General features: G+C 33.8%; 2 protein-coding genes across 4 annotated transcripts; one reads left to right on the top strand and one right to left on the bottom strand.

Moving 5' to 3' along the window:
* Window positions 1–14,523: 14,523 nt before the first annotated feature.
* Window positions 14,524–20,119, bottom strand: LOC145638808 (uncharacterized). The gene is made up of 2 exons (XM_081689848.1): window positions 19,250–20,119; window positions 14,524–15,519 (listed from the first exon to the last, which is right to left on the bottom strand). The coding sequence occupies exons 1-2, from the start codon at window positions 19,829–19,831 to the stop codon at window positions 14,743–14,745; spliced, it is 1,359 nt and encodes a 452-aa protein (XP_081545974.1). The 5' UTR covers window positions 19,832–20,119; the 3' UTR covers window positions 14,524–14,742.
* Window positions 20,120–32,654: 12,535 nt separating this feature from the next.
* On the top strand, window positions 32,655–45,676 carry LOC145638807 (WD repeat-containing protein DWA2-like). 3 transcript variants are annotated; one of them, XM_081689847.1, is made up of 14 exons: window positions 32,655–32,807; window positions 32,921–33,004; window positions 33,120–33,252; window positions 34,210–34,321; window positions 35,163–35,262; window positions 37,075–37,196; window positions 37,776–37,845; window positions 42,832–42,920; window positions 43,897–43,942; window positions 44,250–44,323; window positions 44,415–44,488; window positions 44,575–44,633; window positions 44,779–44,843; window positions 45,076–45,676. In XM_081689847.1, the coding sequence occupies exons 1-13, from the start codon at window positions 32,763–32,765 to the stop codon at window positions 44,818–44,820; spliced, it is 1,050 nt and encodes a 349-aa protein (XP_081545973.1). In that variant the 5' UTR covers window positions 32,655–32,762; the 3' UTR covers window positions 44,821–44,843; window positions 45,076–45,676. The 3 variants fall into 3 exon arrangements, with proteins under 3 accessions (XP_081545973.1, XP_081545971.1, XP_081545972.1); XM_081689845.1 differs by having other exon boundaries at window positions 37,069–37,196; XM_081689846.1 differs by having other exon boundaries at window positions 37,069–37,196; window positions 45,051–45,676.
* The last annotated feature ends 26,413 nt before the right edge of the window (window positions 45,677–72,089 follow it).

The following is a 72,089-nucleotide window of genomic DNA, read 5'->3' as shown; positions in this document are numbered from 1 at the left end:
ATGACAGATTATAACAAAAAAGCTTTCAGAATTTAGTGCATAATAACAGATAATATATAATGAACTCTTGAATTAAAAGCTTTAATAAATTAATAATAATAATAAAAAAAAAAGACATTTTAAACTTACATCAATATCCATTTTATCAATCTCATCATCAGTTGGGTATTCTTTAGGAATTTTGTACATGACATATCTAGCTTTGTCATCATCAGCTTTGAACTCAATTGGGGCAGATAGTAAACCCTGACCATCCTTATTTTTACCAGAATCAATTAGGGCAGATTGTACACCCTGACCTTCCATATTTCCAACAGAATCTTCATCATCATCAGTATCTTCAAGTTTAAACTCAATGTTATCCAGCTGAAAAGATTTAAGAATCTCCTGTTCACTTTTGCCAGCATACTGTAATGGTAATGTCCGAGGATACAATTTCACAGAACCATAATCAATATTTTCAGCAACCACTTTAATCCGCTCATTCAGAGATTCACATGACCAATTCATTACAAATAGCTTCCTATCTAAAGTGATACCAAACTCAAACTTTTGCAAAAAAGCAATTATAAAGGCAACCAAACAGCCATTTACTTGTTTTGATTTACTTTTCAATTCTTGTCCTTCCTTCTTCTTCAAAACAAAGGACTGAAACTCTGCTATAGATGTACATAACCAATCCATCACATAACCAGCCCAGTTGAAAGTCTTTATGAAACGTACATCTTCCAAAGACTTTATGATGTTAAAATTAGGGGACTTATCACCAATTGGAGCCAAAAAATTAGAAACAACAAACATAACAAAGAGTCTCTTAAATTCATAACCTCCACCCCTATATTTCTCAAACAATGATTGATAAGTAAGAAAATTAACATATGTCTTCTTCTTCTTACTTTGAGCTGGTCTTTCAGATTCCTTCTTCTTGCTTTCAATACCTTTTTCAGATTCATCACCAGTTTTCCTCTTCTTTTTTTTTTGTTACTTTTAGATTCATTTTCTTTTTCCAAATCTTCTTCTCCATCCAAACCTAAAAATTTCCTCCACTCTGACTTCAAATAATCATCAGGATTAAAACCTTTTTTGTTTTTGGAAATCTCTTTTACAGGTATATCAGTAAAAGGAATGCCCAATACATCAGCAATATCAGAACTGTCAATATGAATGGCATGTTCTTTTTTACCAACAATCAGATTTCTTGCCTTAGGATTATAATGAGTTACCATATAACCATACAACTGGTGACTGATATTATCCTTCAAGTTCATATTAAGCAACCCACCAAACCCAATATCTTTCACATCCTTTTTTTGCTGATCACTTAAATCTTCCATGATTTGACAAAGATGACTAGGACCAGATTTATTACCAAGCTCTAAGTCTTCAATATCATCTTCACTTAGAATTCTTTGAAAAGTAAAAAATCACATTAAAATTGAGAGATTTTTAAAACATATATTTAAGATAAAAATCTTTAACCAAATCACACAGTAATGAGAACCACTCTGAGTAAAATAAAAGACTAATAACTGACAAAATTTATGTAATATCTGACTAAAACGTGCTAAACGCTGACGTTTAAATTGTTATTCCTGAATAAAATTCACCAAAGCATGAGATTTATTTTCTTACCATTCTAATTCCTGACTAATAATATTTAATTCCTGATTATATTAATCTTATTTCTGTCTTGAACTTGCTAATTCCTGAAATTAAGAATGTTATGCTAGATCAGAATAGACAAAGAACTTAATTAAATTATCTAATATATGAAGAAAGCAAACTAATTCCTGATTATAATAATCTTATTTCTGGCTTTAAATTTTTAAATACAAAACTGTAACTATTGACATCATCAATTGATTAATTTATTTTTTTATTACTGATAAATCTAGATCAATTCCTGATATAAATTTGCTAATATATGTCTGACTTGAATACACCAATTCCTTAAGCACACTATCTAATATCTGACTAAACAATCCTAATTCCTGGCTAATAAAATATAATTCTTGAAAATAATAATCTTATTCCTGACTTACCAAAATACAATATTATAACCACATATGTGTGTTTATTTCCCAAGAAAATATACAAGTATTCAGCATGAAACAACAAATACAAAATGCTATGTCTTTTTGCGAAATAAATAGAATACAATTTCACACCTAACAGGTCGACTTCGTTTAGACCCAGGTTTAGGACCACGCTTCTTCAATGGTGGTTCTGAATCGACCCTACAAAACGGAATAATAAATTATAAAAATGATTGTTTAAAAAAAATAACTGAAAATAACCTAGAAAATAACTGAAGTATAAAAACCTTTCAGCCATTGCAACTGTATTCTCTTTTTTTCGAGCTTGTTTCCTTCGTTTCTGATAAACTTTTAAGGGAGAAGAATCTTTAATCGACGACATTAATTGAGTCGAAAATGAAGAATGTTAGGGTTTGTAAAGAAGTAAAACTTAAGTAATGGAGTGAAATTAAAGCTAGAAAATGAAGTAGTTATGCGAATTAGTCGGAAACGTGAAATTAAGTCGATAGTAATGGAGTGTAATTGTTAGAAATGGAGTGGAAGAAGAAATCGTGGGTGAGAAGAAGAAGGAGGAAGGCGGAACGACGAAAAAAAAAAGATCTATTTAAGTATCGGGCCACGCGCGGGCTAATATTTAATAAACGGGCCGAACGCGGGCCAGTAAATAGAACAGACTCACATGAGTCTGTTCTACACAATATTTTTTCAATGTTTTAACTCTCTATTCTTTTCTCAATGTGTAATACTTACATCTTTTATTTGATAGGATATACTTCAATATCATCACTATAGTAAGAATAATAAAAGGTCTACTATAAACTTTAATCTAGGAATTTTCGTTATTAGTGGTTAGCTGTTACGTTGATTAATTCTAGTTGTCAAACTAATTTAAGTTGCACGTTTTGATGTTAATGAGGGTTTAGTACAACCCAAATTCCATAAGCCTTCAATTTTAATGATGGTGACTAATTACGAGCATATGACATTCCCTTGAAAAATTTAATTTAATCATCATGTACTGTACTAATTACAAGTATTATATTCACGGTACTTCCAAAAATGATGTCGGTAATCATTTAAATAATAATGGGTTTTTTCTACACAATTTTATCAGTTTCATTTTCATGAATCCACATTTTTCTAATTAAATTACTACATTATCCATAAATTATCTTAATGTTAAATGACCATCATTTTGGGGAGTGATCAACCCTCCAACACACACTATTTCTTCTTTGCACTACTCCTTTGCAAGTTTAATTCATTTCTATTAATGGAATAAACTCAGAAGAGCTCTTGTAAACTCACAAGTGAGAGTTCATACAATTGATACTTCTCTAATTTTTTTTTTTAATATACTTGTAACAGTTTGACTTTCATCCACAAGCTTATTTTTAAATGCTGCTAGTAAAGTTGATAAATTTTGAGCAGTGAAATCCATAATTAATTTGAAACCACATATAGTATACCTCTGTATATGTCATTATCATTTGTAAGTATTATAGCTCTCAATAATTTTATTTTAAAAAATAAAAGCGAAAAATGCTACAAGTATAATTCAAAAGTGCATGGATGGAGCTTAACTGTACTGTAAGAACGAGCTTATGACTGACAATTTGTACTTCCAATGTATAATAATACTGTATATTATTGTTGGAAGTATATTCTATCCGTATACGGTATGCTCGAAACTAGCTGTATTATCTCTAAAATGTTTGTAGGAGTACCAAGTGATGTGTACCTCTAGAACCCAATTAAGCATGACAGAATGGTCATGGAAGAAATTGTCTCAAATTAATAACAAGTATAATTAAGTTGTACTTTGTATAATAAATGTATGTATAATATATGATTTAATATATACTGATTAATCGTGACATCCTCATAGTATAAGTGTACGAGTGTATCAGAAATATTATGTTTGGAGATTCCATAAATCATGGCAGATATAGCGCTGAGGCAGGCATTATATTGCATGTCCAAATACTAGTAGTCTTATAAGACAGGCCTCTTATGATTATTGCCAAACGAGGGCTTTTTCTTTCCAGGTTGTATTTTTTTTTTTTAATGAAAAATATTTAGTGAAAAATAATTTTAACATTGATCAATAACTTGTTGTATGTACAATTATCAAGTGGCTGTTGGCGGCTTGGTGCATTGGTGATTTAGGTTGCACCTGGTAGGACGAAAGACCTCATGTTCGATTTCTCGCAACAATTGGGAGGGGATTGAAACCTAACCACCTAAAATTGAACTCGAATTTGGATTAGCCTAAAGGATGAACCGGGTTGATGCGGTTCCAAGGCATCAATATTGTTATTATAATTATTTTTATTGTTATTTTTAGTTTATTATTAGATGACCGAATTTATTAGGATATTTTTGTTAGTTTAATTCAGTTAGTATAAGATAAGCTTAACTTTAAAGATCATATTTGCAAAATATTATCTTTACAAGTTAGAGTTAGTTTCCTAGTTAGATTAGAATTTGTTTTACCGATTTTTAGGCTAATTATTTAGCTTATAAACACGTGATGGTGTTTAACGAAAAGTATGATTGATTGATTTTGAAATTTATAAAGTTTTACGTAAGCTTGTGCTTGTGTATTCTTGGCCTAGTTTAGGTTTTAAGCTCGTGTTGCTTAGCGTTTCTTGAAAGGTTATAACCTTCAATCGCAGTTGAAAGGTTTGGAATCTTGAGTCTCGGTCAAGTATATATATTATATACTTGGCACTATTGACTAATAAACCTCTCAAGTGTCACCACATGTAAGTGTCCCACCTTGATTGAAGAAGAAAGACTTAAACACTTTATAAGGCTAAGGGGCTACTACTCCTATTGCCATATGGTTTTGGGATGGAACCTTCTTTGATCTTATGAAGTGAACTCTCTCTCTTGGTTTGCGGGTGCAGCCCAAATCCACGTTTAACATGGTATATGAGCCAGACCTACGATATGGGACCTTAAATGGCTAAAGTTCACTGAGCCAAGAGTAGATCTATGTGAAGGGGGGGGGGGGGGAGGTAAAGAAGCACTCTAGCCTGAAAAATCACATGAGACAAAGTTAAAAGGGACCTTACATGTGAGGGGAAGTGTTGAAGAATAAACCTCTCAAGTGTCACCACATGTAAGTGTCCCACATTGAATGAAGAAGAGAGAGTTAAACACTTTAAAAGGCTAAGGGGCTACTCTTCCTATTGTCATATAGTTTTAAGATGGAACCTCCTTTGATCTTGTGATATGAACTCTCTCTCTTGGTTTGCGGGTGTAGCCCAGACCCGTGTTTAACAATAAATATATTTTTCCTAAACACAATTGTTGATTTTGGCGATAACCAAATGATATGTTAAGATGTTTCAAACAAATTTTTTTTTTTTTTTTTTTATATGTTATGAATTATTTTCTCTCTCCTCTCCTCTCCTCTACTCTTCTCTTCTCTTCTAGGGTTTCTCCAAAAATATTGGTCGTTTAGGCCAAAAATAGTCTAATTACTCCATTATCGACCCTTTTTCCTTAATTTTCTTTAGTTTTGTACTTTAGACTTCAATAAATCTACATTAGTAATGTAGATATTTATCCGTCTCCCTATGATGTAGTCGTTAGTTTTTTGTTGTTTAGTTGTTTGTTTATGTTTAGAGTTTGTTTGTGTGTTAGGATTTATCAAAAAGGTAATCATCTTTTGCCCTATTGCCAGTTCGTTGGTAAAGATTTGTTCGAAATTGCAACGGTTGTCAAGTTTTCAAATGTGTTCAAGCGAAGCATATGGAAATCCTTAGGCTACAACAAATCGTTAGACCATCTCTCCAAAAAGGTTGTATATTCCAGCGATGATGAGAAAAATGTACCACAGTGCAAGATCTTTTCAACGATCGTAGCTTTGATGAAGGAAACCTAATTTGATTCAATTTTATGTATTTGTCAATTATTTTTTAAAGATCCCAAATGACTTTTTATTAATGAATTAATTTGTTTCAAAAAAAATAAAAATAATATGTTCAGATATAGAAGTATAATTGATGATGCATGGGTTGTGTGAATAATGTAATGGATAATAATGGTTTGTGTGTTTACATTACTCATTGAGTCATGTTGTTCAACTTGGTTCAAATCACTTAATTTTCTTGTGAATATGATATTATAGGTTAGTGTGATACAGTCAAACAACTAAATTATATAACTCGATTGCAAAAGATATTATTATTATTCCTATAGCAAGAGGTATCATTTTGCAATTTGCATGTAGTTTTGGCATCTTGATAAACACATACAATTTTCGTACGACTGAGATGATCGTGATGGAATGGGAGTCTTTAAAGAGGGAAGATGACATGTGTTGTGATCGATAGTAGTTTAATTTTCTTGCCTTGAGTTGTAGGAATAGTAATTAATTTAATTACGACTCGTGCAACAGGCAGTTAATCAGTCATAATAACAAATATAGTTCAATATTGATTTCGCGAAAAGAATAATCATAAAATGAAATATAAACTTGAATTTGCCACATTCTGACATTCCTCGTGATGACTTGAGTCACGTTCACATACTCGGCCAATCCTTGTAACAAAGTATTAAGGTAATTGATATGCATTAGAAATTGGCTAATAAAATAAGAAAAAGTGTTAAATATGGGTTTGAGTCGCACCAGTTATCAAGAGAGAGTGTCTACTTTATAAGAGCAAAGGATGTTCATCTCAAAATCGATTACATACTCGTATATGATATGGCAATAGGAGGAGTAGCTCATTAGCCTTATAAAATGTTTAACTCTTTCTTCTTTTTCTCATTGTACAACTAACCCTTACATGTGTTGTTTGAGAAGTTAACATTTCAACAAAAAGAATTTTAATTAGAAAGGATTGACAACTATAATCTAATAATTAATGAAGCAACTTTCTAATTTAAATAGGCAACGAACGTAAATCAGTATATGATCTCTTAAAACTGTGATCATATGATCTCTTAAAACTATATCAATTCTTTACTATTTAATTAATTAATATGAAGGTTAACTTTTTAGTTTTTTATATTAGTACTCATGTCATGGACAAATGTAACAAATTTTTAATTATGAAGGTGAAATTTATAGTTTTTATAACTGCATTACTTGTGTAGTTGCAAAATTTTTATTGTAACATTAAAAAATAAAATTGTTTCTGACCTAGTTGTAAAAAATTGAAATGATCGATCACATTACAACGAACCTAGCTACCTCAAATTAGGTATTTAGGTTATTCTTGGAAAAATCGATGCTTAAGTCCTAATTATGGACATTCTTGTTCAAAGGTTGTGACTATCGATTAACTAATGGCGATCCCAATCAGCTTTGAAGGGCTCCCTCTCTTTAAATTGTCTCTAGCTAGCGTAAGTAAATCGGTAATATTTTCACGTGCTCAATTGTGTGGTCCCTCAAAAAAAATATAGTCTTCCTCTCCCACAACCACCACATATATATATAAACCCTAGCCACTGATGACCCATGTTTCCATAACACCTCATGAAAACAAGACGTGTGGCACTATTCACCGGTCAAAAACACATTCGTTTTGGGAAGAACACCCTAAATTTAGGACCGCTTTAATTTAATGATAGTTGAGACATTTTAAAGAAGATTAACCATAGTTGAGAGCAATGATGTTAGACTTTCTTTTTCTCATGAATTTGAAGTTTTATTTTTTCTCTTAAGAATCAATTAAAATTAGGCAATATATAACTCTTATTAAGTTTCACTTACAAAAGCAATTAATAATATAATAGTGTTTACATGTATTTTAATTTTGAATTGCATGGCAAATATATGTAATAAAATACTAGAGGCCTCTGTCATATACACGTAAAGCAATTCTTGACTCCGGATGAAATAGTTGGTTGACCGTATTAAAAAGACTTTGTAAACGAGGTCTACCCATGTTCTAGTTTTAAGGCATATGCAAAATTATTGCACTACTTGCACCGTTTGTCCTCAAACCCTAAAACATGCCAGTTAATCTATTTCAGAAACTGTTTTTAAGTCTACCTAATATTTTAACCCCTTTTTAACTTATATAATAGTTAGTTGGATCATCATATATTTATAAAATATATAAATGATTAATTTTGGATTACATGAAGCTCTTCATTATACTTTACACCTCTCTTAGCTTACCTCTCCAATCCGTAGGCGGTGGTTCGATTCTCATTACCCTCAACTATAATACTTCTTCTTATGTTGTGTTTTAACTTTTAAACTCAAAGACAGGGCAGTATGAATTTTATTTTATTTTATTTTATTTTTTGAAGAAGGGCAATATGAATTTGATTGCGTGTGTTGCGCCTTAAACTATAAAAAAATAATATTATTGGATAAATATTACTCTTTTCATTCTACTCCTTTCATTATTTATTTATTTTTTTTAATTATTTTTTCATATCATATTATTGTTCATATTTTTGTCAGTGTATGTGAAAGTTACATGCATTTTTTATTTTTTGTTTTAATAATCCTTCATAATTGTTGTAATCAATTTACCATTCCTCTCTTATAAAATAAGCTAAATCACCCATCACATTCCCATACTCTCTCCACAAAGGCATTATTTTATACAAGTTGGGAGTTATATTTAAAATAATAATAAAAAAAAATTAGCATGGTCATCGTTTTTACACGGAGAATGTTTTTAAATAGGAAAAATTGCCCAAAATAATCCCATCTTTGGCCCGTCCGCCAAAAATAATCCCACCTTTGGATTATTTTTAAATAATCACACCTTTATATCCACTTCGCTCATAATGGTCCCAACCGGTCAACTAACCTGTAATCATAAGTCGCCATGACACGTGTTGGCCTACGATTGGTCAAACAAATTAAAATAAAAAATTAAAAAAGTTTTTTTTTTAAAATAAAAAACAAGAAAAAATTAATTAATATTTTCAAGAACCCCGACCAGCCAAAACCCCCACCATCCACAACCAACCTCACCGCCGCCGTTCCCGCCGGCCTAGCTGCCGGATTCCGTTGTCCCACAGCACCGACGACCGCCCAAGAAGCTCTCTCGTAGCCCCGACCACCTAGATGCTATCTCGCAGCGCGACGCCCTCCCTCCCCCAAACCTCCCTCCCCACCGCCACGAAACCCAGTCCCCAACCCTCGAAATCCTTTCTCTGTCCCGATCCCAGCCCCCTTCCCTTCCCCAATCCCTTTTCCGGCTACTTCCCCTTCCCCATGCTCCGATTTCGACCCTTATCCCCTTCCAACTTGGCGATTTTGACCCTCCTCCTCTTCACACACCTTGATTTCGTTAATGGTTGTGGTGGGTAAAAGGGTAGGGGAGGGTTGGAGAGCAGCTCCGAGTAGGAGAACGGCGCGGCGAAGCTTGCTGCTCTGGTGGTAGGGGCGGCGAGGTGGCTGAGGTTGCGATGGGGCTAGGGTCTGGGGGATTTTAGTTTTTTTTTTTTTTAAGTAAAAAATTAAAAATAATTAATTAATGTTAATTATTATTAATCATTTCTTAAAACAAAATTAAAATTAAAAATTATTTTTTGACCAATCACGTCATGACACGTGTGTAATTAAACTTAATTAAAAAAAAATTACCTACTCAATCGGTTACAGGTCACTAGGGACCAGTAGGAGCGAAGTGGATATAAAGGTCGGATTATTTAAAAATAATCCAAAGGTGGGATTATTTTTGGCGGACGGGCCAAAGGTGAGATTATTGCGGGCAATTTTTCCTTTTAAATATACTAGGGTTTATGTACATACATCAATTATAAAAAAAATTATGTGAGAGATATAATGAAAACTAACTCTAATGTAATCATGGATATATATGAAGTATTAACATAGAGTCATAGAGGTTACTAAAACTATACAACTAACCCTGGCCTAAAGCAGTTGGTTATGATAGAGTATAAAACATATTCTTGGGCCTCAACCATAAGTTTAAGCTTTTGGTTGAGTTGGTCCTTTAACATGGTATCGGAGTCAGCGTGACACAAAGGTCACGGGTTCAAATCTCATCCGCGCCTCCTTCAAAGTGGAATTAATTCGCACCAGGTATGGGTGGGCCTGCCTGCACGGCTTTTGTTTGGTTGTATTATAGCATTGCAGGTTTAATTTGGCTACTTTAATTAATTTGTAGGATGCTTAATTAACATGCTAATTTAAGTATTACGAAAACCTTAAAACAAGGCATAGAATACTTCAAGACTAAATCTAATCTGAAATTGACACAATTCTTATTTAATTCAAGTAGAAAAATCAGCAATAGCAATGCCTCTAGACAAATGCACCGATTTTATTAGAAAACAATTAGCAATAGATAGAAGTTAAGGTAGCCTATTAGACTTATACAAGTATGTAAGTGTTTAGGGATTCTTTCTTCCTCTTCCATATGAAACAATTCGCATGCATGTTACCGACCTCTACATTTTTTAGTCTTTGGTGAATATGCATGTGATAACTTTATTTTAAATACGGAGTATTTATATAAAGCAACAATTGATAATTGAATTTAGGATTATTTACCTTATTGTTATACCCGGTAATTAATAATTTTACACCATCTTATATTTTTCGTGTATATTCACATGCTTGTGGAGAATACATGAACCATGGAAAGGCAAAGCGTTATCACGATTAGTGATCGACCGGTGGATACAAAAAATTTACATAGGGTGGCCCGTAAATCATATAAAAACAAATCGGTTTAATACATATGTATGATGTGCATGGAACCACTTGAACCCGAGAAAGTTATTCAAATTTGATAAACCAGTTCATATCATACATCTTCTAGCTCATTTTACATGCTAATCAAATTTGGTATATACTATAGTATCAATGTGGTTTGATCTTGGCCCGCCCCCTAGATATGCCCATGCCAGGGATGATATATAGAATAGGTACAATGAAGTACACATACCCGCTCCATTTGGGATGAATATCTGACTGATTTTTGGTGGGTAGTAGACATGTGCTGATATGTAAGTTATGCATTAGACTTATCATAGATCAGAAGTAGAATAGGGATTATACGGTTATACTTTATACCGTACCCATCTCATATGCACTCCCGCGCATCCACCTATTCCATATATATCCTATTCAGGGCCATCTCCGGCAATTCGATGGCGCTGTTCTAACTACTAAAATTAGACCCTTAAATTTTTAAAGGACTATTTTAAAAGGTTAAAAATATTATTATTATTATTATAAAATGATTTTTTTAAAGTACAATACTACAAATGATAGAGCTAAAATATTCATGTTAGTAAGTTTAATAATAATTCAATAAAACAACAAACAAAAATGTTTTATTTAAAAAGTGTCATCCTTCATTCCTTCTAATAATATATGAAGCAAAATCCTCGATTATATCTTCATACTCAATTTAATTTTGTTTTGGAATTTAAAAGGCAAATCAAAGATTTAGGATGAATTTTTGAGTTTTATTTGGGAAATGGTGGTCTTTTACGGCGAAAAAGGTGAATATGTAAGGTTATGATTTATTTTTTTTAATGAGTTAACATTTTTTTTAAAATAAAAAATTATGGGTCATTATTTTTGGGGAACCTATTCTGTGGGTGAGAAAAAACATGTCCAAAGCCGAGCCTGCACCTACTCACTCAAATTTGACCTAGTATTAATTAATAGAACATACATGTGTATATACTACCCATATACCTTCATTTCATATTGGCCATGTTTGGTAAATGGCTTTTTGGTGGCTTTTTGGTTAGCTTTTGGCTTTTGGTTTTTTTATGAGGTCAAACAGCCAAAAAATGTGTTTGGTAATTGGCTTTTTAGCCAGTGAAAAAGCTGGCTTTTAAGCCAAAATGAAAAAGCTGCTTTGAGTAGCTTTTTTGTTGGCTTTTGGCTTGTTGGCCCACAAATTATCTAACAAACAGCCAGCTACCAACAATTAATTTACCAAACACTTTTATAAACAGCCAGCTTTAACAACCAATTTCAAAAGCCATTATAAACAGCCAAACATACCAGCTGGTCAAACAAGCCAAGTGAACCAGCCAACCGCCAACAGCCACTTGCCAAACAAGGCCATTGATAACATTTTACTTCTTTAATTTTCAATGTAAAATTTTGAGCATAAATCTAACAAGATTTCATTTGATTTTACTCTTTTCTAATATATAAACCAAAAATGATAGTCAAAGTCGAGTTTATAAGTATGTCAAATTTGCAAATGTTAACATTAATTAATATAAAATGGAGGTAGTATCTTTCATGGAATTTACTAAATTATGTTATCAATCATTTGGTTTTTGTATCTAATGTGTTTGATTCATGTTTGGAAGTGTGTTGGTATAGTGGAAACAAAGTATATTGTATGCCTTTATTCAATTGAAATGAAACTTGACCTAAGTAAATATTGGACCGGGTTGGACCATGGACTAGTAATGCCTAAGCCCACTAGATTGAAGCAGGAATTCTGGACCACGGCCAGACATCTCGCTTATGGAGATAATTTTGGGCTTTAACTTAAAACACATTTTGTACTCATCGAACTCGAATCAGATGGTCAACTCTACATTAATTATACTACATCCATTACATATTATTGGCAATGATTAGACATTTTTCCTCTCTACTTTATGTCAAATCGTTGCAAATAATATGTAACGGAGATAGTACTTCTTCCGTGTCATTTTTTTTTTCTTTTGCCTAATTAGATATTTTACGGTTTTCAAGACATTCTCTACTTTCATGTACATAAAGTTTCAACTTATAAGAATTAGATATTGTAATAATTAGATATATAATGAGATGAATCCAACAATATACCATCTATCTATATTATAGACTAACAAAAATGTATGTTCAAAATTTTTAAAAAAATAGCGACGGATGGAGTATGTATGTGTCGATACTCCAAACTAGTTAATTAGTGATACCCATCAACGACGTTATAAGTTATGGATAACCTATAGATAATTAAATATGGTGGATATGGCCAAACAAGAGGTAATTGTACTTATCCTGCCTATTTGACATTCCTAGCCACAATTAGATCCACTGGAATAATAGTTGATTACCATGTCATGTACTCATGTGCACCCTTTGTGTAATTACTGAGCTGGTTGACGTGTATAAAATCTGCAACTATTTCGCACTCAACACTTGGATACCCATTTTTAGCACCACCTAACCCCTATGTAAAACGTGTTACTTTCATATGAATGCATGACATAATCCCAAAACTATATACTTCTCTACTCTTAATCAAGGAAGTTAAACTAGTATCTCAAGATAGAAAGAACCAACTTGAAGATGAATAAAATGGAGAGAGAAAGAAAAGACAAGAAAAACGCACAAGAAGAAGAAAACAAGCAAAGAGAAGAGCATAAACAGGAAGACCAACTTCAGAGTTATGAGTATGATGGGCATCAACAAGCACCTAACATTCACGAAATGAAGTCGACGACGACAAACGCGTATGGTGGTGGTATGTACGCTCTAGAGAAGGCCGGTGAAGCGCAATCAAATCCCCCGGCAAGCCAAACACAAAGCGCCGATGGGGCGGAGGCTGAGGCGGTATATCGGCCTAAGCATCAGCCTCCGTCCACTGGGGATCGTGACCTTGATATCACTGGCCAATCTTACATTCAATAGATGTCTCAATGTCCTAATGTTTTTATGTGCAACATTTTATGTCTTGCTTTATTTGTAACTTTTTTGGATTTTACGTGTTTGTTGATTAAGGGTTGCTTAGCTCCTTGCTTTTCATTAGAATTCTAATGTATGATGATTTCAAATGTTTAATGTTGTTTGGCTTTTTCCCAATCTTTTTTTTTTTTTAATAATTTTTTTTTTTTAAGCATACGTACGTTATGGTGTCCAAATCTATTATCAGAAATATGCCTAAGGGCCTGTTCTCATACATTTATTTTCAGTTCAATGTAGTTCTTAATTTCCTTCTCTTATAAAATATTCAGTTCAGTTCACATATGAGAACAGGCCCTAAGTTAGCTTCAAAGGTGTCTCATTGTTCAATCAACAATTTACGATTCTACAATATGATCTTGTTGGAAAAAGGACATTTAAGTACAAGGATACTTTTAGTAAAATAGGAAGCAAAATCATTGCAAGATTACATTGTTAGGTAAAGATAACATAATCTTTGTACAGTTTTGCCCATGTTTATGCAAGGGTTTGAAACGTACAAATAAACTAATATGGCAAAAATAACTAAATTGGGCTTTTTGTACTGAATTATCTATATATTTATAGAATTGGGCCTGTTGTTTTGAGAATCAAAGAAATGAAAAAGGCTTAGCTTTACCTGCACCTCAAATCAAAATTCGACCCTTGCTACTTTCTCTTTTTTTTTTTTTCAAGTCATCAGTAATTTGACTTGGGTCAAAATGTATATTATTTCAGATTAAATTAAATGAAATTAGGGAACATTATTAAAATAAAAGGAATTACAATCATTTCGAAACAAAAAATGCAAAAAGCCTACAGACTCATAAGCTAAATTAAAAATTTTAATATTGAATTTATCAAAGTTTCATATCAAAACAGTTTATTAATCATAAAATACTTTTGTCATCAAAAAAGAATAATCTACTGATAAAACTGTAACATTACCTTTTTATAACCCTAAATACTCAGCTTTTACTCCCTTTTTACCCCTCAATGAACAAATTTATCTATGTACAAGAAAATCATATGATGTATTTTGTCAAGTATATTGTATATACTAGTGTATCATTGTTTGGGCCCTAATCCAAGTTTACAAATTTGTTCCAACGGTGGAGTATCCCACTTAGCTGCTTTTTTCTTCAGCTGCTTGAAATCCTTCACACATTGTTTAACATTCACAGTCTTAACTCTTTTCCTAAATTGGGCCAGTTTCTTTCCAGCAGCTTCATCAAACATCTCCTCCCAGCCCACTTCCCACTCACTATGAGCATTACAAAGCTCGATCGAGGTGTTCGTCCAAGGAGTCCAACTCCACCCTTTGCTCAGCCCAACCATCACATCAGCCACGCAAGAACCCGTACAAGCGGGATTGCAAGGCCTGCACTTGGCGCCACTTAAGGGCCCAGGGCTTGATAGAGCCGCAACAGGCACATCAAAATGACCCGGTGGGAATGGATACTTGCGGTCTGTTACAATGCAGAAGGGTTGAGCAGGGGTCTGGTACGAGACATTATGAGAGATGAGTTGGGCTTTGAATGCAGTCTCGGAGTTGAGCTGAGTGTAGTTCAATTTATCCAAGGTGGGAATGAGTGACAGACGGGAGAGTGCCACCACGGAAGTGTTATAGTCCCCTACGCCAAGCCGGTCATTGAGGCCACTGAAAGAGGACCCCGGTGGAACCACGTATTTACCCGGGATAAAGCTACCCGAGCTCAGTGGGGCAGACCAATAGCCATCAACACGAGTTCGGACAATCCAATCATATGTAAAACCCTTCTCCCTTTGGTAGTCATCGATCAATGTCAGGCATCCTTCCACCAAACTGAAATATTGTAGCAGTCCCTGAAACAAAATTCAAGTAGCCCTTTAGAGTGATATCTAAAACCTCACATGAACAAAGTTTTCAAGAGCATTTATCATCTTTGTATTATTATTGCAATTTGCAATAAATCAACACCATACTTTTTATCAACTAAAAGAATTAAATCTAGACCATTAATTAATCCGATCATACACAAAGTTTGTTACTCCGTACCATGTAGCACTCCTTTCTTTGTCGTCCCAAACCCAACAATTTGATGTTTCTGTTGTACCAAACTTTGGAATACATTTTGTCAGTTAAAATCATCCAATTTTCTATCCAAAACTCTCTCGTTAACATTTATTTCGTAAACTTACAGCTTGTCAATACTACTTTAAATGACAGGCATAAGTAATTACAGAAAACCAAGTACAAAGAACTCTCATAGTTAGTAAAATATACTCTTAAAACTTGTATAAATCAAGGATAACTTTTTTCTTTTTTTTAGACAACAACAATCAAGGATAACTATAAACTATAGCACGAATTATTATCTTTAAAATCCATGAAATGGTAGCTTATTATTTAGGGACGATAAGTAATAATATACCCAAAACATGTTATTGGAATTTTTTATTTTTAACGCCTAGTTCTTTTCCATCAAATGGAAATCTTTATTTCTCTTTTTGATACAAAAGCAAACTACCTAGATATCAATATCAATGCACAAAGTAGTGTCCAATATTGTTGTTACTGACCTTACTATACATTGTGAGTGCGTTGCCTTCATAAGCATTTCTAATATCACGTTGGTCCCCAATACCCACATTTCTTATCTTTATCTTGTTTAAGGCAGATTCTCCATCAAAGTTTGGACTATACATGTTACTGAGCCTCTTCTCTTTTTACTTTTTTTTTTTTTTTTTTTTTAAATTATGCTTTTTTTTTCTTTTTTTTTTTTTTTTTTTTTTAATGAGAGGGTAGGTAAGGCAAATAAATTTTACAACGAATATATGAATAAGAACATCATTTTTCTAACTTGTAAATACTACTCTATAATTTCTCAATTATTATGTGCTTTCTTTTAAACAAGTATATTCTGTTTTTTTTTTTTTTTTTTTTGAATAGTCAAGTATATTCTAGTTTTTTTTTTTTGAATGGTCAAGTATATTCTAGTTAGAACAACTTGAATGACTGAATGCGACATTATTTTAGACCCAAGCAAAACCCCTAATGACATATTGGTGTTTGTGATTACTTTAACATCTAATCAAGTAAAAAAAATCACACGTTGAAACAAAACAGAGAGCGCCATTTCAGGTGTTGTGCCAACCATACCTAAAGAGTAGAGAGTGACACAAATACGATACGAGTACATGACAACATTGACAACAACCTAAGTCACCAGGTTTTCAGTTAACACTCGTTCTTTTAATTCAATTAAGAATACCTGACGTTCCAATCACATTTGACTTCCAAGAACTTATTTAAAATATACGAGTACATATTTTGAATATTTAATTTTCGGACCACCAACTAAGATTTTTGAAGTTCCAGCAAATTGATTGCGATGCGTCCAATCTTTCTATATCTATATTTAATAAATAAATTATACTAGTAATATGCTCAAGCTCATGTATAATGATTTTTAGATCCGATTTCTAAGGAGACTAAGCTGTCATGACTCATGCAGTTATGCATCAAATCATTCTTTCAAGTGGGAGAAACATGCAAGTTTGATGTATTGTTAACATGGGTATAAAAAATTTAAAACCAAAAAGATCATTAAAAAATGTATTTCTCATATAATTATACAGTTATCATCACATCAGTCCATTAATTAATATTTAGGACACCTTAATTAAAACATTAAAACAAGATCATGGGAGTCTAGTCTTTAGAGTTTAGACTTTGTTCATGCCCCAGCCCGTCAGCTTTTCACTTAATTTATTCTATTTTTATTCTTCAAATTCTTGTTAAGACTCCTATTAGTCCTATAACCCCTCATACATAATTAAAGCTTCGTTCTCAAAATATGGGTCACATTTAATTTTTATTATTCATGTTGCGTCTCAAGTGGAGTCTTGGTTTTCATATACGGAGTACTTGACTTTATTGTTTAGACTTTCATACAAAGATCAACGAGTAAAAAAGTCAGTCTTGTGTGCACATTTTGACCATACGCTGTCTTAAGTACACATTTTGTTATGCACAAGCATGTGAAGGATACACATGCTCGTATTGACATGGGAGCACCAGTTTGAGTACTCCCTTTATAAGTCGATTACAAACAATGTATATGAAACACCAAACACCCATTGAGAAAGACTTTTTTTGTCCGGACAGCTATCAAAATGCAAAACCCAAAATCTAACATCCAAAAGTGTAAAGCAGACCCCAAGCATAAAGCTCTATGCCTTCAGAGGTAAATTTCTAGCCCTCAAAATCGAGTCTTTCACGCAATGATTAACGAGGTAAGAATAGGATAGCTGGAAACTTAGAATCACACAATTCTTTTCAAGTTGGAAACTTCTACATTGAACTTCATTTACCTTAAAAAGAAAGAAAAGAGTAGATGCGCAAATTTCTCTATTCTTTTCCACAATCCCAAATTTCAAACCCATTAAAATAATCAACTAGGAACAAAGATTTGTTGACACTAAAAGGTTCTCTTAGAACTTTTAGCAAAAATGCAAGTTACTTCTTGAATAAGATAGATTTCTCAAAACTTATATATTATTATGCTTTACTAAAAAATGTAGCCCTAAGATTTTTCCTTAATGTTCGACATAAAGTAGGAGTGCTTTTCAACCAAACAATTGCCTAAACCTATATTGTGTCTACCACAATAACACTCTTATTAATCCTTTACCTAAATGTTAGAATAAAAAATTCTGTTCCTAAACTAAATTTTTGTTTTCATGGTAGAAATTCTAATGTACCTCTAAGACTCTAATTTAAGATTGTATAATGGATTAATGGGGAGAACTGGAGAAGTAAGACACTAAGACGAGCATGTGTTGCCGGCTATTAGGCCCACTATATAGGCTGTAGCAGCCAAGTACAAAAACAACCCGAAACCAAATCGACCCCATCCGTTTAGCACTGCCCAGCCTTTTAGAAAGCCGGCCTAGACCGGCTTGGCTAAGGCCTGTGACACAACTCATCCGGGTTTGCTCTTTATATGTCAGCCACAATTCCACATCAACCAACCCGGCCTTGCGGCCACCTCTAATGGCCAATGGTTTAAACAATACTCCGTACAAGGTCTAAACAATACTCTGTACAAAGAATTTCCTACCCACAAGACACATTATAAGTAGGATAATAGGATGAATTTTCCTAGAATTGTTCACCAAATTATAACCTAACTAAAACCAAAAACAATGCCATTTGCATGTTCGTAATTGTAATGATCATATTCAACAAACTTTTTTTGGCAGTTTAGCAACATTGTCTTATCTATGCATTCACCACCAATATTTCCTAAATTTGAAGTCAAGTCTACAACAAGCCACCGCAAAAAACACGACAAGACTAATCAACTAAAGGAAATAGACTACTCCGTAAATTAAATTAATTCGTCTTTTTTTTTTTTTTTTTTTATTTCACATCACATTGAAAACATTCAGAAACCGTCCAATTTCCAATCTCAGAATATTAAAAACAATAAAAACATAACCCCCATAATCTCCATTCATATAAAATTAAATGCATTCAAATATAATCAAAATTTTCATAATTATAAGGATTAAATTCAAATTTAACTACCTGAATGCCATTGGGCGAGTTAGCAGCAGTGAGAACGCGAACCTGCGACTCAGTCTCAGGAATCGGAGTTGGCTTAAAAATCCTAACCGAGTTAACTCGAGGTGCATACTTCAACAAAGACAACTTAAAGGACTTGGAATCGAGTGGACTATTCAAGAACAAGTCCGAGTTAGGAAACTCCTTTAGGACTCGTTCAATTATAGAAGGACCAGTGAGTTCGAACCTTCTAGCACCACCCACCAAACACACCGCAATCCTTGACTTAGTCAACTCCGATTTCCGAATCTCTTCCGCCGCCGTATACGGCGGTTTTCGTAGGCTGAACTCGATTATTCCGGCGCCGCCGTAATTGGAGAAGTAAAGGAGGAGGAGAAATAATGAGGAGAATAGTATGACAAGGAGACGCCAATTGAGATCGGATACCCACTTTGAAAATTGCATCGATTTTCGAGGACTGTTATTATTATTAGTAGTAGTAGTATTTCCATTGATATTATTGTTTATAAAAACAGGGATATTTTTTGTTTTTGTTTTTGTTTTTGTTGATGTTGTTCTTTCTTTACCTTGGTGGTGTTGTTCCATGGTTATCAACTGTTACTTTGAAGGAGAAAGCATGTAGGAGAGAGAAAGGAAAAGAGAGGAGAGAGAATTTTAAAAAAAATTATTTTGGGGGAGGGAAAGTGCAGAAGAATTATATTTATAATTTTGGATTATAACTTTTTTTTTTATTTGAATGGAGAAAATTGGGTAGGTGAAGAAGACGATATGAGGGAGGATTGATGTGAGATGAGAAAAGGGTGATTTATTTGTTTTCGGGCCAATTGGGGGAGGTGGTGGGGGGTGACCTTAATGTTGTTATTTTGGGAAGGTAAGTCTTGAGAATTATAAGAGAAAAAGGAGATAGAATTGGAAGTTAAGTAATAATGAACGTGCTCACCAAATTGATTATCTTTGTACTTTGTTAAAAAAATTTAAAGTGGAAGCACAGTCATGATTCAGTACAAGGGAATTTCGGTCCTGGGTTAATGGGTAGAATAGGCAGCTCACATCGGGTTGTGCTCGTGTTGGTTGCTTATGTTTGGAATTTTTTTACAAAGATTGGCATTAAAATTCTTGATCATATCGTGTCGATGTGGCTTATGCCTAAAAACAAGATTAGGGAATTGCTAACGCAATTGAAGTTTGCTTAATGTAGTTCTTTTATCCTTAGTGTCGATATAGGCCTTGGGGTTGGGTTGGGTTTGCTACGGTGGCAGGGGTGAGGGGATGGGTTGGCTTTTCGGCAAGGGCGAGGGTTAGAGTTGGGGTTGGGATTTGGTTCAGATCATCGACAGTATCAGGGTTGTTCAAGGGACAGGGTGGTTGGGTGATTTTTTATTAAAGTAAAATCATTTTTTAAGTAAAACAAAATAAAATGAAACCCTTACCTATCGCATTGTGACACATGTCACATAAACCTGTTAAGCAAGTCGTCACCGGTATCATTCTATTTTGAGCAAATGGCTATCACAGGTCATTTTATTTTATTTTATTTTATTTTTTTTGAACAAAAAGGTCATTTTATTTTGGAATAATCAAAAGATCATTTTATTTTGGAATAATCAAAATGTCTCACCTAACTCTTCGTTATCTGTGAGAGTAAGGGATAGCTCAAGTGGTTAGTACTTCCCTCCCGATTTCAGGAGATCCTGAGATTGATTCTCACCCCCGCCCTTGTGGCTCTCTAAACACCAAAAAAACTCTTTGTTATCTGTCCGAATACCTCTTACTATCTACCTTTTTAGAAGACCGTTAAAAAGTCATGTTATTTTTTGACAATTTTTCCTAATAACCTCAAATTTAGAAAGCACCAAAAATAATAGATCGAAAAGCGAAGATAAGTCCAATTCAGGGTTAATGAAAAGATGTAAATAGATTCGTTTTGGCTATTGAAATTATCTTATATTATCTCTTTAATTTTAATAAAAAAAATCCTAAAAAACTTACATACAATTGATACAAGCTAGCTTTGTTGTGTGATGAAAATGGTATTTGAGAAACAATGCAAAAGGATAAAGGAAAACTAATCCTCCGTATTTTGTAAAACAAGTTTACTTCTAATTTTGAACCCTTTTAAGGCCCAACCAGCCCCATAATTAAGACCCGTCCAATTTCCCTATACCTATTTATATACTTCATTAATTTCCCTACGTTAATTTCCCTATTATTGCAGTAAATTCATGGTAGTGTATAGTACAACCCCTTATTGTTAGACCTCTTCTCCCTAAGCTTAGGGACAAGCCTGGTAGTGATAATAAGTTCATAATTCCTCCGTTTTATTAATATTGCAATAATAGACGTTTTGCACTATTCATCTGTAATACCCGAATATTTTATCAGTTTATATAATATGTTCAATAAAAAAAATAGTTATTTTTATCTATTAAATAACTTTCCTAATCTCATACTTTTATTTTAGAGTTTGGAAAGTTTTAAAACCCTATTATAATAATAATATTCATCTACAAGAAACTATAAATACCTTTCATTGCTTCACCCTATATTATTATTATTCTGATCTCTACAATTTAACTCTAGTAGAATTGCTTTTGCGCTTCGCCGTCATCAGTCATTGGCATTATCATATTAAGTGCTTTTGATTAATCTTTATAAAAACCTTTTATATCAAAGAGCACTAACAGTCAGTCTTATGGAAGATATAGCAATTATGCCGTCATGCGTGGTCTTCTATAATTGTTATTGGATTATTTGGATATGTTTTGGCAAGGTAATCACACGATTCCCTGCAATTTGGAGTTGATTGATTTGCGGTTTTTTTTTTTTATATATATATGTAATCAAACGATTTATATACTGTTGTAGTTGATTGATATATACTCTTGTGTTTTATTCTATTTGGAGTTGAAGTGTTTACCATGTAATCAACTATGAATAAGATGATAATATTCATTATTTTATAATTTTATGCGTAATATAGAATTCGTTTGCTGCTATTGATTTTGCATGTTATATTGGCGATTATGTGCTGCTCCTATACTACTGTTGATATGGATGATTGTAAATTTGTAATCACACTAATTTACTTTTGTTTGTATAATTATTTTGTATTATCATTGTATGATTTGATCGATTTGATTTGAATATCATATTATTTTTTGTTGTATATAATTAATTGTACAATTATTTCTAGGTTTTTTTCATGTTGTAACTATAGGGAGTATAGTTCTTGAGGTTTTAGAGTTATTAATGCAGAGTATTACTTTGGGTTGATAATTAATTAATTTTGGGTACTAGTATTAGCTTAATAAGAGTTGAGATATTTATAAACCGAATATGTCGTCATATATGAATTGGGAACCTGTGCCAATATTGAGATATTATTTATTATCATGTGAATGGTTATTTGATCGATGTATGAGATCAAATGGTTGAGAATTATTGTTTTGTTCTTGGGTTGAGACTCGGCGTTATATAACTTAGTCCTTGGCTTGTTGGTAAGAGGGTAATAATCATGAGTTAAGAATGAGGTACAATCTTTAATATTTATTTTTCTATGGTCCCCTACAGTGGGAATTGGCCTGTATGTGGTCTGGTTCAAGGTGTTTTCTAATTATTGGGAGTATTCAAGTTTTTATACTTGTTGGTTTTATTCGAATTACCCATGTCCAAGCTAGGTATAGAACAAAGAGCATGGCACACTATTGGTTATGAGTTGAGTAAAAGATTATTATTATTCGAGGTTGAGTTGATAAAGGTTATTTTCAGAGTACAATGTGTAATGTAGTTTTGAGCTACATTGTTTAATTGAACTAGTAATGTTAATTATTATATAATACTCTGTATTCTGATATGTGGTGATTACTCAGCTTTTTGCTGACGTGTGTGCGTTATTTTGTTCTGTTACTTGTGTTTGTGGCCATGTCTTTTTCTTATGGTGGCCCTGCGACGATCTATTTTGGAATTTGTCCTTAATGGTGAGCAGTCAAGATAAAGAGCTCAAGTGTTACGATTAGTGTGACGTCATGAGTTTATAAAGTTGTATAAATAGCTCACCTAGTTTATTGGGTTGTAATTATTGGGGTTTTGTAAGCCTTAACATTTGACAGGTTGTTGAGTGTGGCGGTAATACCTCCGATTTAAGTGTATGCTTCCGCTATTTTATTTAAAGGTTGTATATTTTTCCTTTATTTCTTATTTATTATTAGTTAGTAAATCGGGGGTGTTACATCATCACTCTTTTTTGACCATATAATATGATTTATACGTTAAGCAAAATACAGTCATGTGGGATATTGTTGGATTCGCCTCATAAAACATTTTCATAATATCAACATTTTATGATTTTTACTCTTACACAAGTATAGATATTTAGCATATAAAATATGCTTTGGGATGCGAAATTTCATCCTTGTTGCAATATTATCCTTGTTGCAATATTAATAGAACGGAGGAAGTATCATCTATTATTGTGTTGTCGATGATGAACTATTGGATGTTTTAGGGGCCAATTATCAAAATTTAAGTGCAATAAAGGAATTTACTTGAAGTATATGATGCTTTCCCTAGCGGAAATTAAAGATTGCTATCCGTAACGGGCAAAAACAGCCTATCCGTAACGCGCAAAGGGCGTTACATATGAGGTCATTACGGATAGAAGAAGTTTTTTGTAATGGGGTGTGTCCGTTACAAATAAGTAGTTATTTGTAACGAGAAAGTGAAATGCCCAATACAAATAACTCATTATTCATAACGGGAAAAACAAGTGCCCATTACAAATACAGGTTATTTGTAACAGGTATTTTAACCACCCGTTACACATAACGGTAACTCTACCGTTATCTGTAACAGGCACAAGTTTTTCCCATTACAAATAATGGGTTATTGTTAACGGGCATGATATATGCCCGTTACAGATAGCTAGTACATCGTTTTTATTAAATAATGAGAAAAAGATTGTATGTATACAAGTAATACACCTAATAGAATACACTTAATATAAAAGTAGCAAAATCATACATTTATTATTACCAAATAACCAAAGCTAAAAAAAAAGCGCAAAAATCGGCCTACAGTAATTCCTCGAGTTTCTTGCCAATTGTATTGCTCGTACTTTATTTCTAACCCGCTCTCTCATTTCTTCTGAAGCATACGATGGGACATCCATTGTTGTGCATCTCACTTTCTTATTCTCATCTCCTATACCAGGGTCGTCTTAAACTTTTAGGGGGCCCTGTGCCAATGTATGAAGTCGTGCCCCCATAATAAAAAATGCTATGAATTTTTAATCATATAAATAAAAAATAGTTAAAAAATTTATATTTAGTTTTATATACGAAGTAATTAATAAATTTTATATCTACTACAAACTAAAATAATACAGTTAAAAAAACTGATAATTATCAAATGTTGCAAAGGAAAATACTGCATAAAACAAAATAAAAGTAAAAAAAAAAAAAAAAAAAAACTTATCAAAGGGTATAAAAGAAGAAAACTTCGGAAAGGCCGAAAGGGTATAAAGGAAAAAATTATTAAAAAAAATATGGAGAGAAGGGAGTCGAACCCAAAACCAATTCTAAGGATTACAATCATATGCATTACCAACTCAGCCAAGTTGTTCTTTAAAGATTGCAGCACAACAAATAAAATTAATACGTTATTTAGATTTCAAGTTTTGGGGCCCCAATCAATGTGAGGCCCTGTGCTGTTGGGCTGTTTGCACAGCCCAATAGCCGGCCCTGTCCTATACCCTAACAATTGTTGATTGTAGATATTTATGTTCAAAACATAGCTAACAAAAATTTAGATATTATTAAAACCAACTACATGCAGAAAATTTAATCAGATTAACATAAATCTTATAATAGAAAAGATAAGAACTCATTTTAGTCAAATGATATGTTTGTATTTGATCAAATCTACAGAAGGAAACCAAAGGCTATAGGAAGACTGAAATCAAGATAATCAAACAAATGTTTCATCGTCTAAGTTCCTAACATCAAAGATATTTATAGGATTTTTCTTGACTCCCACTATGCAGAGATAAATGATAAGACTATGAGCTTTGTATGATCTAGTCTTTCCTTAAGTATAGACTATGTAAATGAGTTACTAGCTTGAGGGGTGTGCATACTTAGGTTAGGAAAATTGTTTATGATAATGGTCGATTATTCAACTAACCTTTATTGAAAAATATTTTAGAAAATTATAAATTTTGGAATATTTTCCAAAATATGAAATCTTGCCTATAGAGAGTTCGAATAACCATGTTTTATGAGAATTATATATTTCGAAAGAAAATGTTAATCAACTAAACTAGTTTACGTGTTTAGCACTTATATGTACTTAGCATTTTGCTAACGTGTATTTCTCTTTTGTTTTGGCTTGACCCTACTTATCATTTATGATGAGTAGATAGGTGATGGTGATGACTCAACGTGAGCTAAATGTTGCATCGGGGACGAAGGGAAAAATCACTTAGTCTAGGTTCATATGAGTACCGTTTGGATTTATGTTTCAAAAATATTTCTATTTTCAACTAATTAATGAAAGCTAATATGTATTTCTTCCGTTGCAAGTTTCTGTTTTCAAAAGCCTTACGTTATCACGTGGATAATGCTCCTAAGCTACTCTCTTAATCATTTTTTGTGTTATTATTATTGGAGAGTAATTTGGGGGTGTTACAAGCACAAACTGGGAGTCAGCAAACAACAGAAGTTGTGTCAAGTCAGCTTGCAAGAACAACTCCTATTCTAAGTCAACCTTGCACTAGAAGCAAGAAGAGCCTCACCAGTGCCAGTAGCTACCCCAACCCCAATCAAAATTCAAACAAGGTCAAAGCTTCATGTAATAAGGAGCAAGAAGGTCAAAGATGTCAATGCACTGTGATAGGATTTAGAGTAGTATTTTGTTGACGAACAATCTAATTTTTTGTCGAATGCTGTGTATATTTGGTAATTGAACAAAGTTGCTTATGAACTAGGGTGCCATATCTTTTGTCAAAACAAACTCATAAAAACTATGTGCCTGTTTTTGCAAGTAGTAATATGACAAGTTTCTAGCAAAAGTTCAATTCATTGATTAATTGTCATTTCAAGTACAACCAATGTCATTCCTACAAACACCCACAACAACTTAACAAAAGACAACATCAGTTAGGGATTTAATGTTTCTTAGCATTCCCAACTGAACCTAAGATCTAAAATATATAGCCAAAACCAAACCAAAACAACAAAACACAACAACAGCATGTAATGTTAGCATTTTCTTTGATGTTGCATTGCTTCCATACACCTCCTTGCTCATCTTCTTCCTGTCTGAACTAAGCACTTTGCATTTCATCTTCAAGTTGTCAATCTCATTGAGCAAGAACCTCCTTTACCCACTAACACAACTTCCCTCTTCATGTCATTAATCTAACCCTTCATCAATTTCTTGTCCAGCTACAAGTTGTTAATCACCTCTGTTTGCCAAGGCGTTCCATTTGGTTGATCCACCCACTCAAAAGCTTTACACCCCCTTGTCTCTGTCACAGCCTCACAGGATCATAGAATTTACAAGACCTAAACTTCCTTCCAGGATTCTCCCTAGTCCAAGCAATAAGCCTTGACATAGGAACTCCACATTGGCATCTTTTCTCCTTTGAAGGTGATGTGCTAATAGAAGACATTCCCTTCTAAAATGCAGTAACAAAAGCATTGAAATTAATTTTATTTGAACACAATTACCAAAACCTAACCCTAATTTTACTATCTAATTGAAATTTCAAAACCCCCCAAATTACTTTTCACTGACATGAACCCTAATTTTTTACAGTGAAATTGGGGTTCAATTATTAACACATATGTGCAACTTCAATTACACCTAACAATTGGAACATTATCACGAAAAGAATTGCAACAAATTAGAACATACATCATGAAAATTGCGTACCTTCTTCTTACTTGTTGTAGAACAGCTGACTTGATTCAAGGACCACAAATCTGGAAGAATTTTATGTAAGAATGTTAGGGATCACCAAATTTAAGAATTTGGGAAGAAAATCGCAAAAAACAAGTTCAATTTGGAAGAATTTGATGTAGAAATGAAGAAGGTGGGTTTAAATAGAAAAGGAAATCGAGAGAATTTGGGCAAAAGTTCAAAAACTAGCCGTTATTGTGGGCCCCACAGTCAGTTTCCGTCACCGGAGTTCGGCTTAGGCGGTAAAACTGAAGGTTTTTTTTTTTATGTGGTGGTAAAGTAAATTTTTTTTTTTTGGAGGTGGTAAATTCAATTAAGTTGTTTTTTGAAGGTGGTAAAAGTCAAAATTTCCTTTAATAAATGTTATTTATTCTTGTCATTATCAAAACATACTCATTCAATGTTAGTAATGACTAATAATTGAAGATTAAAAAAAAAAAAACATGGAGTAAATGTTATTCTATGCTTTATTGAGTCACGATGTGTTTTGAAAAGCTAAATAGGTTTAAAAGTTCTATATGATAGATAAAGATAAACCATTTCTATATATAAATTGTCTTTAATATGTCAATTCATTCGAATGAAAATGAACATTGCATGCGGAAGATCCAAAGGGATGGACTTTCAATATCATTAGATTATGAATCTATTGATATATGTAAACATCATTTTAATTTGAAATTTTGACAAAGTCCTCGTTTAGAGAAATGATGATATGAACTCAAAGTCTAATGCATATCGATGTAAGAAAACCTAAGGTTTAGTAACTAGAGACAGACAATGAAACTTCATTTCTGATACAATCCTTTGTGCTTAGTTTGAAGCATAAATTTGAAAGTTTTGAAATTAAAAGTTCAAAAGTTCAATATGAAGTTCAGTATCAACTTGACAAGATAATGATTACATTATAATATGATTGTAATTGAGAAAATTTAAGTCAAGATATGTACTTGGCAACACATTCAAAATATTGCGATATGATCGTAATAATGAGATTTTAAGCCAAGATCTTGATAAATATCCAAGAGTCGTGAAATTGTTTTACGACAAACTCAGAAAGAAAACCTTGTGAAGTGTTTATGAAGGGAGCTATCAATCTATATGAGATATATTTCGATAATAGATGAAAATTACCTATCTTCCAACCATTATTCGAGGATATACTTTTAAGATAAGCTACAAAACTAAACAAAACTACATATGTCAAATCAAAATGTAGCAATGGCTTCATATGTGATATGGATAAGAAAAGTTCTTATAAACTCTTTCTACAAAGAGAGGAATAAAAGTTGTATTAAATCGTTTGATACAAGTTCAGATCAATTCTTATATAGAGTACGGGGTACTATAGTTAGGTATGAGATTCCATTACTATAAAACTCAACCAATAAAAAAATGGAATGGATTTTAACTCCATTCCAATCATTTTACAAATGATCCAACCAAATGACCCCTTAATTTGACTAAAGTAGACCATTTTCATTTGTTTTTATTTTGATTGTTCATGTAGGTTTGCTTTTAAAATAAAAGTTTTATAGATGATTTCATTTGAGGATCCAATCTTATCTTTAGACTCTATAAAATTGAAGATAATTTAAAATTCACCCCAGACTACCTTCATATGTTTTAAGGAAATTTTGAATTTTGGTACCTCGAAAATGACCCTAGCTAATTGAATTTTTGTACCCGTTTAAAACTTTTTTTTTTTTTATTTTGGTACCCATCAAATGTAAAAAATATAAGTTTTGGTACCCCGTCTATTTTCTGTTAACTTTTCCGTTAGTGGGGCCTAGCCATAGTCCTGTCACCTCCCAGCCACCCTTAGCCTCCCTCCCCCCTCCTTGAGCAGCCGCTGGCAACCCCGATAACCACCTTCCAGCCACGAAAACACCAAATACCATGTGCGCAACCAACCACATCAGCCCGCCGCCGCGGCCAGGCACGCAGCCCACCGCCGCGGCCAGGCACGCAGCCCACAGTCACCAAATCCGCTGAACACACTTCAGCCGCCACCACCACCACTTGAAACTCTCTAATTCACCTCCAATTTGCCGCTCCATCACACCACCACCACCACCACCACCACCAAAATTACCCCCGCAACACGCACTAGAAAAACCCACCTAAAATATCCCAGCAAAACCACCTGAAACAACCTAGAAAACCACCCGTTTTTCTGGGTTGTTTAAAACCCTAAACGGGTTTTGTTTTTCGGGTTGTTTCAGGTGGGTATTAGGGTTTTGGGGGGCGGAAAAAAAGGGAGGGTGGTTGTTTCAGGGGGAAGGAGGAAGCCGGCGAACAGGGGAGGGGTTTTTTTTTCGGCAAACGGTGGTTGTTTTGGAGGGCAGCTATACGGAGGTGTGCAGTGGTTTAGCGGCTGAGATCAGAGGAGGGAAAGGGTGGAGGTGGGATCGCCGGCGCCAGGGGAATGTTTGGGCACCGACAGTCGGGACGGGGAGGTGGAAGGGTGGCTGACGGGGAGGGGGGAAGGTGGTAGTGGCTGGTTGGTTTTTTTTTTTTTAATTTTTTAATTTTTTTTAATTTTTTAAAGTTTTTTCTTTTTTTAATTAAATTAAATTATTATATAATTAGATAATGGGGCCCACTAACATAAAACTAAACGGAATATGGACGGAGGTACCAAAACTTATATTTTTTTACATTTGATGGGTACCAAAATAGAAAAAAAGTTTTTAACGGGTGCAAAAATTCAATTAGGGTCATTTTCGAGGTACCAAAATTCAAAATTTCCATATTTTAAAACTAAAAGGGAGCTTTAACCACTTGAGCTATCCCTCACTCTCACATTCTTACCCTTAGTAGTTAAGGGTGAAAGTTTGGTATTCGGTTTGGATTTTACACCAAACCGAATCCAACCAAATTGATTTGATTTTGGATTTTTACAACCGAATCCAAATTGAATTTGGATTCAATCCAATCCAATCCAATCCAAACCGAAATAATACGATTTTGGAAATTGAATCCAAACCGAATCGAAATTTATCCAAAATCAAAACCAAACAAGCAAATCCATACATCATTGTTCGAAATTCAAGCAAAATCAAATCCAAACAAGCGAATCCATACACCATTGTCCGAATTTCAAGCAAAATCAAATCCAAACAAGCAAAGAAACTTCTATATTCACAACAAACCCTAAAAAAAATCGACCACTCTAAAAAGTTTAGATAATTAACATTAAACATAATTAAATCAACAAAAATTATATACATATATACATACTACTGTAAGGAGGGTGTGCCCATCGTAGGGGATCCTTCTCCTTAAATGCCCATGGCACTTTAAAAGCCTAGGACTTTACACTTGTTAGGGTGTATTAGGATTTGAATTGCTTACTGTTTAGGGGACCTTGAATTAGAATCGATTATGTCATTACGCTTTTTTGTAAGAAACAAGTAGGAGTCGCCAATGAGTTTTAGGAAAACTCATAAACCTCATTCATGCCTTTCTCCCAAGTAGAATTCAAGGGATATTTAGCACGAATTGTAAGTTTACCCATGCCCAAATTGGTCTACATGTACCAGAAATGAGTTAGGGAGTAAGGGTACTAAAATAACGTTTCCTTTAGGGGGGAATCGCTATCCTACCCTAGTACGACCTCTACTAGCTCTTCCCTTTTCACAATTTTTTCACCGAACAATATACGCAACGTGATGCCTAAAACTAAGTTAGTTGATTTTATTTACAAGCATTAATCACATAGGAATTACATTGCAAAGGTCGTTATTCTTATTTAATCAATAATATTCGTGAAAAGAACGATAAATAAACAAGCAGATTCGCCTTGACTTAGATGATTAATCAACAATTAATTATCCAATTCTATTCGTTATTTAACACAAGATACTATGTGGAATTAATTTAATTAAAAGTTTGTTTAAACTGATCAAACAACACTAATTAATTACTTAGAAGTTATTTAAACATGAAAACAAAGGTGATTGATCTAAGTGCTCGGGAATTTACCACTCTCCTTGCTAGGTCTTCGTTTAGAACACTTATGGACTCCTTCTTGTTCGGGAATCTCCATCGTAATAACAAATATTGAAGGGGTGAGTGTTTAGGACAAGAGGGTTAAGAGTACACAAGTTCACAAAAGTTTCTGCCAGAGTTTTAGGTTAATTTTCTGTTTTCATCATTGTATTAAGCCTCTATTTATAGGGAATGGATGCATTTATGGTTTTGCGTATTTTGCCTTAGTAGGTATCGCGCGCATCAGAATGGGTTGAGCACGACAGCCCAGCGCAAGTGATTTAGATGTGCTGCTCAGGGCAGCGCAACTAGATGTCTTGCGCGCGGTATTATGGTAAGATTCGATTTTACATTTTTATGAATTTCTAAATCTTTCGCAAGAGCATCACTAGACGTTGCGCTGGGTGTCACACACAACCTTGTGAGTTGTGCGCGCCAGACCAGCGCGACTCATTGAGATGCGCGCGAATTTTTCTGCGGCAGCATTGATTTTTAACCCAGGCGCCTCTAAATCTGTCATAATTAGGTTTTGACCTCGGGCTTAAGCCTAATTATGATCGGGCTTAGTTAGTTTGGACCTTAATTCATTTTGTTTCGGGTTAGGCTAGTTATTTTGCATCTTTGTGACTTAATCAGTTGTCCATAAGCATTCCTCACGTTGATCCAACACAAAGATGGTTTCATTTATCGTTATAGCACTTCCTGTCGAGACAGGAGGCCAAAAGTAGATGTCTACAACTACACTTAAATAATTCCTCAAATAACTAACACTAAATTTGAAAATAATTCAAATCTAAGAGTAAATTGTGCATCTGTGCATATCTCTTCATCAAATCAAGGCTTCAAATCATCACAAGTAGAGGCGGTGAGAAACCGTGACTGACAGAGGCAGTGAGAAACCGTGACTGGTGATGAGTGATGAAGGTGGTGAGGGAGGTGAGAAAAAGGGGGGAAATTTAGGGAATTAAGGTAGCCACACTTAAGATCAGAAGAAAGGGGAGAGTGAAATGGAAAAGGGGTGGTGATTAGAGGGAGTACAAACACTAAGGAAGGTGGTGGCGGGACCGAGTGAGGTGGTGAGGGAGAAAAAAGGGAAAATTTGGAGGATTAAGGTTTTGGTGAGGAAGGTGCCGTAAAAGAGTAAAAAGGAAATTGGGAAAAGAAGGAAAGTAATTTAAGGTTTTCGTATACATATGTAGGGGAAATAGGTTGGGATATTAGGGCATAATAAACTTCAGTTTTTCGGTTTTCGGTTTTTGGAAGCCCTAAACTGAACAATTCGGTTCCGTTTTTTTTTTTTTTTTTGTTTTTGTTTTTGTTTTAATCCAGATTACTTTCACCCCTAATAGTAGTAGACAACTGAGCCCTTAAATAAGAGTTTTAAGAGTATAAATAGCGCGCATTTACCAATTTGCCCCCGGATAGAAAATGGGCAGCCCTCCAAGTTATTTACCCCGAAGTCTTACTAGTAAGCAGTGGCCGGGGAAATTTATGAGCGTTATAGAAAAGTGAAAATCTGGTGATCTTCCCGGCAAATTCATCACTTTGATCGTTTAATCAAGAAATGCAGGGTGGATCAACTGGCATTGGTTATGGTCTTAAATATCAGGTTTATCTCTAACCCTAACCCTAATTTCAGCTCTATTTTGTTCATCACCAACAACTTTCCCCCAATTTTATTCGTTTGATTTATCGATTTCCAAATTATTTTTGATCATACAGGCAAGGTGCATTGCCGATGTTAAGGCGGATACGGATCACACCAGCTTCATCGCTGGTACTCTATCTCTTAAAGAAGAAAATGAGGTGAATTTCATGAATTAATTTCGTGTTTTGTCGATTGATTTTGATTAATTTTGAATTTTATGAATTTGTGAGATGTTAGGAATTCTGAAATTTGGGGGATATTTTTGGGGATTAGGTGCATTTGATTCGTCTATCTAATGGTGGAACTGAGCTTGTATGTGAAGGATTGTTCTCTCACCCAAATGAGATCTGGGACCTTGCTTCTTGTCCTTTTGATCAGCGTATCTTCTCTACCGTCTTTTTTAATGGTAATTTATTGATTATTTTATTTCATTTCGATTTATTTGATTGTAGTTTAATTGATGTCTTTGTGCACATTTGGTTGATATATTGGAATGTGATTGTTGATGATTGTCATTTGTTGAAACTAATTTTTCACTTGGTTCATGTGTATTTTCATTTTTATCTGAATTCAGAACTTGAAATGTCGTTTAATGTGGGCCGGTGAAGGGAGGGAAAAGGAATATTGTTTGTGTCAAGATATTCTTTTATTGTGGAGAAATTGCAAGGTATTTCCTAGGAATGTATTGGGGGCTTGGGGCATACTTACAAAACTAGATATAAGCATCTCCTGAATGATTGCATCTTATCGAAAAAAGTTTCTGACCTAATTTAAAATTTCCAGTTTCAAAGTGTTAAGATCACCCGTCACAAAAAAAAAAAAAAAAAAAAGAAGTACAAAAGTAGAATGCATCGAGTCAATTAGTCAAACACGTTTTTGTTCAACTAAGGTACGTTGTAATGATGATGTTACTTGCATTAACCATCAGCAAGACAGCTCCAGTTTTTCGAACAAACTATGACAACTTAATCTGTTTGGTTTATCTATGATCTACGCTCATATTTTTATTCCTATTCACCAATATCTAAGGTTCTTTCATGTTGCGGTATAATAGAAGATTCAAACCATGATCCAAACCAAGGAGACCAGAAAAACTTTAAATAATAAACCTTAATGATGAGAAATTTCGCTTGATTGGAATCTTCTTCTAACATGAACTTCATAATAACATGTCCTGTCCCAGAACATATGTAATTTATGTAATATAAGATTACATTATTCGGCTTCTAAATTTTATTGGTGGAGAGAATTGGATTCTTCTCGCTAATGATTATAACAAATACCCGCGACCAAGTTACGAAATTTTCTTTTTCCCTCTAAATTTTCCATCTTATTACTTACCATTTTTCCCATCTATATAAAGGTGAATCATATGGAGCAGCCATATGGCAGATTCCTGAATTGTATGGCCAGTTAAATTCGCCTCAGTTGGAAAGGATTGCTGCTCTTGATGCACACAGTAGTAAAATTAAATGGTGAGCTTTCAGTTATACAGTTTTGGGAGAATGTTCTGATTTGTTTGCTTCGTACTCAGTCAGGGATCTTAGTCATCATGTTGACTTTACTTTTTTAGTTAGTTCACTGGCTACTAACCTTTTTTTTCGTTACATGTGAATTTTGGTGCTGAGACTTATCTGATCCTTTCCTTCTACTCTACATGGGTGATCACTTTTAAATTTTAGCTATGATATTACCTCCAAGTGTAACTTTATGATTCTCTGGCTGTCATTAAAGATTTGTTATCGAGTTGAAGAAAAGAAAGATGAAATAAGAATTTTAGAAAGTAGGAACTATGCCATTTACTGATGCATAAAAGATGTTCATGCCATCGCTCTCTCATTTAAGAATATTAGGATTTTCTCTCAGGTTTGGAGATTTATGGCTAAGTTTTGGAATTCGGAGTGTTAGAAACTGACTGATAGGTTAATGTTAGGCTTAAGCGCAAACAATTGGAATTGGTTATTGTATTAAGAAGTATTGAGGGGGAGTTTTAGAACAAGCAGTATTCAATATCCATTACTCTCTTGCATTCGACAATCAGCCCATTTACTTCAAGCACAAGAGGAGACTGGTCTCCTTGTTTTGTGTGGTGTTCTGCTATCTAGATTGGATCCTTCAATTTCTTGTTTCCCCTTCTTTCTGTTTCTGATCAGGTCCTTAATTTTTACTGTAAAATTTTCCTGGATTGTGTTAGACATTATACTTAATGTCTAGCACTTGGCCTTCTGCAGCAGTTTGCTGACTAATTGAAAATTTGTGGAATGTCAGTTTTTGCACTCTTGAATGTTATAGTTATTTAATGTGTCTATTCTGCAGTGTTCTTTGGTGGCCTACAGGGAGGCATGATAAATTAATTAGCATTGATGAGCAGAATCTGTTCTTGTGGAGTTTGGATTCTTCAAAGAAGACCGCTCAGGTATTTGGATCCTCTCTCAGTGAAATTTGGTTTCATGTAAAAACTTTGGGTCCCTAAAATGGAGATGTATATGTTCATAAAAAAGCTAAGCCCACAATGGCCCCTTCCCCCTTTGATGGAAATGATTAATAGGAGAGTAGAGAAGGGTATATTTTGTTTTCTCTTTGTGGGTCTATTTCTTGTGGTAAAGGTCGTGGACTGGAATTTTTGAAATATGAAATTTTTACTTCTTTTGGTCTCTCAACTTATTTAGAAATTGAGGTAATTTGCAATGAAAAATAGTTGAGAAGTATAAAGTTGTGATGTAGTATCTGCAACAAGCATAAACCTTGAATGTCCTTGATATAATTTTTGTATGCCCTACTTCATAATTGAGCTGTACCTATATATAACAGAAAGATTGTGGCAGTTTCCCATTTCCTCTGAGCTTCGTCTTACATTGCCTGGAGAAGTGAATTGGCTACTTGTGTTGAATTTTTCAAAAGCTGAGCTTTTCAGATGTTAGAAGGACTTTTATAATTCGTCTGTTTGAGGTGTGAAAGTGCTCCTGCTTCCTACAGCATTTGCTGATGTGTCTTTCACTTGTCCTTGCTGCAAATTTTTTTTCTATCAGCTTACAATTGTAAGATGATATTAAAACCACCTTCCTCTATGCTTTTCTATTATGGACATATGGTCTAATATTACTTTTATCATTTGCAATAAACTTTTCTAAGTGTTCCACTAATCTTCCCAATATGCACTAATTATGATGAAGCCTAAAAGGATCAAAGAATGGACAAAATAGGAGTAAGTGGTGAATATGGAGAGCTGGTCTATTTATCAATAGTTCAAGACAATGAACTAGCCTAATGATAAAGGACCTTAAACGAGTTACCAGTTTAATGAAAGATGTCTCTTTCTAAGCATGAGATAATCAGTCATATTTATTCACTTGGTAATGGGTCTGCTTTTAGTCAAAAGGGGCTCCAACTTGGTCATTACTTCATTCCACTTCTTGAGATTTCCCACTATATTTTCTCAGTCAGCAACTATTGCTATCAGGGCCTGCATCCAATCCATTCTGGTATCTAAATGACTTTTCAAATTTTGCAACATTGTTTGTCTTCGGCATCATATCATCCTTTAATTTTCCTCCACTTATATATTAAATAGTTACTTGACATATAAAGAAAATCCTTATCTGTCACTTTTTCTTTAGTTAACGCATATGTGTCTGATTCCCCGAACAGATAAAATTTGAGTAACTTTAGAGCATAACTTTGACCTCCTTTTTTTTTGAACAATAACTTTGACCTACTTTTAGTACAACTAATGCTACAATTACTTGTATAAATTTGCTTGTATTTGATCGATGCCTTTGTATTATGTACCTTTATTTGTTCCTTTTCCCATATAAACAATGTTATCCTCTCCATCATTTTTCTCTGATAAAATTAATTCTTTAGGATTATTGTAAATAGGATTACAACTATGTGCTAGGTAGAATAAAAAACTACTCGGTGACCTCGAGTCCTCGACAACCCCTTCACACATGACATTCATTTTGGGTAATTGTTGATTTGTTGTAAAAATTGAAAATGCACAAGGGGAAAGAAAATGCTTGCGAGTTTGACATATTCACGGTTAGAGAGGCTGCAAAAGGTTAATGAGACTACCATACCTGTATCTTCGTCTGCATTGGGCTTCATTTTTGCTAATCAATTCGTATTTATGTCTTTATAATGTGTTATATCTCATGCAAATGTGCCTGCTTTCAATTCAACATCATCTGATTCTTTATTTGAATGTTCCTGTGTTTTCTAGGTACAGTCACAGGAATCAGCTGGTGTGCTTCATTACCTAACTGGTGGAGCATGGGATCCTCATGATGTGAATTCTGTTACATTAACTAGTGAATCAGCAATCCAGCTCTGGGATTTACGGACAATGAAGTATGTTCTGATACTTGCTCTCACCGTTGATACTTTCTCCTCTTTGTCATATGTTTGTCTCGAATTAGAATAGGGAGTACATGGAAACTTGTTTTGGACTGGAGGAAGTAAAAAGCTTCCAGCAGACAATACTGAAGCCTGAAGGATTCATTTTTCGGGATTTATTTGATGCTGATTTGTTTACTTGTATATGTATAATTCTCTCCATTAAGTCAATGATTTGACCACTTTATTGTTTTATTTGTGGCATCTAACCTATCAAGGTTTTAAATTATATTTGATTGACAGTCTATGGGCCTTTCTCGCAAAGGTTCTATGTAGAGACCATGTTCATGTAATGATGTAATTATGTTTCTTCTTGATGGCAGTTAAGGGGCCTTCCATCTATTTAGAGATAATGATATTTTTACATCTGCTGCTTTTCAATGTGTATTTTCCATATCTATGCCTTACAAGGCCCTATATAAGGTCAGATTATGTTTGTACAGTGGCAGCTTGGCCTCCTGCTAGCTAAACATATGGTCCCTGCGACATGCTCTTTTTACGTGCTGTTAGACTAAAAATTTCTATTTTCTTCAGGATGAATAACTCAATTGAGCAAGTGCATGCCCGCAATGTGGATTATGATGCCAAAAAGAGCAATATTCTGGTAAGTTGCTTATTTAGCTTAATGAAGCTCGAGCTCCAACCTGTATTGCTAACGCTTTTGGTATAGTGCTAATTGTAGTTTCCATCCAAAAGTTTCGTAAATAAACTAAAGAAGGACCTGTCCCCATCACATATTTGAATTATTTTCTCAGTTGATAATTATCTTCATTTATACTCTTTTAAATGTCCTAAAATTATCTTCCCGCACCACATATTTTGGGTCTTTATTCTTACTACTTTTTGTTTCTCCGTCACATTAGCATTTTTTCCTCACAATTCCAACACTAAATACTATTTGTTTCCCTCTTTATCCACACTTAAATTTTTTTGTAAACATTTAACCACTTTATGGCCATGTCAACTAGATTTCTTAATATGTGTGACAAAGCCTTACCAGAAAATAATTGTGGGCAGAGGGAGTATATATATTAGAAAATATGGGTCTGGTGAAGATTTTACTGTATTGTTATCCAATCACACCGATTGCGCATAAGTTCCCAACTGCTGAACACTTGCATGGTTTGAACTTGTGTGAAAAAAGTTCAGACAACAGCTCTGGACGAGATATTTTTTAGCAATTGACGGTGCATGGAAGCCTTTTGATGGTCATGGTTTTTTCCCAGATTCATTGATAGAATTTGTTTAGTGTTTACAGTCAATATCAAAGACAGTTTAACATGAAATCACAGTATACTAGGGCATGTAAGATGTATACTACTTTTTTTTTAATGCTATTGACGTATAAGTGCTGTTACCTGTTAGAAGAAAAGGTTTTATATTTTGACATGAAGGTGGAAGAAATGATGTGGAATCGGGACCAGGAAAGATAGCTAATACCTTTAGACTATATGAAAGAATGTCTGGATAATATTTTTTTTTATATATAATAATGTCCCAAATCAAAACAAAACTTGTTCGAGAGTGAGAGAGAGAGAGAGAGAGAGAGAGAGAGAGAGAGAGAGAGAGCTTTTAGTGGTTTCTCTTTCCGCTCTCCTTTTTCCTTCATTTTCAGATATTCATCTGGGTTGCTGCACCCTTTTTCCTTCTCCTACTTTTCTCAATCTGTTTCTCACTCCATTCCTTTTTCCTCTCTTCTTGAATTTTAATTTTGTGTTTTCATGTGATTAAATTGGGTGGTTAATTAACAATAAGAAGAAAAATGCATAAAATTTTCATTCTCATCTTATCCTGCCCCTCATGAGCTTTCTCTCCTTTAAAAGTTAAAAACCAACCTCCAACGACATTGAGGGCAAAAGACCCTCCATTGACAATTTAAAATTACGAGAGTGAAGGGGTCATTCAAGTGTGAAGAGAGAAGAAAAAAAAGGTTGTTTTGTGAGTAATAACTCCGCTAGATCTATACTCTTCATTTTGTACTTTACTAAAATTAAAGGACTGTTTTGTGCTAGTTTTGGAAAATTAGACAACCAAATAAAATATTCTACTTCAGTTTCTGACAAACTAATAACTAAAAAAGAAAACATTACCAAACGAGCCCTCAGCTTCCCAGGCCACCTTTACATTGATGCCCATATATGGAAATTTTGGGTCACATGCAGAAACCCTTGCTCTATGAGGGAGGCATCGGATTGAAGATTTGTTCATTGAGTTGCAGTTTTTGTAGTTGCTAGTTGGATAATGTCATAGTGGCAAGAGAATAAATAAATTAAAAAAAAAAAAGGTTTGCGCAAAGGGGCAAGAGAAACGTATTTTTAGAGAAGAAAAGGTGTTAGGACTTTGGAAAAAATGAAGCTGCTTTCTTTGCAAAAGAAATAAATTACCTGTTTGCTAAAGGAATACTGAATATAAAAGGCTAGAGTATGTACTTATTTTAGGTTTATGAAAATCAAGAATCCATACCTATAATTTATGCATTATGTTAAAAGGTGCTGTCTTAAGCAAGACTTTACCATGTGGCATCTTCACTCCTTCACATGGCACTACATTTTTTCTTTTAACTTCAAGAAATAGAGCGTATCAATACTTGAACTTGCAAACACTTAGAATAAACAGTTGGTTTTCTGGTGCTGTCTTAAGCAAGACTTTACCATGTGGCATCTTCACTCCTTCACATGGCACTACATTTTTTCTTTTAACTTCAAGAAATAGAGCGTATCAATACTTGAACTTGCAAACACTTAGAATAAACAGTTGGTTTTCTGCCACTAATACAAGGTGGAAATTATGCCTTTTTACTTAATTAGTTGTATTGATATTAATAAAAAAAAAATAAGGGGGATGATTATTCTCCTTAAACCTTCATTTACTTGCACTTTCCATGCAAAAAAAAACCATTTTCTTTCTTTATAATTTAATATCATTCCTTCACTTTTCATAATCTTATTAAACACACCTGTTATTATTTTGTAAGTGGTTCAACAAAATGAAAAGTCAGTCTTATGGATTTGCACACAGTTTTTTTTAATTGATTTATAGAAGGCATATGACAAGTTACTAAGAGAAATGCTTTTTGGTGGGCAATGACAAAGAAGGGAAAACCGCGTAAGTTTATTGATCTACTTAAGCATATGTACCAAGACGTGAAACAAATGACAGGACTTGTGGAGTTACAAGAGATCTTCCTATTATTATTGGTTTACACCAAGTCCTTTTATTTTGTACGAAGTAACATGGTTTGTTCAAGATTTGATAGAGTTGTATGTGTTGTTCATTAATGAGTTTGTACTGGTACATGAGGGCTAGAGCTGGTTAATGCTAAGTTGAAGCGATAGAGGTAAAAGTTTGAATGAGGGTTTAGGCTAAGTGTAGCCTGTATAGGTGTAAAGCTGAGTGCATGGACTATCGTATAGTACTAGGAGAAGGAAAAGTGAGGATGTTGTGACATTATATGGTTGGGAGTTCCCTGTTAGAGAATGTTTTAAGTACCACAAATCGATTTTTCAAAGAAATGGAGATAATTTTTATGATGTAGCTCATATAATTTAGTCTGTTTGGCTCACACAATAATTCTTAGGAATGCCAAACAGAACCATGAACCACAAATTGTATCCTTTGTCTCAAATAGCAGAACAAATGCAACCCAGAAAAAGATGCCGGTCCAATCCAAGTTGCTGGATGGGGCAACCAGGTGGACCAGCCCCTCTAACTTAATTTCAGGTCTAGGGTTTAGTTCAACCCACAATCTGCTTGCCAGAGAGGAGAAAGAATGAGGGAGAAAAGATAATAGTGTTGCAAACTTGCGGTTGTCTAGTGACACTGGCTTTTACTCTTCTTTTGCATTATACTCATAAAAATAAGGGTTAGCAAGTGGGGATCTAATGAGGACAAGTGACTTCTTAAAGTTCAAAATTGTGTTATGGCTTTGCATATGTTAGCATCCGATTGATTTCTTTCCTAACTAGAACAGGGAAAAACATATTTTGGCACAAATATTTCGCTTATCTTTTAAAACTCCCATTGACTCAGATAAATATTTAATACATTTCAGCATTCATTGATAAAAAAGAAATCACATACATCTTTAAAAAATTTCCTTATTCATTTTGTACACAATTGTACTGAATTCATAATTTTTAGGGCTCTGCATATTTGTTTTTGTATCTCGTATTGAATAGATTTATGTCATGTAACATTGGGCTTAAAATGAGGTCAAAAGTAAAAAGCTAGTATACTGGTAAGAATGTTGGCTATTTTTTTTTTTTTAAAAAAAAAGCATATTAAGAAGATGGCTATACAAAGATTTCTTAGTGGAGATGGATGTGTGGGAAGTGGTAACATTTTAAAAAATAAAATTAAAGATGTAGATATTTGGAGGAAAATTAAAATTATGGAGATATGGAGGATAAGATTCTGTGGGATTGACAATGTTGGTTTAGGCATGTGAGATGTAAAACTAGGGTAAGGAAAGTAGATAGTTGGGATAACGCCAAGGGAGGCTTAAAATGACTTGGATGGATGTAGTTGAATATAATATGAAGAATGTGGGTTCACAAAATCAATTTACAATGGATAAAAACTAGAGGAGAGGATCTATGTGGACGACCACATGAAATAGATTTTTGTTTCATGCTGCCAATCCCATCCTTTTGGGAATAAGGCTTTGATTATGGTACTACTTAACGACTGGTTTGATCAACCCCTTGGATTCTTAATGTGAAGTTGGAAATTATAAGCTCTCTTTAGGTAAATATCATAAGAGTTATCTTAAATGAATAATTATGGTTCACAAATGTGATGTTACAAAGTACAAAGGAATCCAGGTAATTGTTTTATAATATATACAAAATATCTGAGTTGCCTAAGAACTTCATGTCTTGCATGGGTGCAGTAACTAGTTCATTAAATGAAAAATATTGCAACTGTGCAATGTTTGGTGAAAACTAAAGATGTAGAAACAAAAGAAATGAACATTGATGACCATTATATTGCCAGTTATTTGACTTGTTTCCTGTTAAGTAATAAATCTTTTGGACAATTGGTTGATGATACACTTTCATCCTACCAGATGGTGCATCATCTACTTGTGCTCAAATTCAAGACAAGGTCACCACTTCCAAAAATTTAAAGAATTATCCAGTCTAGCACCTTTTGTTAGAATCTCATAAAATACATATCTGAGACTCTGAGTCTAGGTAGTGTATTGACGCCTCTCGAAATGGAAGTTTACAGTCTTAAAATGATACTAAATATTGTCTCTTCAGCTCTTTAGATTTATTACTCATATATTGGGGCTATAATTCTCATCTTGGAAGCTATCTAAATATGTAAAAGGAAGAGTACCTTGCAAGAGGCCCACTTGAAGTATAAATACAGCTTCAGGTGAGCTTATTATCTACAAAGTAGCTTATTATAGTATATACAGCTTCAGGTGAGCTTATTATCTACCAATTATCTTGCAAGAAGATCACCTGAATGCATTAGTATATACTATGTATATTCTTTGTTGATCTTGTTGCTGAAGCTGTTATTTTTTATTGCTTATGTTAAGAGTCTGAGCCGTGATGTTAATTAGTTCATTATCAATTAGGTAACTGCTGAGGATGAGTCTGGAATACGCATTTGGGATCTTAGGATGTTAAAGGCTCCCATCACCGAGCTTCCTGGCCATGCACACTGGTAAAATATTACAACAATAATGCAGGCTGTCTCTGCTGCATTTTTTTCTTTTTGATTAGCTGTGGACTTTTATTTATTTTTAACAATGTGGTTGTATGGTTAGCGTAGTCTGTTTGGGCAATGGCTCCATTGTTCTTTCAGTACCTAGTGCATGAGCTGTATCTGCTGTAAGGCCTGTAATATTCTTTTAAAAATTTATGAATGCTTTGCCTAAACTAAGGCTATAGTTGTCTGTTGATGAGCAATGGTGCTTTAATTATTATAGAATTAAGATGTTTTCTGAAATAATACAGGGATAAATTCCAAGTTACCTGCAATTAATTTATAATTTCGATTATTTTTTCAGGAAAGCCATTCATTTCACTTGTAACTTGTAAGAATGCTCATGTGGCAATATTTGAAAGCAAAGCTTGCTGCTACCTTCCTTCTTGTCAAGTGGTGTACTGGATAATATGTAATCTATACTAGTAGAAGCTAAACATAAGTCCAGTTTGTTGTTTACCATGTCATTGCTGTAAGACCATATAAATTTTGTTTATAAATAGATGATATGATGAGCTACTTGCTGTTTTCCTTGTTGTTGTTGTTGTTGTTGTTGTGCTGCTGTTATTATCCTTGTCAAGTTGAGCTTTTATTAATTTGTTTAAATCGGAAACTGACTCTATTTGACCTTTCTATTGTCTGAACTTGATGAGTAAAACTTAGGGTCCTGTCTACCATCTTTAAAAAGCTGTAATTGCACTGTAGCAGCTGTCCCTTGTTGCGTGGTCGGGACTTTAACTTCCTTAAATGTTAGGTTGCAAATAGAATGCATGCCAGTATGTTCATATGACCACTTATCTCCCTAGGCATTTGTAATTTGCTATGCTTTGCTTTCTTTTATTCATTTTCTGTTGTTTTGACTGACTAGTAGCTTGTAAAAGTTATTCTGTAATTATACCTCTCTTAACACGGCTTCATGTGCTTTTGCTGACAGGACATGGGCAGTGAAGTCTAACCCTGAGTATGACGGTCTAATATTGGTTCTCTCTCTTTCCTTTATATTTAAATTGTACATTTATCGGTACACCCCATTCACGTTTTGCAAACCATAGAAGTTATAAGTTGGCAGAAATTAGAGCTTAAAACATATGGCAATTTGTCAATCATCTATGCTCACTGTCACAGTCACTTATCTGAGGCATGAGTTCAAAATTGTTATTTGTGGTTGAATCATTCCTCCAAAGTCTTTTTCTTGAAATATTTACATTTATTAAGCGAGCCATTTTTTGTGGTATACAAAGAAAAAGTTGCAACTATAAGAATATTGATAAGCTGCCACTCATGCAGAGTGCTGGAACAGATTCATCTGTCAGCCTATGGCAAGCTCCTATACAAAGCAGTGAGGATATATCACCTGAAAGGTATTCTTATTATACGAACTGTAAATTTTAGTCCAATCTACAACTTTGCTTTTGTAATAGTGTAATTCACCTAAATTTGATGTTGTTGCAGTTTGTTGGAGTCCCCAACTAAGCGCGTAGACCCTTTACTGAACTCTTACAATGATTACGAAGACAGTGTTTATGGTATATCTTGAGACAGCTCTGTTCTTTTTTCTTCTTCTTCTTCTTCATTTTTCTTCATTGTTTTTTACTATCTATTTCATTTTTAGGCCTTGCTTGGAGTTCTAGGGAGCCCTTGATTTTTGCATCTTTGTCCTACGATGGAAGGGTAAATTCATTTGGTCCCAATTAATTAGGAAAGAGGCCTTGAAATAAAAATCAGCTCTCAGAGAGAAGTGTTGCCTGTTTTCTTTTGCTAGTAATAATAAAACCTGTGTGATGATTTGATCTTGAATTTCTCTGTTATCAAACAGGTGGTAGTGGAATCTGTAAAACCTCATCTTTCCAAAAAGTGAAGACCCGTGTATAATCCCAACTTGTAAGTTTATGATTTTTTTTTTTGTGGGGGGGGGGGGGGGGGGGGGGGGGGGGGGGGGGGGGCTTGTCCGGGCAACTGTTTTTGCTCATTTACTGGAGTAGAAGCTCTAATAAGTAGCAGGTCTTGGTCTCGATATGCAAAATAGCCCTTTGGTTTATAATAGTTTTCTTTTTTGCTTGGCTGGGTAACTATTACTTATGTTTTCAGGTTGTGCTTGATGTTTTGTCTCCAGGTTACGAATTGTATGTTTTGAGGTATCAGAATGAGGTTCAAGCGTTTACTCTATGGATTTAGTATATGAAGTTTCTTGTATAGAACTCAAGGGCTCTGTATATTGACGTTCTTTCATCAATCCATTCCATTTTCTTCATTGAGGAGTGGATAGCGGTATCTTGATTTTTGCAAGAGATTTTCTTGCACATTATATGAGTCAAAATTGCTGGTTCCTGTGTGAGGTTTCCTTTTCTACAAAGCCTGTAATTCCTCTCCTCTAGGTAAAGACTTTTGTGGGTATATTTTTGGGAATGTTATACTCGTAGGTTTTCGATCTGGACTTTGAATCTGCAGCTAACAAGCTACTATGCTTAATGGGAAGAATGGACCTGCCGATTTGGGAAGAGAATGTAATTGTATTCGAGTTCATTTGTATTCTGTAATATGTGCTGTGATTAGGTTCTGTAGTTGGTCTAATTCATCAGTAATTTGATGATTATTTCTTGGCATTCTGATACTTTTTAAGGCGTTGCCTTTAAGTGCTTGCACAAACCATGAACCAAAGAAATGTATGTGGTTTCATAACTCTCTTTACCTTTACGTCATTTTTTTTTTTTTTTGAATCCTACCTTTACATCATTCTTGAAATACCTTTTATATACACCAAGGTGCACATAAAGTAGGTGCACCGGGAGTAGGGGTGAACATGGTCTGGCTTGGTGCGGTTTGAGTCTAAACCAAACCAAACCGCAAAATACGGTTTGGTCAATTTTCCAAACCAAACCAAACTATATTAGTATTGAAACCAAACCAAACAAAACCGTAATAATGCGGTTTGGTGCGGTTTATGATGAGACGACATTTTTTCCTAAAAATTGTCAAATATTAATAAACTTATAATAAAGTTCAAATAATTAGCCCAAAGGGATTAAATTATACTACAATTTTTAAATAAAAATAACAACCAACTAATCAAGTGCTAAGTGCTAACACAATAACACATAATAAAAATAATACATAACAAATTAACAGTGGAAAAAAAATAATTCATACTACATTATAGTTATATGACCTATTGAATTTTAAGTATTGATATTTGAGATTGAATATAGAGCATAGTAGTATGCTGACCATATAGTCTTCTAATGATTTTTCATGTTTTTTTGTTTTTTTTTTTATTTTTTTATAATATATAATAACTATTTTAATTGATTTAAAAATTATATAAATATTAAAATGCGGTTTACTGGTTTACGGTTTGGTTTGGTTTATAATTTTTGAAAAACCAAACCCGCAAACCGTATTTCCTAAAAAATCAAAACCAAACCGTAATTTTCCAAACCGTAAACCAAACCAAACCGCTAAAATGCGGTTTGGTCTGGTTTGGTTACGGTCTAGACCAAACTGTGTACAACCCTAATCGGGAGGCTCTCGTGAGAATTTTTCTTATGTGAGAATTTCTTATGTGAGAACACTTTTTATGTTCTAAATTTTTACTCGTATGTTCTAAATTTTAAATCTGATGTTCTAAACTTTTTTCCAGGTGTTCTAAATTAAATCAGATATTCTAAATTAGTACTCAAATATTCTAAACCATAAATTAGTTAAGTTAGATGTTATAAATTTCGAATGATTTATTCCGAAATTTTAACTTTTATGTTCTAAATTTTAAAACGTGCGTGTGTTCTAAGATTTTTAGTTGTATGTTCTAAATTCGAAAGCATATGTTCCAATTTTTACTCCCATGTTCTATATTTTTACATATATGTTCAATATTTTTACTCCCATTTTCTATATTTTATACCAAGTGTTCTAAATTTTTTATTCACACGTTCTAAATTTTAAATCAGATGTTCTAAATTTTAATCATATGTTCAAAATTTAATAAAGTAAATTTTTTAAATTTTTACTCACATGTTCTAATTCTTGAATCAGATGTTCTAAATTATTGCTCACACACATATTCAAAATTATTATTCATATGTTCTAAATTATCAGTCATATGTTCTAAATTTAAATTTGAGTCGCATGTTCTAAATTTTTACTCGTATGTTCTAAATTTTTACTCACGTGTTCTAAATTACAAATCAGTTCTCATGTAAGTATGAATTCTCACATATGAATCTATTCTCACCGGATCCCTCCTCTCTTATATAAGATAAGTAGAAAATTCCCTCAGATGCACCTTGCACTCAAGTGTTATATAAATAGGTAGAAAATGATTTTTTTTTTTTTTTTTGGAAAAATGGAAATATATAATCTCACCTTTGCGTGGTCTGACGATAACAATCCCACCTTGGTATGTCATCTTCTTTTAATAGATCTTGACTTGTTGGTAACCTATTTTGTAGGTTATATGCCACTTGTCAGATTTTAATGGGTTTATTTCATTTTTGTAAATAATAATAAAAGCAAAATAATAAATACAAAATTAAAAACGAAAAAAAAAACCACCAACCCCCACCGTGAAAACCTAGCCCCTACCCCAACCACCACCTAAAACTGGTCGGCCGCCCTCCTTAGTCGCCGAAAATGGTTGGCCATGCAGGAGCATCATTGAAAACTACGAGTTGTGCGACATCCATTTGGTTGCATTTATGCCTCCAATCTACTTTTTGGATAAATTCTCTATGTTATGACGTGACTTAGGTGAATAAAAGTAATCCTTGTGTATTGATTTTACAATTGATGGTTGAAGATAAAGAATGGGAAAGAGGGAAGAAGCTTATCAATATATGATGCAACTACTTCATTCAGCCATATCTCCTTCATTACAAGGAATTTTTAGGTGATACAAGTTGGAGTTGAAAGTAGAGTTCAAGAGCTTTCCAACGACAGGTCACATGCCAAATTTGAGCAAGAAACGAAGAAGTTATGAACGTTTGAAGTTGAGCTATCTAGGCAGTCGCGAGGAGCAGGGAAGTTCGAACGAACCGAGGCGAGTCCGACCGAACCTCTAAGGCAGTTTCAAATCAGATTTCAGCATCTTTGCAGGAGGGGTCGAACACCAAAAGTTCGATCGAACCAAAGGCAAGGAAGTTCGACCGAACCTACCCCTTGGTTCGGCCGAACTTACCCAGCAGTCCGACCGAACCTACCCAATGTTTGGTCGGACCTTTTCCCATTTTCAGTCAGCTTTGTACGGACTATTTAAGTTCCTTTTTAGAACGTTTTGCACTTAATTTTTGATGAACTTTTTACTTGATTTAATTTTGTAATCAAAGAGACTTTCTCTCTCTACCATAATCTTTGTGATTATTCGGCTTTCTTTGTGATTGCTACTTTGTAATCTTTGTGGTTACACCTTAATCCTAGCTTTACTTTGTGTTAGCTTGATTAAGAATCTCCTATTTCATTTATCTTGGTAATTGTTGAGATAGGTTTATCTTATTTTGTTGATTTTGAAGTTGTGGTTACTTGAATACTCCCCCTTTTTCTTGTTTTCCTTGGTTATTTCACATCAACCAGGGTTGTGTTTTTAGGGTGTTTAAGGGGGTTTTTGGGCTAATATGGGGGTTTTATGTGTAGTTAAGGAGGTTGGGTAGGATGTTTCGGGTTGGGATGGAGTTCGACGGTGATGGTTGTGGTGGTTATGGAGGTTTTCAACAGAAATTTCGGCGGTTAAATGGGTTTTCCAGGGTGATGGTTGTGGTGGTTATGGAGGTGTTCAGGGATTGATTTCGGTGAGGTTTATGGAGGTTTCAAGGTGGGAATTAGTGTAGGGGGTGATTTCGGTGGTGGCTGTGGTGGTTATGGAGGTGGGATATGGATCAGGGGATTTAGGCCGACTGTTTCGAGGGTTTAGGGTGGCGGTCGACCGATTTTTGGTGGGGAAAGGGTTCACGATGGTTAGGGAGGGTTGTGGGGGTTTTTTTCTTTCTTTTTAAATTTTTTTACTTGTTTTTGTTTTTAATTTTTTTTGTTTTGACCAATTACTAGGCAACACATGGCTTTACCAAAAAAAAAAAAATTTAACCTGTTTAGTAGGTTGTAGGGAAAAAGGTCTGCTAGAAGAAGACGACATACCAAGGTGGTCTCGTAATAATCAAAATGTGGGATTGTTATTGTCAGACCAAGCAAAGGTGGGATTATTTATTTCCATTATTCCTTTTTTTTTAACCAAATTTCACTCCACTTGAGAATCACATACGGTCATAGAGAAATTGTTATATTTACCCGGGTGTACCGTGATGAGAAATCCATAATTATGGGAGTTATCTCCCTTACTCATCACGGATCTCGGCTATCAATTGTATAAATTGGGGAACTCTTTTATCAAAGAGGGAGACACGAACAAGGAGATCCACAAATTGAGGGTTGTGAGATCGAGTTTATAGTACACGGGTGATCAAAAAGCTACGGTATTGAGGATCATTGGAGGCAAGTGTTCGACATCGGCGGAGGATCGAGTGTAGCGGCTACCTTGTTATATTCCTAATTCATAAGTTTCTCCCTACTTTAATCATTAATCAACCAGTTTATTAGTTTAAACTTATTTTATTATACTTGTTAATTGGATGTAATTTTGTCTTTGATTTTTCATGATTTTATTATACTTGTTAATTGGATGTAATTTTGTTATTTTGGTCATGATTTTGTCTTTGATTTTTCATGAGTTTGTTAGTATTTTACTATTGAATTTTGTATTTATTATGATCGTTGGTTTAAATTTAAGGTTTAATCTTTGTATGTGTGATATTATACGATCTATCTATAAAGTAATTAAACTAGCTAGATTATTGTTAGACGCCGCGTTTGATGGTAATTTATAGTACACGACTTAGTTTAATTAGTGTGAGCGGCTCATGTTAATTATATTAAGTGTATGAATTGATCGATAAAATTTGTTTATTGGGTTGGTAATATTTTAGCAAAATTCTACTAGTTTAGTGAGTAAAATAATGGATAGTCCGCGGCGGAAATCCGACAAGCTAAATGCTAAACCGGGTATTAAATGAGACTAAAGGAATGGAAATTAGAGGTTAAATTGTGTCGAATTTATCATTGATCGAACCTCAACTATGTTTGTTACTTGTGTTGTCACTTGTGAATATTAGACTATTTATAGTTTGGTTCGCTTACTTAATTGTTCATGATCCTTAAACACCCCCTATCTTAATTCTTAAGTATATAGTGTAAATATTATTCCTTTTATTCTTTTATGTAAATACGCATACAATTGTACTATATGTATTATTAGTTAAGCTTTGAATTCCGGATATTATAGTGTAAATATTATTCGATTTCTTTTAGCGAAAATTGAACCTAGGAGTGAAGTATCGAATGAGAAATAAGAAATGGGAGGGTAAAATGGAGGGAAGGTATTATATGGGGCCCACATGACGTCATAAGGTGATTGAGAGCCAACTAGGTGGGAACTTTTAGTGTTTAAGAAAAAAGTTGGTGGTAATTTTCAAAAAAAATAATAGTATGTGGTAATTGCTAAAATGGAAACAATAGTAGGTGGTAATTGTCTAAATTTCCTAATATATACTACTTGTAATTACCACATCCTAGAAATTTCTTCCTTTTAAAATACCTGTTTTGCCCTGTTTAAAATATTAAATAGGAATAACTAAGATATTACCGCCACCGTGAAAACGGCTAAGACAACTATCAAAAACACACAGCGGAAGACTCTCCTTTAAAATAATTTAAAACGACCCAACTTTAAAAGTCAACTAAAAAAACTAAAGTCAAACCAAAGTAAAACAAAGTCAAACCTACAACTTGGAACCATTATAGACCCTTACCAAATCAATTCAACTTAAAACTTTTACGTTAGTCTCGCAATAGCAATATCATAATATAAGTAAAGCAAACACATCATATACTTATGGAAACTAGTATGATTCGCTCTTCACTCATGCCTTTCATGAATATGCTTCATCACCTGAAAAGCTTCTCTTTACTTGTTTCCACTACTCTTCATTAAAAATGGGTCATCATAGGACCAAGGTAAAGACAAGGCAAACAAACACACAAACACACAATCAGCAAAGCTGAGTACATAAGCGTATTTAACACACTAACATGCATTTGCCTATCAACATACACCTTACCTTGTTGCACCTGTTTTTCAAGCACACAACATTTAACAAACTTCTCAACTAGACAACTAAATAATTTGTTTAGCGTTGATTACGCATCGAACGGGTTTCCCAACTAACCTCCCCTAATAAATGAGGTTACTGACACGGGAGCTAACCGTGCTAGCATCAAATAACCACTCGTAAGTGGCGGAATTTCTGCGCATAATAATAATAAAAGGAATGTACAGTGTCTGGTACTCCAGTAGAAGTTATGGTTAAATATAAAACCCCATAACCCCCCCCCCATATGTTCATACTCAAGGCATATACAATCCAAGAGTTTTGGTGCGTAATCTCTTTCACTTTACGTTCTTTACAATTTATTAACTTGGTGATGACTCTCAAAACATTAAAACATCAAACATCATGATTATTCAAACAATTAAACAATTTAATTTAATTCTTGAATAATTGGTGACCACATAATATTTAATATCGAACCCTTTTTAAATCTACCTCGGTGTCAATGACACCTTAAACGCTTAATGTGTCAAAAATCCTATCCCTCGGTGTTAATAACACCTTAAGTGCACTAAGGCACCAACATACAATTTATTCCTCGTGTACATAGACACTTACATAGCTCCTTTCTCATGCTTAAAGCATCAATAAAAATTATATGAACCATAATAAAATTCTCTTTTAATATTCCAAGCCAAATCAAACATTTAGTTTAATTATACATGTTTTCTATCATGCCATAAATAAAAGTGTATTTCATATACAATATTCCAAACTATTATTTTCCAACCATTAATCCATCACAAATAATTCATGCTTCATAATTCAATCATCAATAACAACCAAATCATAATTTCCATTCCAAATCTAGCATGATACTACTTGTAATCAATTACACACATTTAGCATGCTACTACATCAATAAAAATTATGCTAAGTACACGAACGTACCTTGTATACGATCTTAAAATCGCCATGACTAATAGAAATCACTCACTTCGAAGTCACCTACAATTTAAAATCATAGAAGAGTATTAAAATCCTATCTACACAAATTTCCAGCAATATATACTATCATTAAACCCCTCATAATTTAATTAAAATAAGCTGAAATTATATTTAAAACATCATACTTTAATCCCAATTAATGGGTAATTAAAATTCCTTAAAGAAACATCATACTACTAAAAATTCCAACATTGTATTTTAATGAAAACTTGATGTAATTAGGCCTTAAAACACTTAAATCGAGGGAAACACTTAAATCAAGGGTTTTAAACCATCCTATATCATAATCCTTAATAATTAATAATTTATAAAGGAAAATTTCACATTTGCTACCAGGGAAAGGACCCTAATTCACATTTGCTACCCCTTTAATTTTTTATTTTATATTGCTACCACCTAAATCAGAGTATTTTAAAAATACTACCACTTAACGGAATCCGTTAGGATTTTCGTTAAGTTTATTAAAAAAAAATTAAAAAAATAAAAACCATCTTCCCCCTTCACCTACCACCCCTCCCCTCTACTGTCACCCCTTCCCTCCCCCCCTGCCGACGGCCGGCGAACCCACCCCCCTCCTTTTTCCCCACCCTACGCAGCCAACGCGAACCCCACTTCCCTTTCCCCGTACTCGCAGCCCCGACCCCCATCCGAAACAAAACCACCCCTTTCCCCTTCCTCCCACCGGAATCCGCCCCCCCAGCCCGTTCCCCCACCAAAATCGACCCCCTCTCCTTCCCCTACCGTTTTCGGCCTTCCCTAATCCTAAACAACCAGTCCACCACCCCAAAACCACCCAAAACGAATTTAGGGTTTCGTTTCCGGCTCGATTCAGGTTGCATGGGGCGGGGGAAATCAGCCGTTTTCGGCTCGATTCAAGTTGGAGAAAGGGAAAATCGATCGTTTTTGGCTCGATTTAGGTTGGGGTGATGTCGGTGTTTAAGGGTTGGGGGTGGCTGTTTTGGGTGGGGGGAAGGTGGTGTCGGGGCTAGCGTTTAAGGGTGGGGTGGGGGCAGCGAGGAGAGGATAAGGGAAGGTGGTGGGCTGTCACCGGCGCCGAAAGGGGGTAGGGAGGTTGTTGGGTTTTTAAAAAAATCATGGTGGGTCGAAGGTGGCAAACTGGGAGGTAGTGAGGGTGCCCGAGGAGGGAGGGGTGGCAGTGACGGAGGTTGATCTCACAAACGGAAATTGTAACGGAAAGTGCTAAGTGGTAGCAAAATTAAAATTATGTGATTTTGTGTGGTAGTAATGTAAAATAAAAAATTAAACCGGTAGTAAATGTGAAGCTAAGTGGTTTCGCTAGTAGCAAATGTGAAATTTTCCATTTATAAATCTAGGGTTTCAAAATTGGGGCTTTTTAATTAAAATTAAAATCAGTAAATTAAATTACATGATACTTATAATCAAACATTATAATCTAATCACAAAACTCATAATTAATAATTAGATCTAGGATTAAATTGGTTTTTAAAACAAAAGAACAATTTTTTTTTTTCCGAAGGAGGGCCGCAAGCAACAGCCACCACGGCACGGCCGGTGGTGCTCGGTGGTGGTGCCGGTCGGCCATGGTGAAAGGGGAAGGGGAAAAAGAAAGAAAAGAAAAGAAAAAATAAAGGAGAAGAGAGAGAAACTTTACCTTGGGTTTTCTCCACTCTGAGCAAAGTTTGATTTGCCTCAAGTGTTGAATATTTATACCCCTTCTCTAGAAACCCTTCTTCCTAAACTTTCCCTTTTTAATCTTTCCTAATCCCTTTCCTAATAAAACTTTACTAAAATAAAACTTTTTTAAATTAAACTCCATCTTAAATAAAATAATTAATTAAATAAACTTTCCTTTTATAAAATATTTCTAAACTTATTAAAATGAATAATTATAAAATACTATAAATAAAACATTTCAATTAATTTAAATACTTCTCAAAAATACTTATTTTAGATAAAATACGTATAAAAATATGGGGTATTACAGTCACCTATCGACCATCACCCATCGACCGCATACCTATCGTTCCAGGAGGTGAATTTTGTGATAGAGTATGATTTCTTGGAAGAGGAGGATGCCTTTTTGGACTAAAGAAACTTGTTATATCACACGTTTTTATGAAAATTAAGTCATAATTTCAATTTAATTAAACAATCCAATATTGTCAAAAATAGATTGATTCAATCTTTTTGCAAGTTTACCATTCTACACCCAAGTTAATAATTTTTTTTTTTTACAAAAATAAAAAATTCATACAACACAATTAAAAGAAAAACCACATAATGTAATGTCTTCACAAAAAACAACATAACAATACAACAACATTGAAGGATAATCAAATTAATCGCATGATAATCAAATAATCATAAGTTCATAACCATTTTAAAAGGAAAAATTATCGGGAATATTATTTCCTTTGCCTTGCCTTCCAAAAATAAAATGACATTTTCATTATTCCGGAATAAAACGACTTTTGACATGCATCTTCCATAAATGGGGCGAAACCGGTTGATAACCCGTTTAATGGGTTAAGTGTGATAAATGTCACTTTGTTATTGTTTTTTATTTTTTTTATTTTTTTATTTTTTTTTTAGGGCACTTTGTTATTGGTTAGTTGTTTTTTTTTTTTTTTTTTACAATTTTCTTATTAAAAAAATGATTTTAATTTTAAAAAATAATAACCCCACCTACATCCCCCACCCCACCTCTTGCACCGCCACCACCTCATCCCTGCAGCGCAATAACAACGGCCCCTAGCCCCTGTGCCATCCCACTTCCTTGCAACATCAATTTGGTTCAATTGATGATATTTGGGATTCAAACAAATTTTGAAGGTGTCTAACCTTAGCTTCCCTTTGATTAACATACCAGCTAAACCAATGGTATTGCTATACCATTTCTTCATATTCTCGCCACATTTTGATCGACGACCGCCAAAGCGGTAGATGAACTACATTTTTTCTTGGAGAAGTTATTTACTGCAGAAGAATACGTCGTCATAGCTTGTAAACCCGTTTATGGTGGTGGTGTAAGGTCAATCTTTTGTGGCAAGTTTAGGGTGGGGGTGACGATTGGGATTAGTCGAGGCTGTGGTGGGGTGGAGGTGAGGGCTGACGGTGGTTGGGCGACGATGGGTGGGGGTAATACCTACCAGTGAAGGGGTTCCGAGAAAGGATGGTAAACAGGGCAGCAAGGAAGGTATGGTTTGGTAATAAATCGTATCTCGTAGGTGGAAACGCCTAAACTTTTCATTCTCACCTACGGGTTACGAAAACTTCAGGCATTTCCAACAAAACGCCTAGAAACCCGCTGGTGGAATGAAAAATTGATGTGTTTTCATTTGCGGGTTACGATATTTTTAGGTGTTTTCCGACCACCTTCTTTCTCTGATTTTCTCTACCCCATGTCACTATTAAACGTCTATGAGAAGAGATGGTAATTTTAATCCCAATTTAATGTTTAATTAAGGATTCCTTACAATTATATACTAGTATATGTGAAAAAACAGCAATTTAAGTTTTTTTTTTTTGCAAATGTCAGTCATATAAATAAAATTATTTAGTATATTGGGTTGATTGTGTGTCCAATGTTGTAACATCCCCATACTTAACTCAATAACAAAAACTTGCAACGGAAACTCAACTTTCTTTTATTAATACTTATGAAAATAGTAACATTGTTATGAGTACTCTAAATAAAGATAAGACCAACATTCCTAAACTAGGAGAAGCAAATCCAGGGACTCCCATATGTTCATTCATGACTCAACTTGAAAATAGTCAACACTGCTTACCATTACGTTAAACAGGGCAAACCAAAACAAATAGGAAATACAGATTAGCAAAATATGCTAAGTACGATAAGTGCAAGATAATGTAAACTCAATTTATTTGCAAACATGCTTTTAAAATCGATTCCAATAAATAATCCACTAATTCCAATACTCATGATTCAAAACCAATTCCAATGATTCAACATTCAAAATAATTGATAAACCAATTCCTTTAAAAATCCAATTCCTTTTTGAACCAATTTCTTTAAATCCAATTCCTCACCCAAGTGTGCACACCCCCCAAGCTAGTCTCCTTATATTACAAGGCTATTCTTGAGGAAAGACCCGGTCATACAAAGTCAAAGGCCTTATCAATAAACCAAATCCGCATAGTGGGATTACCAACATGCTTATAAAGCATTAATAATAATAATAATTCAATGGTTCAATAAATCCTTTTAAGATCCAACAAATCCAATATAATTCAAACTCCTTTTTGATAAGTCCACATACTTTCAAAATCAAAACATTTTAAATAAATACTTGAGAATAAAATCTCATATTAATAGCTTTCCAAAATCAATAACTCTTCATTGAAAAACCTTTTATTTAATTCAGCAAACCTTTTAAAAATCAAATCATTTATTTAAACACGATAAGTAATTCGATCAAACCATTTAAAACATGATTTAAAAACCAAAATACTTTTATCAATACCTCCAAACATGATTTATTTCAAAATCATAATTCAAATCAATTTAATTCAATCACCAATCAAATCATATAAAACATGTTATTCAAACCAATCAGTTTCAAAGGTATCTAGCCACCTAACGTACCTTGATCCTTGCTTAGCTATACACACCATAAGAACCTCAAGAATCTTGGTCGAACACACCCTAGAAATAAATATAACCTTAATCAATATAAGGTTAATGTTAGAGATAATATCGTTCCGATATTATCTCTAACAGTTAACAAATAATTAAAAACCCCCAACTATATGTACAAGAACCTTTTAATTAATTTCTCATAAACATCATAAAAATATGATTTTATATAATTAAAACTACTCATAATAATTTTTATAAATCCCCCATAATAAAAATAATAATAATTGAATAAGAGAAGAGAAGAAGAAAAGATAAGAAACCAAGGAAAAGAGAACAATTGGATTTGCGTAGGAAATAATAGACAAAACTTGCAGAGGCTATAACTCCTTTGATATAGCTCGGAATTGGGTGATTCTTGAGCCTAACCTCAAGGACTTTTCGATAGGAACAACTTTCTGTGAAACGTACATACCCCAAAAACTGAGCATAAGTGCCCGAAAATTGGCTTCAAAGATAAACGGGATGATTTGTGTAAAATTGAGGAGAAGAAAAGAAGAGAATTGGTGTGAAGAATGTGAGAGGCATGAAGGGGTATTTATAGGCTAGGGTGTAGAAAGGATAGAGTTTAAGGTGTGATATGATTACTAGAAAATGTGATAAGTTTTTGGGGTTGTTAAGGTACTTGAATCAAATTAAGTCTAGATTAATAGTTGGGTTAAAAGATAAGAAAATTTAAATGGATATACATACGGTTGGGAGAAGAAAGATAGGAACAAAATGAGATAATGAAGAAGAAAATTAGAGGATAATTTAAAATATAATAATTAACAAACTAAAGTGATAACAATCAATAATAATAAAATAATTGAATAAATAAATATTTTAGATAATATCAAAATTAGTTAAAATACATAATGTATATTAAATATTTCTCTTGAAATAGTTAGTAAAATATGGACCGACCTTAAAAATATAATTAAACCTATATTATTAATTTAGAAATCCAAAAATAATTAATTATTCAAATGATTAAATACTTATATTTGGCGCTAAAATTCAAATATTATTTTGGCCCTAAATAATGAAATTACTAAAATACCTTTTTTATAAAATAATTCTTAATTAATTAATTATAAAATACGTATGAAAATACGGGGTATTACAAATGTATTGTGTGTATTACCAAATTTAGGAGAAAGTTCCAAAGCCACTTTTAATGGAGAAAATATAGTACCTGCTTCAATGGATGAGAGAGAGAAAGAAAGGGGGCAAAATAGTCGGTTTAAGTCAAAATGTGGGCATTAGTATGTAAAATGAGGACAACGTTTAGCTTTTCACTTTTTTAAAAATAAGGTTTTTAAAAATAAAAAAAAAAATTAATATCATTTTCTTAAAAAAGAAATACGTATTACAATAAAAAAAAAAAATCATAATCAATCTTAATATGGCCCGTGTCCTCCCTTAACCTGTAAAACAAGTAACCGGTTATTTGTCCTATTTATGGAAGATGCATGTCAAAGGTCGTTTTATTCCGGAATAATCAAAAGGTCATTTTATTTTTAGAATACCAAACAAAGGACATAATATTCTTGACATGGGATAGCAGAAACCAAAAAAAGGAATGAAAATGTCCAGAATAAAACGACCTTTGGCCGGTCTTTTAAAAATAAAACGACTTTTTAATTATCCTAGAATAGTATGACCTATCTGCCCAAAATAGAATGAAAAACCGTTAACCTGTTTAATAGGTTGAACTTGACACGTGTATTATTGTGATTCGCTAGAATTTTTTTATTTTATTAATTTATTTAATTAAAAATAATTTCTAACAAAAATAACCCCTCCTACCAGCAATCTCTCCGTAACAACCCTTTTCTCCATCAGGCACTAGCAGACCCAACCCCCTGCTTCACCACTTTGTGTCGAAAGTCGCTAAGAGACCCAAAACCTTCCTCGACGGCATACTCCCCCAACCCAACCCCTTATTTTCTTTAATTTCTAATGGCAAAAATCTTCGCACCCCGACCACATGAAAGAATTGAATTCATTCTTGGTGGGTGTTAGAGTGTTGTGTTGTGTGTGTTGTGAAGAGGATCAAGGTGGTGGTTATGGGGCGTGCTGCCGTGGTGAGACGTGAGATGACGAGCGAAGGTGTGCGTGTTGCGAGGAAGCTAAGAGTAGGGTACGATGCTGGTTAAGTGGTTATTGTAATTGTGAAAATTTGTAAGTGTTAGTGTGGTGGGTGGAGGTTTTGTGATGGTTGTTGGCGGTAAGGTTTAGGTCTACAATGGCCGGAGAGGAGGAGTTTGGTCTGTTATGGTTGGTGGAGAAGACGGTGGTCTACGATGGGGATATGGAGAGAGTCTTTTTAAAAAAATAAAAATAAATTAATTATTAAAATTAAGGAAAACCTTAAACCAATCTCAATGTGACACATGTCTGATTTAACCTATAAAACAGGTTACCAACCGGTCATGTTCTATTTTGAGCATATTACCCCCAAAGGTCATATCATTGCGGGATAATCAAAAGGTCGTTTTATATTTGGAAGAGCGGTCAGAGGTGGTTTTGTTCTTGACAATTTTTCCAAAAAAAAAATAATAAATACTAGCTGTTGATGCTATAGTTAATTGAATGAAAAAAGAAAAAAAAAATACAAATAATCACATGAAAATCAATAAATCACATAACCATATGAAAAAAAATAAAATTATTTATAAGTCAGCTAAAGTGGAAGAGAGAGAATGGGTGGAAGAGAGAGAGAGAAGCGTGAAAAAGATTGAAAGAGAAGAAGAGTGAGAGGAGCATGAAAAAAGGATGAGAAAGATAGAAAGGAGCATGACAGTGTGAGAGGAAGCTAAGAGAGGCACTGAGCATAGCGTATAGCGTGACTGTGTGACGGTGTAAGGATTTTCAATTTTTTTTTTCTCTAGATTACGTGACCCAGGACCAAGAAGGTTGGGTTCACCACTGCTTATACCTATTCTAATCATAGTTTTCAAGCAATTCGAAGTTCCTTTGGAATACTTGGAGTGGTACTGATCATCAACCTAGGCATAAAAGGTTAAATTTCCAAGAGTTTAGACAATCTAAACTTTATTTTTATTTTACTTCAATTCTTTCAATTCAATTTATATTTTTATTGAAATTACTAACAATTTATTCATAATGTGGCAAGTTCAAGGAACGCACGCAATGTAAGTAATTAATTTAATTATTTGCTTATCTAATTTATTTTGTTAGTATCATGTTTAGGTTTATTATTATATTATGATTTGTATGCTTTGACTAACGATATTATGATGTTGCTTCCAATATCATTATTGATCCCCTGTTTTGCATGTTTAAATGGGAATATGTAATTAAAAATCATTTCTAATAAGATAATTTAGACAACTGGATTAGGTCCCTATTAATCGATCTTGAGGAGTTAAATAAGTGATCAATATATCTAGAATTTTATATGCATTAATATTCAACCAAATTAGTAATATTAGTTTAATTTAGAGAAAATTGAATATCATTTGTATGTCTTTGGAATCGCAAAAAACACTTTTCACTATAAGAATTGAATATAGGTCAATACGGGCGAAATTGACTTCCATTACTAAACTTCGTACCATCATCCTTGATCCTTAATTCGTGGTTTGTAACCAAATGGAGTTAGTAATCTCATGATTTTGAATGGGGTGTAACCTTCACATAACAAATCGTTGTTGCCTTTTGGTTTGTCCCTTTTCGTGGTAGCCTTTAATGATACATGAACGGTTTATAAGTTCCATTAAAAACTTGTTGGCAGCTCCTTACTTTTTTTGTCCCTAATCATATCATGTCAAATATCACTTCTTGTAATTGCCAAGCATATTCACCAATGCCCAAGTAGACACGCTTCAATTTAATTCCTACACAAATTTACCCTTAATCTTTCTAGAACACACTATCTTGTCACATGAATGTGCAACTATAATACCAAACTTGTGATTAGTATGGGTAACTTTTTTTAATCTCCATCTTTCTTACTATATTTTCTCACTCTAGAAAGTACATTTCTCACTTGAGCGTCGGAAAGGTGTTCCCGGGATCAACCCCTGAGGCATCTTATTCTTTTTCTTTTGCAGACTTTCAAACATCCTGATAAGGCTATCCTTCAAGTACGTTAAGACGCTGATTACAAGTTTTCCCCGATATACCCTTTACACTATTTTGAAGGAGTTCTGTTTCAGAAACAAGTGGCACCGTTTGTGGGGAAATTTAACAAAAAGCTATGGTGAACACTAGGCGTCCTTGTCAGCAAGAAGAACCGAGAGTGTGTGGCTCCTGTCCTCTCCTCCTGTCATTAACATACATGTACTTACAAAAACCATACCTGCTGCTCATAATGAGCCCTTTGACAAGGTGGATGACCCTCAGCTAGCTTAGGTACTCATCGTGATTTGGAACAGCTGGCAACCCAAATTAGTAAGTGTATTTAGTCATGTGATTATTTATTGTTTGTTTAATACATGTTATCAGTATATTGAATCAAGTGATTACAGTTGAATATAGAGAAAACATGAATTAAAAGCGTTAATTATGCACTACCTCCGTTTCATATTATTTGCAACGATTAGATATTTTCTTCTCTGCTTTATGTCAAATCGTTGCAAATAATATAAAACGGAGGTACTATTTAACAAGGAGAAGTGTTATGAATAATTTTTATCATAAGTCATTATTTTTAATACTCAATCATGTGATTAACTAGGTTAAATCTCGTACAATGCACGGTTGTTAAATATTTTTGACAATTTTATTATAAATTTTTTAATATAATGACTTGGAGTATTAAAAAAAATATAGAGTATATTAAAAATAAAAGCATGCAAGAGAAAATATTTTTAAAAAAAACATGTAATAGTTATAAACTTATAATGGATAGTTTAATCTTTTTAGGAAAAGATTTATATTTTATATAAAACAAATTATGTCATAATTTAGATATAATATTTTTTTTCCTTAAGTAACAATAATTTTTTTAAAAGGTACTTTTGGCGGGAAATTTTTTAATAATACATTGACAAATGTTCCTTCAGATTCGCTTTTAGTAGTATGTAATTGATGGGTTAAGTCAAAGAAGTATTATTTTTAATACTCAATCATGTGAATCAAGGAGGAGTTTTTATTGTGTTTTATGCACCGAAGTAATAATCACTAGTAGAAAAAAGGTGATTGCCACCGGTTCAAAACCCCTAAATGCCACCGGTTTTGAACCGGTGGCTTTTTATACAAGTATTACCACCCCCCAAATGCCCAACGGTTCAAAACCGGTGGCAATTACACACATTGCCACCGGTTAACCGGTGGCAATAATAGACACCTACTTTTTTAAAAAAAAAAAATTCATTACTTTTGGCACTGGTTAACCGGTGCCAAAAGTGTCCATAATTTTAATTTTTTTTTTCTATTTTCACTCAAAAATGTCAAACAATGATATAAAAAAAAAAAAAAAAAAAAAAACTGCAACAATATATTCATCAACGATATATTCATCAAATAAATTCCAATAATGTGCTTTTTTTACTTAAAAATGTGAGACAATGATATATTCATTAAATGAATTGTTACAGTATTTTACAATTTCAAAAAAAAAAAACTGCAAAATTGAATTTCCAAAATCAACATCTTGAATCCTTTTGCTATGTGAACCTGCATCAAATTTGGACACCAAAATTAATAAAAACCCACAATAAATTAATTTTTAAAAAAATCAATTAAACGGTTAAACCCAACAATTTGAAAATCTATTACACCCAGAAGATTCCAAAAAAAACCCATAAATCAGTCCAAAATTAATTAAAAAAAAAAACAATCCGAAATACAATAACATCTACTAGAAAATCAAGTAAAATAGAACAATCAATTAAATCAAAAAAACCCAAAAAATCGGCTAAAAAAACCAAAAAATTCATGAAAATTTCAAAATCAATTAAACCAAGAAAATCGGCTAAAAAACCCAAAAAAATCAAGGCGTTTAACATGAATAATTAAACCCAGAAACCCTAACCTCATATAATTAAACCTAGAAACCCGAAAAAAAATAAAAATAAAAGACACATACCTTCATTATTCGACCATACAAAACCATGAAAGTGCGAAAAATGGTCGGTCTTCGTGGCGGTGGCAGTGGTGGGCTTTGAGGGGAAAGAGAAGTAGATCGAGGGAGAGAAGGGACGAGCTCGAAGTAAGTGCGGTGGAGGGCTTCGTTGTGTGGAGGCCTTTGAGGAGGTCTTAGGAAGGAGATAAGAAGGAGTAGAACGAAGAGATCAGGAGAGAGAAGGAGGCAGGAGAGGCGAGCTTAGAGGAGAGAGAAAGAGGGGAGAGGCGAGCTGAAAGGAGAGAGAAAGAGGAAGAAGAGTGAGGGGAGAGTGGAGAGGCTTGCTTAGGGTTTATAAAAGAGCGGTTTTTTTTTAACATTGTCACCGGTTCAAAACCGGTGGGATTAATATTTTCCCCAACAGTTCGGTTTGAACCGGTGGCTTTATCATTTCACTTAAATCCCGACCATTTTTTCCCCACCGGTTTTTAAAACCGGTGGGCATAGCTCAGTGCCTTTTTGTAATTTTCTACAAGTGAATAGTGCAATTTTGTGCACATCTTAGGCAAGGAAGATTTAAAGATTATATTATTGTATGTGGACGGCTAATTACCTATGGTTGTTGATATGATTGAATTGATTGAAATATGTGTGAATTATGAATTGATAATCACATAAAGTGTAAAAGGATACGCGTCAAAACTCTTATAACGTATAAACCTTAATTATGAACATACTGAAGGAGTTAATGCTGAAATAAGACAAAAAAAATGAGGGTTTCTCATCACAAATCATACCTTCTATGTTTTCTTTCTCATCTTCAAGTCTCATAATTCCTAATTTGTCTGGTTGTTCAGTATAAGCTACCTATCTTAAGTAGACCAGATTTGCATTTATCACTTTCCTATGTTTTCTTTTTAAATGTTGTTTCTCACTTTTTTTTTTTAATATGACTTTAAAATGGGAAACCGTTATTTTAGTTGATATTCATTTATTAAACTATTTTAAGTCACGTGTCATGCACGGTTTTATTAAATTTTCCAGTGAATTATATTACAACAATTATGTACAAAAAAAATTTCATGAATTATATTTTTAAAGGAAACAAAATAGTTAGAATTTTAATTTGTACTCATGTCAAAGACATCAAGATTATTTTTTTGACAAAAACCGCAGCTTAGCACATATTATTAATTTACCAAAAGTTCAATATCAATACATAAAACCCCCTGAATTTCAGGAGGGTTCTCTTCAAGCCAAACACGATATTCATTGAAACTAAAACTTAACTTTGCTAAGCTATATGCAACTCTATTACCCGACCTTTACCAAAAAAAAAAAAAAAAAAAAAATATCACAGCTATGACAGCTCCTATCAAGCAGCAGAATATCCTACACCAAATTACCAAAACAGCAGGGAGGAGTAAAGCCCTTCTTCACCAAATTACCAAAAACATCAAGATTATTGATGCAAAAGACTTAATAAATCAAATAAAATGAAAGACATTTATAGACTATGAAATTTATACTACCCATTATAAAAAATAATAATTTTAGATTACTTCCATGTAATAGACACATATACGGATATACCCTCCGTCCCTAATTTGTTAACATATATTATTCGACAGAATGTTTTAAGCAAATTTATTTGATTTTATTTTACTTAGTGATAATTAATAACCATTTTTTTATTCAGAGTTATTGAGTTTTTAGGGATTTTTACGTAGTATATGAGTAGTATATATAAATTTTATTTATATAATAACATTTGTTTAATTAATTTTTTATTAATTAGCTACGATTGTGTTGTATTATATAATCATATTTTTCTTGGTTGAAATTTTTTTTGCACAAATTTTTTGACATATTATGATATTATTAATGTGAAGAGTAGAAAATTAAAGAATACACATTTATATATGTTATTAAAATTTCTTGTTCTCTTTCTAATAGAAAATTTAAAATAGACTTTATTGCCAAAAATAATAAAGTTTGGAGAGAAAAAAAAATGATTATTGTTAAATATGGAAGAGAAAATACAGAGAGATGAGGGAAGATTGTTACGTTGTATTTCATATTCCATCTAGTACGGGATATATATAATGTACATTACCTAGGGTTCCATCAATGGATAAGACCAAATACCCAACTCTAGAATATTCTAGATTGTACATGGGATAATAGTCATCCATATTTAGATATTATCATAACACTCCCCCTTGGATGACTATATATTGAATAAAACAATAACTAACATTTACTATAAAACCCGTACAAAATAATACACTATAATGCGCATAAGATGCTGCCTCGTTAAAAATATTACCAGGAAAACCCAGTGGGAAAAAACCATGGTTAAGGAAAAAAGAGTGCACCACGCATTAACTCCCCCTCATGACTACATCACTTGAGATCTTTAAGACGACGCAATCCAATGCCGTAAGCTAACTTTTTGAATGTTGTTGTCGGAAGAGCCTTAGTAAATAAGTCTGCTAAATTCTCACTTGAACGAATCTGCAATACATTTATATCTCCATTCTTCTGAAGATCATGAGTGAAGAAAAATTTGGGTAAGATGTGCTTTGTTCTGTCGCCTTTGATGTATCCTTCCTTAAGTTAAGCAATACAAGCAGCGTTATCCTCATATAAAGTTGTTGGTGCCTCTTTCCCAGATGATAAACCACAAACTTCTTTTATATGTTGAACTACCGACCTTAACCATACACATTCACGACTAGCCTCGTGAATTGCTAAAATCTCATAATGATTGGAAGAAGTAGCTGCAATGGTTTGTTTCATGGAACGCCAAGAAATGGCAGTACCACCATATGTGAACACATATCCAGTTTGTGACCGACCATTATGATGATCAGATAAATAACCTGCATCTGCAAAACCAATCAAATTTTCTTTGGACAACTTTGGGAAAAGTAAACCCATATCCTTCGTACCTTGAAGGTAACGAAGTAAATGTTTAATCCCATTCCAATGCCTTCGGGCTGGACATGAACTAAACCTTGCTAATAAATTAACTGAAAATGATATGTCGGGTCGTGTATGACTTGCAAGGTACATTAGTGCTCCAATTGCACTAAGATACGGTACTTCAGGACCAAGAATTTCTTCATCTTTTTCCCGAGGTCGGAATGGATCTTTCTATACTTCAAGTGATCTTACAACCATAGGGTTGCTCAATGGATGTGTTGTATCCAAAGAAAATCTTTTAAGAACCTTTTCTATGTATGTTGATTGATGCACAAGGATTTCATTCTCTAGGTGCTCTATTTGTAACCCCGAGCAGAATTTTGTCTTTCCTAGATCTTTCATTTCGAACTCTTTCTTTAAATAATTGACAGTCACTGAAATCTCTTTAGGAGTTCCAATAATATTCAAATCATCAACATACACTGCAATTATAACAAATCCTAATCCAAATTTCTTTATAAAAATACATGGGCTGATAGGATCATTCTTATAACCTTCTTTCAACAAATACTCACTTAGACGGTTATACCACATACGCCCAGATTATTTCAATCCATAAAGAGATTTGTTCAATTTAATACAGAAATGTTCTCGAGAACTAGATTTTGCTGCTTCTAGCAGTTTGAATCCTTTTGGGAGCTTCATGTAAATGTCATTATCCAGTGGGCCATATAAATAAGCTGTGACTACATCCATCAAACGTAAGTCAAGTCCTTCTCTTATTGCCAGACTAATCAAAAACCTAAAAGTTGTTGCATCCACCACATGAGAATATGTCTCCTCATAATCAATACCAGGTCTTTGTGAGAATCCTTGTGCAACTAAGTGTGCCTTATATCTTACAATTTCACCCTTTTCATTTCTCTGTCGCACAAAGACCCATTTATATCCCACTGGCTTTACACCTTAAGGTGTACGGACTACAGGTCCGAATACTTCTCTTTTTCCAAGAGATTTTACTTCTGCTTCAATTGCTTCTTTCCATTTTGGCCAATCATTTCTTTGTCTACATTCTTCAATGGATTTTGGTTCATGATCCTCATTATTATCTATAACATCTAATGCTACATTGCATGCAAAAACATCAACGACGTCGATTTGATTTCGGTTCCATGTAATTTCAGACATGATATAATTTATTGAAATTTCTTCATTATCAGGTACCTGAATTTCTTCTTGTATCATGCCTAAAGTCTCTTCTAGAGATCCTTCGAAAATTGTTTCTTCAATTTGACCATCATCAATCAATGCTCCTTTTCTTTTCCGAGGATTCTTATCTTTGGAACCTATTGGTCTTCCACGTTTCTGGCGTGGTTTAGACTCATTAGCAATTTTATTTTGTTCTTCCGGGACATCTATTTTAAATGGAGCATTTACAACTGGAATATGTGACTTGGTCACTCTTTTTGGGTCAGCAAACGAGTCTGGCAATTAATTCGCTAAACTTTGTAAATGAATTATCTTTTGAACTTCCAGTTCACATTGTTTAGTTCGAGGATCAAGATAGGATAATGATAATTCATTCCATTTAATTTCCTTTTCCAGCTCTCTCTTTTCTCCCCTTAATGTTGGGAAAAGTGACTCATTAAAATGACAATCTGCAAAACGAGCCGTAAATAAATCCCCTGTTGTAGGCTCAAGATATTTAATTATTGACGGGGATTCAAACACAACATATATCCCCAACCTCCTTTGAGGACCCATCTTAGTGCGTTGTGGTGGAGCTATTGGAACATAAACCGCACATCCAAAAATTCTTAGATGGGAAATATTTGGTTCCTGACCATAAACCAATTGTAATGGGGAGAAATTGTGACAACTTGTTGGCCTAATGCGAATTAGTGCTGTTGCATGTAATATAGCATGTCCCCAAGCAGAAATTGGGAGATTGGATTTCATAAGCAATGGTCTAGCAATTAACTGAATACGTTTTATTAATGACTCTGCCAGACCGTTTTGTGTATGAACATGTGCTACAGGATGTTCAACATTTATCCCAATGGACATGCAATAATCATTAAAAGCTTGAGATGTAAATTCACCAGCATTGTCAAGCCGAATAGTCTTAATGGGAGTATCTGGAAAATGTGCCCGTAACTTAATCAATTGGGCAAGTAATCTCGCAAATGCCAGGTTACGAGTTGATAACAAAGACACATGTGACCATCTAGTTGATGCATCAATTAAAACCATAAAATATATAAATGGTCCACATGGGGGATGTATGGGCCCACAAATATCTCCTTGTATACATTCCAGAAAACTAATTGATTCAAAATTAATTTTAGCTGGTGATGGGCGAATAATCAACTTGCCTTCCGAGCAAGCAGCACATGAAAAATTAATATGAAGAATCTGTTGGCTCTTCAAAGAATGTCCACATGAATTCGTAATTATTTTTCGCATCATTATTGAACCGGGATGGCCTAACCGGTCATGCCAAACAACAAAATCATCAGTAAACTTCTGGTTTACTATAGCATGAGCTTCAATAGCATTGATTTTTGTGTAGTACAAACCACTAGAGAATGTAGGTAGTTTCTCCAAAACATGTTTGAGCCTTGAGTTATATTTGTGATTTAAAGGAATTCGTTATTTTCTTCATTGATTGTCTCAATATGATAACCATTGTTGCGAATATCCTTAAAACTTAACAAATTTCTTTGAGATAACGGGGAGTATAAAGCATCAATTACTTTAATTTCAGTTCCCCAAGGCAACCTTATAATGGCTCTTCCGGAGCCCTCAATGATATTTGTACTACCCGATATGGTACTCACATTAGTTTTTTTCATCATCAAATGAGAGAAATATTTTTTATTTTTAATTATTGTATGAGTAGTTGCACTGTCAGCAAGACATAATTCTTCACCATTCATAGCAAACCGAACTTGAGTTATATCCATGTTCTTCATGAAATAAAATACATGTCAAAATATTAAGCATAAAAATAAAGATGATAAAATACATAAATCAATAAAAACACTCAAATAGTTCTTAAATTTATAAAGCAAAAGTCCTAGCTTATTACAACGAAAAAAAAAACTTAAGTAAATCACTAGAATGAGCAAACATAAGTCTAATACTTAAAACTGACACAAAACAATATAATATTAATTATTCCCTTCTGGGGCAGTGAAGAAATCAGCAACTTCTAAATGAGTTGTATTGTCAAAATCAAAATTATTCCCTTCAGGGGAAGTAAGAAAATTAGCAACATCGAAATGATTTGCATTGCCAAAATCAAAATCACCTTCACCATCTTCAAGAACAAGGTTTGCCTCAACTTTCTTTCCTTTCTTCAAGGATTTTTGGTAAAGTTCAATAAGATGTTTTGGAGTTCTACAAACCCGAGACCAATGACCTTTTCCTCCACAACGGTAACATATATTGTTATCACTTTTCTCTTTTTCATCCCTATGTTCCCACTTTTGGTGGGAATGTGAGTTTGTGAAATGACCTCCACGACCTCTACCATATCCACGTCCACGACCCCGGCCGCGCCATTGGCCATGACCTCTACCTCAACCACTACTGCTGGAATGGTCTATGTTTTTAGTTTCTATCCTGTTATGGGTTGTCACATTCGCTTCAGGGAATGGAGTAGAGCCAGTAGGACGTGATTCATGATTTATCATTAACAGCTCGTTATTTTGCTCAGCCACAAGAAGACAAGATATTAATTCAGAATATTTTTAAAAACCTTTTCCTCTATATTGTGTCTGCAGGACAATATTATTAGCATGGAAAGTGGAGTATGTCTTTTCAAGCATTTCTGCATCAGTAATATTTTCTCCACATAATTTCAATTGAGAAGTTATTTTAAACATAGCTGAGTTATACTCACTAACAGATTTAAAATCTTGCAATTCAAATTCAACCATTCATAACGAGCTCTAGGGAGTATCACTGTTTTTTGATGGTCATACCTTTCCTTTAGATAACTCCAAAGGATTTATGGGTCTTTCACAATTAAATATTCATTTTTGAGCCCTTCATGGAGGTGATGGCGAAGAAAAATCATGGCTTTAGCCTTATCTTGAGGTGTTGCCTTATTAGCCTCTTTTATTGTTTCATCAAGCCCTTTAGCATCTAGGTGTATTTCAGCATCTAACACCCATGATAAATAATTCTTTCCGGTAATATCAAGGGCCACAAATTTGAGCTTGGCATGGTTCGACATTTTTCACTATACAAAATAATATTAAAAGATAAGTATATATAAATAGTATCCAAAATATGTACTAAACGTTATAATCATGCATAAATAAACCTGATACAAGTCATGCATAAATAAGAACGAAATAGAAGATGAGAACGTTGGCATGGAGAAAAATAAGAATGGAACCTTAGATTATATATCATGCTCTGTATTCGTTATATATGTTGATATTCCAATAAATAAGCATGCAAAAGTAGATAAATGTTAAATTATAATTGTTATGGGTTGCGATCATACTTACATGATAATAATAATGTGGGTTTCTAGATAAATGTTTGGTAATCCTACTCAGTTGACTAGCAATGGTGTTGATAACGTGTTAAATATGGAAGAGAAAATACAGAGAGATGAGGAAAGATTGTTACGTTGTATTTCATATTCCATCTAGTACGGGATATATATAATGTACATTACCTAGGGTTCCATCAATGGATAAGACCAAATACCCAACTCTAGAATATTCTAGATTGTACATGGGATAATAGTATAATTTAGTAATCGAATTACTCACTTTGATGCCTCATATCCCTTTCTATCAAAACAATACACACGTTAATAAACTTCAAGACAGATTAAACCAAACAAATAAATAATAAGAATTGAAATATAGATTTGGGACTAAACCCTCATAATAATTATCAACCTTTTACGTCGAGGTCGAAGGCAACTTCAAGAAGGGCTTTGAGTATTCGAATCTCATGAATGAGGTATGGTGTTTGTATGGGAAAAGTATCATACAGGTGAGGGTTCTTGAACGCGTCGGGATGTGTTCAGGCTAAGTGTTAGAATCCAACTCCTTTTGATGTATTAGACTCCCTTTAATTTAGATGCTTTCTTAGAGTTTACTTTATGTTTTCTATGCTTGAGGTCTCATTATTGTGTTACTGTCAGTTCAGTGTTCACTAGGGATCATGCTTGTATTCAAATTAAAGCTCTTTAAAGGGTGAATGATTATTGAAATCTTAAGCCTTCTTATAAGTGTTGCCTTGCTTTTATGCTTGTTTGTTGTTAGACCTTTATAGATATTGTGTCTTACTTGCATAATAGCTCCCCTACAAACCAACTTGATGCACTAAGAACTCGTGGTTCGGACCCACTTTGTGCCCGCATTGAAGTATCGGCCGTCACAATCCCCGACTACCCGCACTCCGTCGCCCAAATAGACGTGAGTGCTCCTGTGATTTAATTACCCGCTTGTGTTGCTTTGTGCTTCCAAGACCCTCTTCCGCTCAAGGCTAGCGTTCTTGCCGCCAAAAGGCACGAGCGTGTCGCACGTTTTGAGGCCCAAATTCCCAGACCGTGATACTAGGAATTAAAATAATATTTTAAGCATGATTTCTATATCAAAAGAATAATGAGTAATCGAATTACTCACTTTGATGCCTCGTATCTCTTTCGATCAAAACAATACTGTATACACCCAAATGTGTCTCCCCAAAAACCAAACCTAGTGATGAATACTTTTCACGTCACTTGATTATCGAACGAAGTGAAAGTGTGAAAAGTCTTTTGATGCGGTTGTTTTAATAAAAAACTTTCTTCCAGTTTCGAAAATCTACTCTATTTATGAAATAGACAGTCCAATTTAGCTTGGTCCATGACAAGGGTCCAATAATAGTGTAGTTGGGTCGGACTCGCAAAGAGCTTTCCAATGATATATTATGAGCCCAATTCTAATGAATAATGAGGAAGTTATGGCCAAAATACTAAATTAGGGTCTGAAATGGTTTTATGGCCCAATGATCTGCTGGAAGGCCCATTAATTATTATTCCTAAAGTTATTAGGATTGATTCTGATTTTCTAGAATAGTCTAGAAGGTTATTTTGAATTCTAATGAGGTTAGGATTGATAATTAACTTTTTAGAGGATAAAGAATTTGATTTGGGATAAAAACAAGTGTTTTATTATGATAAAATCTGATTTAAAATTGATAAACACGGAGTTTAATTACTTAATTATTATTAGGGAAAGGAAAAGGATTCCGTACAAAGCGCGTTTTATCTTTTAATTAGTGCCAAACGACAAGTCTGTGGCCATGCGATAGACCTTATCGCCAAACATGATGCTTGTCGTTTCTATTTTTATTCCGATTTGAATTCTAAT

Source organism: Chenopodium album, chromosome 7, assembly GCF_948465745.1.
Source record: "Chenopodium album chromosome 7, dcCheAlbu1.1, whole genome shotgun sequence".
Classification (NCBI taxonomy): Eukaryota; Viridiplantae; Streptophyta; class Magnoliopsida; order Caryophyllales; family Amaranthaceae; genus Chenopodium; species Chenopodium album.
Note: the sequence above shows the minus strand (reverse complement) of the source record. Positions and strands in the feature narration are given on the sequence as shown.

Coding starts and splice junctions, on each gene's coding strand:
- LOC145638807 (XM_081689845.1), top strand. CDS start 32,763: ATGCAGGGTGGATCAACTGGCATTGGTTATGGTCTTAAATATCAG. Junction 33,005..33,119: donor CTCTTAAAGAAGAAAATGAG/GTGAATTTCATG, acceptor TTTGGGGATTAG/GTGCATTTGATTCGTCTATC. Junction 37,846..42,831: donor CCAAAAAGAGCAATATTCTG/GTAAGTTGCTTA, acceptor ATTATCAATTAG/GTAACTGCTGAGGATGAGTC.
- LOC145638808 (XM_081689848.1), bottom strand. CDS start 19,831: ATGGAACAACACCACCAAGGTAAAGAAAGAACAACATCAACAAAAACA. Junction 15,520..19,249: donor ACTCGCCCAATGGCATTCAG/GTAGTTAAATTT, acceptor ATTTTGTTTCAG/GGACTGCTACAATATTTCAG.